The 72089-nt window shown below is 34.9% G+C and overlaps 7 protein-coding genes and 1 pseudogene across 9 annotated transcripts; 4 read left to right on the top strand and 4 right to left on the bottom strand.

Annotated features, from left to right (window-relative positions):
• The first annotated feature begins 9965 nt into the window (after positions 1 to 9965).
• LOC106382088 (4-substituted benzoates-glutamate ligase GH3.12-like) lies at positions 9966 to 15488 on the top strand. Its single transcript, XM_013822048.3, has 3 exons — positions 9966 to 10269; positions 10352 to 10453; positions 13962 to 15488. The coding sequence occupies exons 1-3, from the start codon at positions 9989 to 9991 to the stop codon at positions 15313 to 15315; spliced, it is 1737 nt and encodes a 578-aa protein (XP_013677502.2). The 5' UTR covers positions 9966 to 9988; the 3' UTR covers positions 15316 to 15488.
• Positions 15489 to 21976: 6488 nt separating this feature from the next.
• Positions 21977 to 23042, top strand: LOC111206997. Its single transcript, XM_022704522.2, has 2 exons — positions 21977 to 22582; positions 22675 to 23042. Exons 1-2 carry the CDS (start codon positions 22163 to 22165, stop codon positions 22750 to 22752), a joined length of 498 nt encoding a protein of 165 aa, XP_022560243.2. The 5' UTR covers positions 21977 to 22162; the 3' UTR covers positions 22753 to 23042.
• Positions 23043 to 23276: 234 nt separating this feature from the next.
• Positions 23277 to 25013, top strand: LOC106379811. The gene has a single exon (XM_013819681.3). It carries the CDS (start codon positions 23722 to 23724, stop codon positions 24733 to 24735), a length of 1014 nt encoding a protein of 337 aa, XP_013675135.2. The 5' UTR covers positions 23277 to 23721; the 3' UTR covers positions 24736 to 25013.
• Positions 25014 to 25341: 328 nt separating this feature from the next.
• On the bottom strand, positions 25342 to 29103 carry LOC106382086 (AMSH-like ubiquitin thioesterase 1). The gene is made up of 14 exons (XM_013822046.3): positions 28735 to 29103; positions 28515 to 28579; positions 28328 to 28403; positions 28012 to 28188; positions 27716 to 27810; positions 27498 to 27603; positions 27379 to 27425; positions 26893 to 27223; positions 26492 to 26581; positions 26329 to 26391; positions 26166 to 26240; positions 25975 to 26037; positions 25835 to 25887; positions 25342 to 25755 (listed from the first exon to the last, which is right to left on the bottom strand). The coding sequence occupies exons 1-14, from the start codon at positions 28846 to 28848 to the stop codon at positions 25581 to 25583; spliced, it is 1530 nt and encodes a 509-aa protein (XP_013677500.1). The 5' UTR covers positions 28849 to 29103; the 3' UTR covers positions 25342 to 25580.
• A 2832-nt stretch (positions 29104 to 31935) lies between these two features.
• LOC106379809 (box C/D snoRNA protein 1) lies at positions 31936 to 33549 on the top strand. Of its 3 annotated transcripts, XM_048761754.1 has the most exons (6): positions 31936 to 32266; positions 32350 to 32548; positions 32624 to 32692; positions 32780 to 32912; positions 32992 to 33118; positions 33180 to 33549. In XM_048761754.1, the coding sequence occupies exons 1-6, from the start codon at positions 32077 to 32079 to the stop codon at positions 33206 to 33208; spliced, it is 747 nt and encodes a 248-aa protein (XP_048617711.1). In that variant the 5' UTR covers positions 31936 to 32076; the 3' UTR covers positions 33209 to 33549. The 3 variants fall into 3 exon arrangements, with proteins under 3 accessions (XP_048617711.1, XP_013675133.2, XP_048617712.1); XM_013819679.3 differs by having other exon boundaries at positions 31939 to 32266; positions 32992 to 33549; XM_048761755.1 differs by having other exon boundaries at positions 32127 to 32266; positions 32357 to 32548; positions 32992 to 33549.
• A 671-nt stretch (positions 33550 to 34220) lies between these two features.
• LOC106449705 (SKP1-like protein 1A) lies at positions 34221 to 34911 on the bottom strand. Its single transcript, XM_013891428.3, has one exon. The coding sequence runs from the start codon at positions 34790 to 34792 to the stop codon at positions 34322 to 34324; it is 471 nt and encodes a 156-aa protein (XP_013746882.2). The 5' UTR covers positions 34793 to 34911; the 3' UTR covers positions 34221 to 34321.
• Positions 34912 to 49431: 14520 nt separating this feature from the next.
• Positions 49432 to 50714, bottom strand: LOC125589001 (SKP1-like protein 11). Its single transcript, XM_048761073.1, has one exon. The coding sequence runs from the start codon at positions 50020 to 50022 to the stop codon at positions 49540 to 49542; it is 483 nt and encodes a 160-aa protein (XP_048617030.1). The 5' UTR covers positions 50023 to 50714; the 3' UTR covers positions 49432 to 49539.
• Positions 50715 to 52955: 2241 nt separating this feature from the next.
• On the bottom strand, positions 52956 to 55386 carry LOC125589246 (annotated as a pseudogene).
• Positions 55387 to 72089: the final 16703 nt, after the last annotated feature.

Consider the following 72089-nt stretch of genomic DNA (forward strand, 5'->3'; position numbering starts at 1 on the left):
CAGTTACCAAGAATCAGATTCCCTTCTTCCCAAAACCGCCCCATAACCGTCCCATAACCGCCCCTTGGCGGTTTCTCCCCTTTTCTTCCTTTGAAAAATCGATCCCTGAGCCTCAGCTCACACTCTGGGAACTTGTCCACTCCCTGTCCCAAGTCTAAGACCAATTTGGTTGAACCGTCCCGTACCCGGACCATCGGTTCGCCCAGTAACCGTCCCAGACTCGTCCACACTGATCCGAACCAAAATGCACCGTTCACTTGATTGAGCTGGTCTCTAGCTGTTCCCAGCTGAGTGAGCTAGTCTACCAGCTCCCGTGAGCTGAATAGATCTTAGTGAACTGAATACCAGCTGAACCGAGCTGATTGAACTCAAACCAACACTCGTCCAGCTGCCTAAACACTCACTCAACTCCTTTAACCTTGTTTCCATCCTATCCTGGTTAAGTCTCAGCTGACTGATGCCCTTAACCTTCATTTAGGGCCATGATACGCTTGTCTCAAGGTCCAATGACCTGACTGGTGCGTCTCCCCGCACCATGGCCCGTCCAGCCGATCCTATCTAGGATCGGGGACATGACAAGTCTCCCCCACTAACTTGGGATTCGTCCTCGAATCCAAGTTAAGTGTTCCCTCAGGAAGAAATTGTCTGTACCAGTCCGGATACATAGCTTTCATTTTTGCTTCTGTTTCCCAAGTGATGAGGTCTTTACCATTGTAATCCCACACCACTTTGATCATGGGAACTGTCTTCTTCCTCATAGCTTTCTCTGACCGATCCACAATCCGAACCGGCAAGGTTTCCAAAGCCAGGTCCTTACCAAGGTCAGCAGGAATCTCGGGCAAGACAATGTCTTGTTCAGACAAACATTTCCGGAGTTGGGATACATGGAACACATTGTGGTATGCATCCATTGCTGATGGCAAGTCCAACTTGTATGCCACTGCACCCACTCTTTCTATGATTCTGAATGGACCCAAGTACCTAGGATCCAGTTTCTTTCGTCCAGAAACCCTGGTCCTACCCTTAAAGGTAATCATCTTGAGATACACCAGGTCATTGACCTCAAACTCAAGATGTTTCCTGCGCTTATCTGCATAGCTCTTTTGGCGGTCCTGCGCCTCTTTCATCTTCTCTTTGACCATCCTGATCTTTTCAGTGGTCTGTTCTACCATTTCAGGACCCAACATGCTACGCTCCCCCACTTGGGTCCAGCATAGGGGTGTTCTGCACGGCCTACCATACAAAGCCTCATACGGCGACATGCCAATGCTTGTATGGAAGCTGTTGTTGTAAGCAAACTCCACTAAGGGTAAGTGTTTTTCCCAAGACTCTCCCCAGTCTAACACACATGCCCTTAGCATATCCTCCAAGGTTTGGATTGTCCTTTCAGACTGCCCATCTGTTTGAGGATGATAAGATGTGCTCATATTCACTCTGGTTCCCAAGGCCTTTTGGAAAGACTGCCAGAAATAAGATGTAAATCTTGGATCTCTGTCCGAGACAATGCTTGCTGGTACACCATGCAACTTCACTATCTCGTCTAGGTACACTTGCACAATCCTAGCGACCCCATCCCCTTTCTTGATCGGCAGGAAATGAGCCGACTTGGTTAGACGATCAACCACAACCCATACTGCATCTATCTTATTCCTGGTCGTGGGAAACCCTGTCACAAAATCCATTGTGATGTGATCCTAGGTTCTGAAGTAGACCACTGGGAACCTGATGTTCTGCCTTCACCAGTTGACAAGTGGGACACTTAGCCACCCACTCTGCAACATCAGATTTCATCCTCACCCAATGGTAGTACCTTTTCAGATCCTTATACATCTTGTTCAGTCCAGGATGAACTGAAAACTTAGACTTATGAGCCTGTCTCATAATCTCTTCCTTGAGTTCCTTATCATTAGGAACACTGACCCTCCCATTGACCAAGATGGTACCATTGTCAGCTGTCTGGTACTCGGTCTTGTCATTAGCGGCTACCTTCTTTAGATTTTTATCCAGGCCCTGTGCTTGCCTGATCCTGGTCAGGAGATCGGCCTGGTTCACTGCCTCCAACCCCAATGGCTCATCTGAACCAACCAAGGTGTTGAGGTTCAAGGACCTGATCATCCCTTCCAGTTCATCCGCCTCCCTCTCCGATGACACTTCAGCCCTTCTGCGGCTCAAAGCATCAGCCACTAGGTTAGCTTTCCCAGGATGATAAGCTATGTCCAGATCATAATCTGCAACAAACTCCATCCATCTCCTCTGCCTTAAGTTTAACTCAGGCTGGGTGAATATATACTTCAAGCTCTTATGGTCTGTGAGTATTTGCACCTTGGCACCATAAAGATATGATCTCCATATCTTTAGTGCAAATACTACTGCAGCCATCTCCAAATCATGGGTAGGATAGTTACCCTCATGCTTCCTTAGCTGTCTGGAAGCATAGGCTATCACCTTCCCATGTTGTGTCAAAACACAACCAAGACCAGTTATGGATGCATCCGTGTACACCACATAAGGCTGATCAGTCTCAGGCAACACCAGGACAGGTGCATTAGTCAACATGTTCTTGAGTGCTGCAAAACTTTTCTCGCACTCCTCAGACCATGTGAACCTCACGTCCTTGCCTGTCAGCTTAGTCATAGGTTGAGCTATGCTCGAGAACCCCTTGACATATTTCCTGTAATAACCAGCCAACCCCAAGAAGCTTCTAACTTCCGTAGCATTCTTTGGCTGTGGCCATTCCTGAATACATTTGATCTTATCTTGATCCACTGAGACTCCTTTATCAGACACCACATGTCCAAGGAACCCAATGCTCTTCTGCCAGAAACTACACTTGCTTAGCTTAGCAAAGAGCTTCTGTTCCCTCAGACGGCCCAACACCGCCCTAAGGTGTCTTTCATGGTCCTCTTTTGTCTTGGAATACACGAGTATATCATCAATGAAAATGATCACAAACTCGTCCAAGTATTCCCTGAAGATGCTGTTCATCATCTTCATGAATGCAGTAGGTGCATTGGTCAGTCCGAACGGCATAACCACAAACTCATAGTGGCCATACCTAGTTCGGAACGCTGTCTTCCTCACATCATCTGGTGCAATGGGGATCTGATGATACCCAGAGGCCAGGTCAATCTTGGAGAACCACTTGGCTCCACGGAGTTGATCCAACAACTCATCAATCCTGGGTAAAGGGTACTTGTTCTTCACAGTCACCCTGTTCAAACCCCTATAATCAATGCACAACCTAAAGCTACCATCCTTTTTCTTAACAAATAGGACTGGTGCTCCCCAAGGTGATACACTAGGGCGTATGAACCCCTTCTCAAGCAACTCCTCAAGTTGCTTCTTCAGCTCTGCCATCTCAGCTGGTGCCATTCTATATGGACTTTTTGATAATGGGGCCGTTCCAGGTTCCAATTCAATGATGAATGGGTCAGCCCTATCAGGGGGAATGCCCTGTAGTGCCCCAAATACATCCTGAAATTCCCGAACCAACGGTATACCCTCTGGGTCACAGGCCTCTACAACCTCATCGGTGTAAACGGTAGCCAAAAAGGCCTCACAACCATTTCCAAGCATCCGTTCTACTTGGACTGCTGAAACCACCAAACTACAAGAGGTTGGCTTAATTCCTTGGTACTTAATCGGGGGTCCAAACTCGTTCTCAAGTTGCACCCTTCCCCGGTGACAATCTAGAGTTGCCCGATACTTTCCCAACCAGTCCATGCCCAAGATCACTTCATGATGCTTGAGGGGGACAACAATCAGATCTATAGGCATCGGCCTATCCAAGATCACCACAGGGATGTCCTTAACCAGACCGAGTGAGTTCATAATTTGCCCTCCGGCCGCACTCACTCGTTCAGGACCATCCCATGTTCCATACTGGAACAAACCTTTTCCAATCATACTTGGACTCACAAAACTATGTGTAGCTCCAGTATCAAATAACGTGTGTGTTTTCACACCACCAATACTTAAGGTCCCTACACAAGACCCATCAAAGTATATCTATCCATCCTAGGTTCCATACCATGCAATTCTACTGGAATTGTAAAAGTAGTAGTCTAGAATATTACCAGTGATCGCTTGGAAAGGCTGAGTCCCACCCACATCCTTGGATAGTTCATACACACGAGGTGTTGAGGTCTGACCTCGTCCCTGGACTGGCTTGTTAGCCTTCCACGTCCCTTACCCTGGTTGCCTTGCAACTTAGGGCAATCCCTGCGGTAATGGCCCTTCTGGCCGCAGTGGTGACAGGTCCTGGACTCACCCAACGGGCTTGGACAATCCTTTGCTGAGTGATCCATCTTACCACATCGAGTGCAGGCACCCATGGCCTTCCAGCACTCTCCACCGTGGTAGCGACCACACTTAGGGCACTCTGACCTACCACTTGAGGCTTTACCCTCCTCGGTCGAGTCCCTCTTCCTCTTCTTGTCACCACTCTGACCCGAAGATACTACCACACTCTTCAGCTTCTGCTTACCCTCCTCGGTGAGGTTGGTCTCCAGCAAGGCCATCCTCTCAACCAACTCAGAAACCGTGGAGAACTTACAAACAGAACAGTAGGTTCAAAGCTCCACCCTTAGGCCTCGAATGAACCTTCGGACCTGAACCTTCTCATCCTCCAGTTCTCTTCCCACATACCTCCGAGTCGGTTGAACTCTTCTTCATACTCACGAACAGTCCTCCGTCCCTGAGTCAAGTCCAGGAACTTGGACTCCAAACGATCTCACGCCTCAGCAGGAAAGTACTTATGGTTGAACTCAACCTCGAAATCAGCAAAGCGCTCAATGGTGCCATTGGTACGCTTGTCCAAGGCTAACCACCAATTATGTGCATCTCCCTCCAGGAAATGCACTGCTATGTCCTTTTGGTAATCCTCAGGACATCGTGTGGACTTGAAGTTTCGAACCAACCTGGTCCTCCACTCGTCCGCCTCCATAGGATCAACACTTCCAGCAAAGTGTTTAGTCCCCAACTTGGAGATATGCTCCAGCACCTTCAGGTAGTCCATACCATGCAATGGCCTGACCGGTGGATCTATCTCAATCACCTCAGCTCAGCCACACGGCCAGCACCAACATCAGCCACTCTAGCAGCAACCCGAACCGGGGGATTAGCCTGTCCCATGGACGAGTTCACCAATGGTGTGAACGCATGTGTCAAGGAGGCTATCTGAGCTCCCATGATCTGCATAGCCTCCACCAAGCCCCTTATGGACGGCTCAATGACCTCCTCGGCACCAGTGACCCGAACATTGTTTGCACCAACATTCTGGCCACTCCCAGCACCAACATTGGACGACCCAGTGTCGTCTCCATGGACTTGCTCTTGCTGCTCGTCCACATAAGTTTCATTAACCTCAGTAGGAAGAGTTGGACCCACTGGAAGTCCGGTTACATTGCCCACCTGCTCCACCTGAGCGGGTAGCATTGTGGTTGGAATGGTTCCAGCTGGTGACACTCCGGTCTGTTCAGCACCATCCTGCCCCACTGCTCCAGACGCTCCAGTTGCCTCCTTTCCTTTCCGAGATTTATACTTCCTTGTACCCTTAGGAGTTACCAACACAAACAAAAGGTTAGTCCACAACTGAACACACAAACCTCAATCAGTCCTAAGTTAATCAGTACAAAAGATTACTTATAACCCAACTATCTCACCATGAGTCCAAACGGCCAAGTGTGTGGTGAACCAATAACCCAACAAATCCTAGAATCAAGAATGCTCTGATACCAACTTGTAAGACCCGATCCTGGATTCCTCAATCCAACCAGACCGCAGCCTCACTAAACAATGCAACCAGTTTCATTTACATATTCAAGTTTCAGTGTTAAATAATTCTAAGTCTTTTTCAGAGTTTTGAGGTTCAAACATTCTACTAAGGCAAATAGATATTTCATAGATAATAACCAAGGTTCATACATCATTCATCATCCTAATAAATAGATCACACACTAGAATCGCATAAGTTCACAAGTTGCACAATAGGCTACAATAATTATACAATTTTCCAAATCAACCCAATCACCACACATCTTCCCATGGCCGCGGTCCTCATGGTGCTTTTCCCTTACCACGGTCCATTTCTGGTCCTGGATCCAACACAGACAAACACACAATCACAAGGTTAGATTACAAAACAAGAATCAGTTCACATTGCATGGTCGGATCCAATCTAGACAAGAACAATCATCAAAAATGTCAAATCTGACCCCTTTAAAAAGAGATCCAAATACCAAATAAAATTCATGATAATTCATGACAATTCATAAGAAAAATATTCCCATAATTAGATTCAAAAGAACCGGCTCAGATCATAGAGATCTCGACCATGATCAGCCCACACAAGGACAAGGGACTTTCATGGGAATTTGATCAGGCCAAGGCCTTAAGATCAATAGATCCTTCCCTGTAACATCATAAAACAATCCCTATACAATATACATGAAGAAAACAGAGTAGAAGAAGTCAGAGTAAGGAGTGACCAATCGATCCAAACCGGCCAGACTCACACGATTATCACCCGCGGCCTTGTCCGGTTACTCTTGGCCACACCTCTCACCTTAGGAGTTCGGTCTCCAGGGGCGACTTCCTTCTCTTTCTCCTTTGCCTTCTCCTTGTCTTTCTGTCTCAAATCCATCCTCTTGATCACACGCCAAACACACCAGGAACACTCAAGAACAATCTCTTGGATCAAATCGGCCAATCCAAGGTTTGTGTCTCTCTTTCTCTCCTGAGTTCTCTCTGTGTTTCTCTCTGTGTTCAGATGAATAAAATCGACCAAAATGGCAGAAAAGAGAGAGAGAGACCGAGTTAAACTGTCCCCAACCGCCTGGGGTGGCAGTTACCAAGAATCAGATTCCCTTCTTCCCAAAACCGCCCCATAACCGTCCCATAACCGCCCCTTGGCGGTTTCTCCCCTTTTCTTCCTTTGAAAAATTGATCCCTGAGCCTCAGGTCACACTCTGGGAACTTGTCCACTCCCTGTCCCAAGTCTAAGACCAATTTGGTCGAACCGTCCCGTACCCGGACCATCGGCTCGCCCAGTAACCGTCCCAGACTCGTCCACACTGATCCGAACCAAAATGCACCGTTCACCAGATTGAGCTGGTCTCTAGCTGTTCCCAGCTGAGTGAGCTAGTCTACCAGCTCCCGTGAGCTGAATAGATCTTAGTGAACTGAATACCAGCTGAACCGAGCTGATTGAACTCAAACCAACACTCGTCCAGCTGCCTAAACACTCACTCAACTCCTTTAACCTTGTTTCCATCCTATCCTGGTTAAGTCTCAGCTGACTGATGCCCTTAACCTTCATTTAGGGCCATGATACGCTTGTCTCAAGGTCCAACGACCTGACTGGTGCGTCTCCCCGCACCATGGCCCGTCCAACCGATCCTATCTAGGATCGGGGACATGACACCATGCTTTTCTCCCCCATGAGATATGCATTCTCTGTACCAGAACATCACCATTCTCCCCCTACTTGATTGCATACTAAGCTAAAACAGATGCTTAGATGTCAAGCCTTACAGACCCAGCCGTCTGCTTCTTCATGTATAATCATGACACCGCCTCTGCTGTAGCGAAATAACAAGTACTGCATCATGACCTGACGCACCTGTCGAACTACGCTTCGACCAGCTTCTGTTGAGGACCTGGCTTCCGTCATGTGTCGTCTTCTTGACCATGAGCCCTTCCCCATCCACGCCGAGTGCCTTCTGCACTCGTTGCTATTGTCTTGGAGTGATTTCACTATCACCCTCCTGAAGATCATCTCGCATCACTTCCTGACGCACTTTTATCTCCTTCCCCTTTGTGCCACAAACAACCTCGTGTCCTGGCTCCAGACTTAATGCTCCTTGATCAACCTCAAGATCACTCCTAACCGAGCTGCATCCTTCTTCTGATGTCTCTTCCTTGATCTCATCAAATAAGCCACTCTTGGCTAAGAACACCTCTTCAACCCTCTTGGGTTTTGTGAACGTTTTGTTCACCTTTTTGGCCATGTTTCTGCTCTTCTCACGAGCAAAACACTCCACCTTCTTGTGTCCAACCTTCCCACAGAACCAACAGCACATCCGATGTTGCTTCTTGCTTGGCCTGACACAGTTGTTGATGCACCAATCAGTCTCCTTCCTAGTACCAGCTGCACAACCATGCTTTAGAACCTCCTGTCTGACCTTCATGTTGGTGCACTGATGTACAACCTTCGGCTTGTTACTCACAGCTACACGCTGTAGAACTCCATGCAGTATTCCTTGTCGCACGTCCCGACATACTTCCTGACAAGCTTCTTTGGCTCCACGTTTCGATGTGCCTCTTTGATCAATCAACTTGGAACAATCACGTCGAATATGTCCTTGAACTCCACAAGAATAACATGTTGGACCATGAGTCCTCATATCATATACTCTCTCAATATGTTGCTTCTCCCTCAATAGCCTGAAACACTTTGGTCTAATATGCCCAACAACTCCAAAATGATGACATACAGGTATGAAAGGTCGCTGAGATACACTCTTTACCTCTGGAATTTTCCTTGTAGCAGACGATGAAGCAGTTCTCGTTGCAGTTGTAGTCTTCACTGCAATCTTTCCATATGAAGTAGTCCTTGCATACATCTTAACTACTGGCTTCATTACAGACATGAATGCACTCTTTGTTTTTCCTTTTTGAGTTTCATCAGGTTTAACACGAGCTTGTTTTGTTTCTTCTTTCTCTACTTGCAAGTCCTTCTGTAGAACTTCAATAAGTGCTTCAAGACGTCTCTGCTCTTTTACTAGCACCATATTCACTTTTCCAAGCTTTAGTAACGTTCCACACACTTGTTTGTAGTACTCTTTGAGATCATCATCTTGTCCTTCATCATATTTTCCCTCCTCCGATTCAGAATCTGATTCAGATGATGTACTTGCTTCATCTTTGTGTTCACCAAAAGCAACTAGGTTGAGCACTTCGTCTTTTTCTGATTCATTATCATCTTCCCTTATGATGGATCTCTCTTTCTTCTGCATCTCATCGTGTCCAATTTTTCTCCACCTAAAGCCTTTGAATCTTCTTCTCTTGGCCATTGGACATTCCCTTTTGAAATGTCCATATCCTCTGCATTTATAACATTGCACATCTTTATTACCGCATGGCTCACCATCTTCTTGCCCTTGTTTTCTCACAACAACTTTCTGACGTCCTTGCCACTGTATCACTTCCCGTAGAACTTAGTGAAGCACGCGAATCATCTTAACCATCTCATCTTCATTCTCTGATTTTTGGCTTGTCATTTCAGAAACTTCCAGGTTGACTTCAGTATGATTGCCCACACCATCAAGCTCCATCTCATGAGCTTTTAACATACCCACAACTTCGTGAAAGCTGAATTTATCTATGTTAAGAGACACAAACATTGCTGCCTTATAACCTGTAAATCTTTCTGGCAGACACCTTAAAAACTTCTTCACCAGTTTCTTGCCCTTGTACTCTTCCGTCAGTACTTCAGCAACTGCTTTAGCACGACCAAGACCACACTCAAGAGCTTTTCCCTCTCTATAAAATCAGCCTCTGTGTCTCTGTCTTTCCCGAAGATCCTCAGAGCTATTTTATCATTAACTCCACATTCTACAGTGCATTTTCTCCAAGGCATCAAGAACATAGACATCTTCCAAAACAATAAGTGCAACTTTCATTTTCTTGGAATTGCACTTATTCCACTTTCTTTAGGTCATAAACTTGCTACCCAAGTTTATTGCTCTTGCCTTTTCTCCAAGATGCTCTCTTGCTCTCCAAGTCTACATGACTCCAGCTCAATACCTTGACTCCACATAGTCTTCACCACTCAACATGACGTCTGCTTCAGTAACTACGTCAGCGACTATTTCAGGGCAGACATCTTACATCTTCACAATCAAGTAGACTTTTATACCCCAACAAAATACACGAAGCCTTATAAATAAAGCCCAGTCATTCCATGTGAACTTAGAAACAACCAAATATGAGTATAATCTCTTATTACAACGAGGAAGAAAAAGGAAAGGTTCTTGAGGACCTAACCTGGAATGTGAAACAAATACAAGATGATATGTTGAAAGAGATACTCACACTTAACTCAGGAACAGAGTATCTCCAAAACTTCCTTCATGGAAGCTCTGCTATCTTCAAGAAGAAGTTGCCAGTAGTCACCTATAAAGATGTGAAACCTTTTTTTGATCGTGTCGCCAATGGAGAGTCATCGGATATAATATCGGCCCTACCCCTTACAAATTTCTTCATGAGGTAATATAAGAGCTAGCTGGTCCTAGTGTTCCTTGCTTTATTTTTTTTTGTGTTACTAATTGCTTTGAAACTGCTGTTGTAGTTCGGGAACTTCGGGAGGAGCAAACAAATTACTACCATCGAACAACAAGTTTTTGGATGGCTATGCATTCGTTAATTATCTTCTCGCGCACGTTATAAGCAAGTAAGTGCATAGCATTTTACTGTGTATATATATATGTTGATACTAAAAATCAGAAATTGGTAAGTCTTCTTTTTTTTTTTTTGAACAATCAGAAATTGTAAAAGTCTTTTAACTTTGATTTTCATACCTTTTTTTATACTTAATAGCAAAACACCATTATCATTATCGTTACAATAATAACAATAATAAATAATAAAAATAATAAAAAATAATATTTTAATGTTTTTGAAACCAACGTTTGCGACATGCATTTATGTCATTGTTTGCAATTGACGTTTGCATTTGTTGACTTTTTTAATTAAATGTTATAATAGATTTGTTTGCATTGTCCAAAAAGTATGTCATGATTAAGGGTGGACACAAATAGAATATCTAGTTTTTCGAAGTATTCATAATCCGATTCATTTTGTCTGAATAATCAACTATCTGATCTGATCTGATTTGATCTGTAGCCATCTGGATATTCACTGTCTTAGATAGTCTTAAAATTTAAATTTTAACCGGATATCCGATTCGATCCATACATATCAAATAAATTATGAGAAATAAATGAAAATCAAAAATAATATAAAATAATAATATTTTATTACATTTAAGTTGATGACAAAAAATAATATTTTATTATAAAATTAAAGTTATTTACTTTTTAAATTATAATAACTAGTATAATAAATTTAGTAAATTAAATATTGTTAAAATTATATAAATATATTTATATAATTTTATATAATTAAATAAATATATTTATATAATTATATATGTATAATTATATAGATATATGTATATACATGTATATAATGGATTGTATCAGATCGGACATCCGTTCCTAAATTTCTTAGTATTTGTGATTTGTTTCGTTTTTTACGGATATTGCATATTAGTATTTGATTTGCTTCGTAAAGTTACATATATCCATATTTTCAGTTCGAGTCGAAACTAATAATGAATCAAATCAAAATTTAAGGAAACCAAGTAGCTCTTAGCTAGTGGTAAGAGAATGTCTAGTAGACATTATGCCACTTGTGTTCAATTCTTGTTGGGAGAAATTATTTTATTATTATTTTTTTCCGGTAAATAGGTGGAATCACATTTTTTATCAAACAAAAATTATTATTAATGGTAATTTATTTTTAATCCTGTAAACATTTTTTTTTACCAAGTATGTTCTTTTTTTTGGAATACGACCGAGTATGTTCTTTTTTTTGGAATACAACCAAACCAAGTATGTTCATCATTGTTGATAATCCTTATATTAATTGTGGAGCATTGGTTAAATAACAACTTTGAGGAATATGCTTTTGTGTCAAGCTGAGAATGCTCCCGTTTTTTTTTAATTGAAAAGAATTTACTAGGATTATTATAAGAGTGATATTAAATAGACCACTCAATACTTTATTATATATCATCAATTTTGAATATAGAAATAAATAAATATTAAACTCTTTCATTTGATTTTTAGTCATTTAATATATCATAAAAAACATGATTATTTTTATGGAAAGAAAAACTGGAAAATGGAGATGAAGTTAGAAGAATTCCTGAAAATTTTATATGTTTTTATATATAATGTTAAAGCCTTGTATGATCAAAATAACTACCTCATCGGGATATTCTACCAACTAATAACAATACATATATCACGACTAACTTAGTGTACCAAAAGACCAATAAATATATCAATCAATAATAAATATATTATCATTTAACCATTAAGTATATCACATTAATATATAGTAATTAATAACAACTAGATGATAATCCGCGCGCATGCACGGAGTGAGTTTTTATAATGATGTTTGTGTACGAAATGATTTTAACATTTTGAAACACTACAATCTTTATCGATTATAAAATGATGAATACAAATGTTGATATCTTAAATATATCATCGTTGTTGAAGAGTTAACATATTATATCTCATTTTAATTATTTTTAAGACTTAATATGCACAAAAGAAAATTAAGTTTTGCGGCTGACACAAATCACCAAAACCAAATAGACAACATCGATTGTATAATGACGAAATGGGATTAGGTTTTCTGCTTTCGATTTGTTTACTATTGACTCTCCATAAGTTATTTCATTTTCTACCTTTATAGAATTTTTTTTCGTTCTCGTCTTTGTTTCATTGGTATGAGTTAAGTTTCTTTTTTTACTTCTTTATGAATTCAGTAAATTACATAAGTATCAATTAAAAAAAAATAGACATCTGTAAAAATTAGTTTCACTGCATATACATATCTAAGAATCAAAGTTTTGAAAAAAAATCACTGGCAAACTATATTAACAGGTTAGTGTTCAAATCTAATATATCAAGATGTTATAGAATATAAATGCAGACTCGAAATATAAATGTTTGTCTAGTATATATTCACCAGCTCGGTCTAAAAATCATCTAATTAGAACAACAAAACAAATTACTTAATTCACCAGTTTAGGTAATATCTGAATCCGAACGGATAATATCCGAACTGAAATGGATATCCGAAGATAACCAAACATAAGTATAGTTAACTCTATATTTCTAGTTTATTTCTCTCATTTTACTCAAAATATTTATATTAATGATTCTTATTGGTCAAAATTAGATAATATACATATAATTATGGACAAAATCATTTGCTAATCACTTAAAATACATATCAAGTTCTTGTTTCTTGCATTAACAAAAGTTGCATCTAAAATTTCAAAACAACAACTAAATTAGTGTCTTTCTATTTTTAAAGTTTTATCTCCAAACCTATTAATAGTTTAATCTTTAAAAAAATTAAAAAAATAGTTAAGTTAAAATATATTTTAAATACAAAAAACTTAAACAATGAATAATTTATTTATTTTCCCATCCAAATTTAAATATCCAAACCCGGCCCAAAATATCCGAACCCGAACATAAAATACCTGAACCCGACTCAAAGTGTAGAAATACCCGAACGGGTTCTATACCTTTATACTGAAATATCCGATGCAAACCCGAATGTGTATCCGAACGCCCACCCCTATGATATATGATCATTTGTATCTTGCTTAAACAAAAAAAAGTTAAACTATTGATCAAAAAAATTTTAATGTGAGACTTTTACCATTTTTAGTAATTTATAGTCGTTTTTAAAAATTCAAAATATAACATATAAGAAAAAATCTAATTGTTTTTATTACATGCTTAATGTGATTGTTTAATTTCTTATAATAGTATAAAATTAAACAAAGAAGAGAGGTTAGAAATTTTTTTTTATCAAATATGTATTATTCATAATCATTAATTGTCATATATATGTTAATCATATTAGGTAATGTCGTAGTTTTTATTTAAGGAAAGAAAAAATATTTTTTTGTACACTATTAATTAATTTGATAATTAGTTTAATAAAAAACATATACTATGTTTATATGGACCAACTTATTTTTCTAACAATTATAAGAATCATTTTCGTGATGACACGTGGCTACGAAAACATGTTATAATGTTTCAGGATTAATATATTAAATCAGTTGCTATTATTATGTTTAGGCATGTGGAAGGTGTGGAGAAAGGAAAAGGGATGGTATTTCTCTTAACCGGGCACGAGACCAGAACCCCAGGTGGCTTACCCATTGAGCCCGGAACAAGCTGGTACCTGAAGAGCGACTATTTCAAGAATCGACCATCTAATTGGTTTTACTCTTATACAAGTCCTGATGAAATTATGTTAGGGAGTGACCTCAAGCAAAACCTTTATTGCCATTTGCTATGTGGTCTTGTCCAAAGAGACGAGGTCGTGAGAATTAGTTCCACATTCGCTTCAGGTATGGTCCGAGTAATCAAAGTTCTTGAAGATTCTTGGAAGGAGCTGTGTTTGAATATCCGATCAGGTTATCTCAGCGAGTGGATCACCGACTCTGGTTGTCGAAACGCTGTTTCTATGGTTCTTGGAGGTCAGCCCCGTCCCAATTTATCAGACGAGATTGAAAGTATATGCAGCCAAAAGTCTTGGAAAGGTATAATGAAAAAACTATGGCCACAAACTAAATACATTGAAGCTATTGTTACAGGTTCAATGGTACAATATATTCCTATGTTGGAACATTACTGCAGCGACCTGCCTGTTGTCTCAACAATTTACGCTTCGTCCGAGTCAATCTTCGGTATTAATACATATCCTTTGTGTAAGCCTGAAGATATCTCTTACACACTCATGCCCAACATATCTTACTTTGAGTTTATACCGATGGAGGGAGACAATGGTGATGTTTTGGATCTGGCAGACGTCAAACTCGGCTCTTCTTATAAGTTACTGGTCACAAACTTATGGGGTTTGTATAGAATGAGAATCGGAGATATGGTAAAGGTGACTGGATTCTACAACAAGGCACCTCAGTTTAGGTTTCTAGGAAGAGAGAACGCCTTGTTAAGCATTGACACGGACCGGACAAATGAAGAATACTTGTTTAAGGCAATAAATCGAGCAAAGCTGGTTCTTGAGTCATCAGATCTAAGGCTTGTAGATTTCACCAGCTATGCTGATATCTCTAGTAGTGATCCGGGTCACTATGTGATATATTGGGAAGTAAATGTTAAAAACGAAGACATGAAGAACCTCCAGTTCTATAAGAAGACATTCTTGGAATGTTGTTCAGTAATGGAGGATTCATTTGACGATGAATACAGGTACTGTCGGTCTAACGAATTTGTCGGGCCTCTCGAGATAAGAGTAGTGAACGATGGGACATTCGATTCTCTTATGAACTTGTCCATCTCAAAGGGTACTTCGATTACTCAATACAAGACTCCAACATGCATCACATCTGAAGAAGGCTTACAAGTATTGGAGATAAATGTGGTTACTAAATTCTTCAGTACTCTAAGTGCATCTCATTTTGCTTAAGCCCTGATATGGTCCAAGTACCTGTGGAGAAATGTGTGTGTTTTATTTGTATTATCTTGTTTTTTTTCTTACTATCTTTTGATTATTTGCTTGTTGCTTTATTAATAGCAGATTTGATTTTGTATGAAACTTATGCTTTAAAAATTCTTGAATTATTATTTTTAGTTCTTACTCTTTAGCTTTACTTACATTTTATTTGAATTTCATTTTCTAATAATACAACTCCACTCTAATTTTCTCTCTAAAATATAGTTTAAAGAAAATGCTCCAACCTCACTCTATTTTCCATTCTATAATAGAATAAAAAGTGGGTTTACTCTATATATATAGTAATCCATTTATTTTTTTGTTCATCACTTTATTTTCTACTCTAAAATTGAGTACCATCCTTCAAAATATAGTAACTCTATAATAGAATTGAGTTCTACTTCAGCAGATCCGTGATGGCGGCGGCTCGGCCGTGGAGTCTGAGGACGAGAAGAGCTCTGTGTAGTGAACCCGGAGACGAATCTCCGGCGAAGACCGAAATCGGCGTAAAGAGAGGTGTGGATGGAAAATAAATGGAAAAGGATGAGAAACTGAAATTCTCGGTTTCATTGTTGAAGAAAGATATCGAAGAAGATTTCTCGAACATGATTGGGAAAAGACTACCGAGGAGACCTAAAAAGAAACCAAATATTGTTCAGAAGAAACTCAATGTAAGCTTTGTCTGAAACTGTATGGTTTGGTCTGAGAAGATAATCAAAATCGATGCTTAGCTAAATATTACTTTTTTATTTGGGCAGACGATTTTTTCCTGGATTGTGGTTGTCAGAAGAAGTACCGATAGATTCATATGAATTCCCCTGAAGCTGTGGAAACTCAAATCTCTAGAAACAAATAATTATAAGAACAACTTTTCTTATTAGCTTTAGAAACTTTCCGAAACTAAAGCTTTCAATGTTTCTCTTAGATCTCATATGAAACAGTATTCTCATTGAGACCTCTATTTATATGAAAGACAATTCTCTTTAACAAGTGGGATATTGAAACATAAAGAAAACCTTAACAGAAAACTTCATTTTTCTATTCTAGATTTCATCATTGTGTTTATCTCTTAACATATTAAATTGTTATTAAGTTTCCACAAGCCTGAAATTATCCAACATTCACCCCCTTAATTCCAATTTGAATTAGGGAGATCAATTCCTTGAACTCTAATTAAGCTCCTCGTTTGGTTGAACTCAATCTTTGCTAATGGCTTGCTAAGGATGTCGGCCTTCTGCTCAACACCCGGAACATGCTCCACTTCGATTTTTCCATTCTCCACACACTCACTAATGAATTAATATCTTGAAAGTATGTGTTTACTCCTTCCATGGAAAACCGGATTCTTAGTTAGAGCAATGGCTGATTTGTTGTTGATCTTAAGCTTGACCTCCTCGCCTTCTTCACTTAGTATCTCACACAACAACTCCTTGATCTGACATCTCCAACTTCTTTGACATCTCTTCTTTGAATTTCTTAATCACATTAAGAGAAGTTCCCGTCACAAATAGATCATCAATAACATGCTGAATGTAGTATGAAACTTATGTTTTAAGAATACTCGAATTATTATTTTCAATTCTTAAATCTTTATCTTCGTTTTACATACTTTTTAATCTGAATCTCAAATAATACAATAATCCCCTAGACATCCCATATGAAGTGATTTGTACGTGTGTCATCACCATATTTAATTTCAACAAAAATGATGACATGGCATATACATAATTATGGCATGTACTATTTCTCTTATAAAGATTTTTTATTTCCGGCAAGTTTTTTTAATATGGTAATGAATATTAACTCATATATCTCCATTAATGTAATTATATAAATATTTATTTTGACAAAACTGAATAAATATATTAATAATTAATCTCATATATCACCATTAAGTTAATATAAATATATATCACATTAATAAAAAAGTTAAATATATTTACATCAACAAATATAAAACTAAAGCAACACTAATTAAATATCTTTTAGAAAAACACACTCAATAAAAAAAGCATAACATTTAGGTTTAAGATTTATTGATTATTGTTTATGGTTTAGTATTTAGGGTGAGGTTGAATTTATAAACTTCTATAATTAATTTTTAAACATTTATAAATATTTATAACGGTTAATTTTGTGTTTCACATAAAAGACTTAAGATATTTATATAAATAATTTTTATTACAGGTAAATTTAAAAAGTGATCAAATTTGAGGTAAACTTTATTTAAATTTATTGGTTCATTAAGTTCATTAATAAATTGATTTTAACAGTTTAAAGTATTTTATCTTTAAAAAAATTAAAATTTAGTAAAATTTATAAATTTTAATATAGACATATTTAAAATAAATAAGCATTAAATACAATATAATATAAATTAAAAAACAATATTTTATAAAAATAAAATTTTAATTCTATTGAAATTTAAATAAATAAATGTGAAATAGTTAAACCAAATTTGAAGAAATTATACTATAAAAGAATAATTTATGGTTTTACTTTTTCAAACCGATGAAATTAAAATATTAAAATAATAATTTCCAAATTTAAAATATTGTTTAAAATAAAAAATATAATATTTCAAATTATTATTTATGTGCATGATGCATGAATATTATATTATTAGTATATAAATGTCATATATAGACATATTTAAAATAAATTGTCAACTAAAATAATAGAATATAAATTATTTTTTTATTTTTATAAAATGTAATCTTAACTATATTGAAATTTTAATAAAACCAAAGTAAAATAGGTAAACTAAATCAAAAAGAAATAAGACTATAAAATATTACATTTTGGCTTTATTTTTTTCTAAACCGGTGAAATTAAAATATAAAATAATAATTTCCAAATTTAAAATAAATTTTATAAAAAATAAAATTATTATATTTAAAATTATAATTTATTTTCATGATGTATGAATATTATATTATTAGAATGTTATATATCTATATAGACATATTTAAATATTTTTAAAAATAATCATTAAATATAATAATAAATTTTAAAAACTAGTTTTAAAAAATCTAATCTTAACACTACTAAAATTTAAATAAAATCAAAGTGAAATTTTTAACCAAATAAAAAAACTAAAGCTCAAAAATACATTTATGGTTTTATTTTTTTCAAACCAATAAAGTGTAAAATAAAAATGATTATGTCTCAAAATAATTTTTTTTTATAAGTAATAAAATTAAATTTTATTTAAAAATAAAAAAAATAATATTCTATTAAAAAAGTCTATTTCTGCCCATGTTGCAGAATTCTTAATCTATAGCTAAAAACCGATCATGTCGTGTATGGAGAGAAAGACTTTGATTAGATCCTCAAAGCTTAGCATTAGGCCTGGAACTTTTATCCGAGATCTGGATTCGATCCGTGATCCGATCCGGATCCGATCTGAAAATCCGGATATCCGGAGAGGCCGAATCCGGATCCGGATAGTAAAATGTTGGATCCGTCAAAGCCGAATCCGGATCCGGATATCTTGATTTTTTAGTCCGGATATCCGGATCCGTAAATTTTATTAATAACTATTTCAAAAATAGTAATATCTATATATAAAAACTAATTTTATTTAATATATTTTCATTTTTCTAATAGTATATATAAATTTTATGTAAATTTTGTACTATTATACATATAAATAATTAAAAACATTATATATTTTATTTTTAAATTATTGTTAATATTTTATATATATTAATATTATTTTTTATTTATTTTAAGGATCCAAATCCGGATCCGGATATCCGCCGGATATTATAATTTTTAGAAGGATATCTGACACCCGGATATCCGCGAACCCCGGATCCGGATAAGGATAGTAAAATTATGGATCCGCCGGATAAGGATCCGGATCCGAATATCTTAAAATTGTCCGGATACCCGATCCGTCCCAGGCCTACTTAGCATGAACAAAGTTATGGGGTTTTTTTTTGTTGAACAGAAGATGATATAATGTTTCAAAAACTAATTACTAGATATATATATATATATATATATTTTAAATCTATATATATAAAGTTAACTTTTTCTCTTCTTATGACAAGTGGCAGGGGGATTTGATGACATGTGTCCCCATATATTTTTTGTTTTTACATTTTAGGTCCTTCTTCTTTTACACTTTTACAATTTGACTTAATACTTTCTAATTGTGCCATAAAATCTTTCTCACACTAACCGTTATCATATGAAATTTTATAATCTATTTTATTGGTCAGTAAAATTAAAGATGAATAAAAAAATATAATATAAATATATTTTAAATACTTTATTTATTCATAAATAAAAAATAACATAAACTTTTATTTTTGATATTTTCTATTATTTTATTTACAAATTATAAATTTATTTGACTATTAAAATCTATAAAATAACTAAACTAATAAAACTAGAGTACGATACATAATCTAAACCTAAATTTCCAAAATCACAAAGAAAAAGCAAAATACTATAGTAACACTAACTCAGTAAAAGTCTGGAACACAAATGAACGCGATCAAGCACCAACCCAAAAAATCAAAAAAACGGGTCTGAATGAGAATAATTAATGGAAGATAAAAGTCACCACGAAGCACAAAAACACATGCCTAAAGCACTACCACCAGCTAAGAGTTAAGAAGCACCTCACAAACAAACAACCACATACAAGGCGCTCATTGCCAACGAAGAATCACAAAGCTCTGAATAGAAGAGACCAAAGCTCCAAGAGACTAACTCCACACACCTATACCAAGGGAAGCAGGAAAAGAAGAAAAACAACATAAATGAGGGAGAATGGAAGCTAACCACAAAGAAACCAAATCTCAAGTTTGAGACAAGAAATAATCTTCCAAGCCCACATAACATACACGAAGGAAAACACTATCCAAATCTGGAGTGGCAAACATGGCGAAATAGAGAGCCACCGAAGACGCAGCCAGCGATGAAAAGTGCAACGAGATGAGAGAACAAAGAGAGAAAAGGAGACTACAAAAAAATCAATAAACTGTGGAGTCATCCTCGATCTATGAAGAGAACGTAAAAGTCAAATCAGCAAAAACTAGATCTTAAAAACCAAGACGAGCAGTGACTATCAACGACAAGCCAACTACGAGGAAGACAACATTAAAGACAACTAAACTCTGACTAACCCAAGGAGATGTAGTTCCTAACATTAGCCAAATTTAAGGAAGAAGAGGACAAATATTGACCAAAACAGCGTACAACATCATGAGAAACAACTGCACAACTGGGAATTCATAAACCTAATCTACAACAAATATTAGATAATCTCACAAGAGAAAAAGACGAAGAAAAACAAGAGAAACGAAGGTAAGACTTTTTCCGGTGATGGTAAGAAACACCGCACACTGGAAATGTAAACGAAATACATAGATGGTGATGGCTCAAGTCAAAATATGCGGAGAAGGAAAAAACATCTTAGGAGAATAATGTTCGACGTTGTTAACAAAAAGAATAGTGTTCAAAAATGTGAAAATATTAAATACAATGTTGACGCTTAAACCATTAATGTTAGAATCAATAAATGCTTAAATGAAAATTTATTGAAATTCAAAATGCTTAACATCAGAAGCTCATTTCACCACTAACATACTACTATACACACAACAACATATTATTAAAAAGACAAACACATAATATATTAACCTATAACCTAATACTACATCACACAATAAAATACTAAATCATGTTATTCACAAATAAATAATGACCATATAATTACATCATTCAAAAACATCATACTTAACAACAATAAAATAATATTCCGCGCGCAGCGCGGACACCCCCTAGTACACTATATATTAAGGAATTACACAAACTAACAAAGTTTCAGATGCTAATATTTAAGAATATATCAAATAAGAGTGTCTTTAGGGCATTGATACAACTTTTTTTTTGTTATACATCCACCACCATTTCATTCTCATGTCATATATGATACTAGTTAAATTCACACTACTTGACATGTTTGGTAAGCATCTATTTAAAAAATTAAGAATAATTTAGAAGGATATATAGACAGATGAACATAATAAGATAGTCATTTTAACAAACAAACAAAAAATCAGATATTATATTTAGGCCTGGGACGGATCCGGATATCCGGGAAATTTTGGGTACCTCCGGATCCGTGAATTTAATATCCGGATCTGGATTCGTGGTTTCCGGATATCCGAATTTTGGATATCCGTCCCGATATTCTATTACTCGCGGATATCCGGATCCGGATCCGTAAAAATAATTAAAAATAATATTGTTTTTAAAAAAAATACTAATTTTTTTAATATAATACATAAATCAAATATTTATAAATATATTTATATATGTCTATAATATTGTAAAAACTAAAATATAATATTATAAGATTAATTCATGTATAAATATTAATATATCAAATATAAATATTAATGAAATTTAAAAATCTAATGTGTTTTAAAAATACGGATCAGGATCCGGATATCCGGACCTAAAAATTAAGATATCCGGATTTAGATTCGGTTTGGACGGATCCAAGAGTTTACTATCCGGATTCGGATCCGGACACCCCGGATATCCTATTTTCGGAGTGGATCCGTGGATCCGGAGTGGATCTCGGATAATAAGTCTGAGGCCTAACTGGATTGTTTAGTATTATTACTAAACAATAAACAATACAGACGAGAGAAGAAGCTTACCCAAAAAAACCGCATAACGTTACAATAATTCAACAATATTAAAACAAAACAAGAAATTGAGAGAATAAATACGAAAAAACTTTGAACTGCTCGAAGCTTGAACAAAAGACGAGAGAAGAAGGGAAGATTCATCAATGGAGCGTCCTCCAGAAAGATCGAAACGCCTCCATAACTTCACCTTACCTTATCTCCGTTGGGGTCAACAAAGATTCCTCAGATGCGTCAATCTACCTTCACATCATCTTCCTTCTTCTTCTTCCTCTCCTTCTCCAGATCACGCAGCCAACAGATCTGTTGTGGCGGCGGTTCGTCCGTGGAATCTGAGGACGAGAAGAGCTGCGTGTAGTGAACCTGGAGACGAATCTCCGGCGAAGATCGAAATCGGCGTGAGGAGAGGTGTAGTAAATGGAGAAGAAATGGAGAAGGATGAGAAATTGAAATTCTCGGTTTCGTTGATGAAGAAAGAGATCGAAGAGGATTTTTCGAACATGATTGGGAAAAGACTTCCAAGGAGACCTAAGAAGAGACCAAGAACTGTTCAGAAGAAACTCAATGTAAGCTTTTTGTCTGAAAACTTTATGGTTTGGTCTGAGAAAATAATCAAAATCAATTGCTTATTATTTTTTTTGTTTTTTGTTTTGGGTAGACGATTTTTCCTGGATTGTGGTTGTCAGAAGAAGTAACGATAGATTCATATGACGTCCCTGAAGCTCTTGAAACGTGATAAAGGAGTTAACTTCTTTTGTTTTATCTGTTCTCGAGACATTCTCAAGTTGTCATTGTAAGCGAAGGAAAGTGTAGCGATCGTCCGTGAAGAAACCCAATTTCTGGTTTCTTCTATTACGGATATTCATCATGTTTTAGTTTAGAAGATTGTAGTATTGGTATTCATCACCAGTCTAGTTGTAATCTCCAGCTGTTTGTTTTTTTTGTAATTTCTGGTTTCTTGAGTATGTTTTATGACTCGGTTCAAGAACTTGCTGCTCGTTTCACCAATGGTTACATTTGAAAACATTTGTCAAGGGTTGGACAGGTTTCTCTGTCCAGACACTTCAATGTCTCATCTTCTTAAGGTGGTTACGTTCTCTCTGGTCATTTGTGTTACAGATATGAGTGTTTTTGTTTAATATCAAGATTAGTTTGAGTATGTACCACTCAACCTTATGCGCCTGAATATTGAACTAAAACAAATTATCCTGCTGTAATTTTTACTAAGTTAACATGATCATACACTAATAACGATCTTGAAAAAAAAAAAAAATCTTTTGAAGTTTCTTATTCTTGGATTTTTCGTCTTTGTGGTTTCATGTGTTATCTTGATTAGATGTTTACAACAATATATGAATGCATACAAGATCTTTTTGCTATCATATGTTGTTTGATAGCTTCATTTCAGACAAAAATCACAAAAGGTTCACATAGTTTTCTTCCTCTCTGAAATAGTCATATTTACACACCCTTTTTTTATCCAAGTCCAGATGATCCAGATTTATAGATGCATGAACCAACATCAGTTTTGTACAACTTTATCTACATACTTCTTTGAGGTAAGTTATTGCTTCTTTTTATTTATTTCTCAAGACTTTGTTCTATCACATCTTCAAGTGTTCATTTCATACTACTTGCATTACTCTCCCTTTCTAGATAACTATATATTAGATTGGGCTGAGTTTGTGTTAATCCCTTGTTCTCTATGATCATGATCCTTAAAGGGATGATCCATCCTAACGGTAACATACTTATTCAAACCCTGTCAAGATTACATTTAGATATTTTGATATATATAATGCAATTGCTTTCTCTGAAGACAAGTAATGAGTGCCTAACCACAATCTTTAGACAGATTACGCCCTTCTATTATTTTATTCCAAACCTTACAACTTCTTCCCACCAACTAACTTATGAGTTTTATTCCAAACCTTACAACTTCCATTGTTCTAAGAAAGCAAAGTTTGACATTGTTCTTTTGTTTCCAAATATGATCTGCACGGAGTCAAATCACCAGCGTATTTCCTTCTCCAGTGATCTTGGCCAATCAGATAACGCATCACCACCACCAGCCCTTATCCGAAGAGACGAATCTCTTCTTGATTCATCAAACTCTTCTTTCGAGTTCCACATCTCAAACAACTTTGATCCTGGAGACTCCTCACCAGCCGATGAGATCTTCGCTGACGGCATGATCCTCCCTTTCCATGTAACCCCACCTTCCACCGCACCAAAACGTCTCTACAAATACGAACTCCCTCCCATTACCTCCTCTCTTTCTCCATCTCCTCTCCCTCCACAACCATTACCGCCAAAACACATCGAGAAGGACACCAGCGGTGCAAACTCGGACTCAGAAGCAGAGAAGTCGTCAAAGTCGTTTTGGAGTTTCAAGAGAAGCTCGAGTCTCAACTGCGACTTAAAGAAGAGTCTGATCTGTTCGTTTCCTCGTCTCACGAGAAGCAACTCTACAGGTTCGGTTACTAATTCAAAGAGAGCAATGCTGAGAGATGTTAACAACCATAGGGTCTCTCCCACTTCTTCTTCTTCTTCTTCCTCTGTCTGTTGCAACTATCACTTCAGGCCTCAGAAGCACACAGGCAAGAAAGGTGAAGCAGGAGGAGGAAGCTTTTCGGCTATTCCAGTCCTCAGTGGTCCGTCTACGTTTGGGTTAGGATCGTTTCTACGTCACTCAAAGAAGAAGAAGAACAAGAAGTAGTAGATGGCTACATGAACAGAGAGTCTCGATAAATTGTTTTTATTTCCTCGTTTGATTGTTGTCTACATATTGTTGGGTGTTTTTTCGTGTTACTACTAAACGTTTTAGGTTGCTGTATTATTTTGAACAGGACACAACCTTAATGACACATTTAGCAATCAGACTGAAGTGGTCATATCTAACAGAAGCTACTTGTAACACAATGAATTTTATTGCGAATAATACCAAGTTTTTTTGTTGATACAAAAGGACTCTTTTCTTTGAATTGTCAATGAAGAGACAAGTAAGATGTGGGTAGCACCAACTGAATAAGATGTGTTAAAAGACTAGCTTTAAAGCCAAGAATAACTTGACCCGTTTACTAAATAAAGTCTTTTAAGTTATTTAACTGATTAACATAACTTTTTTCTTGTGTTTGAGAAGTTGGACATGACATGTTCCCCATTTGAATCAGAAGACGACAAAAATCACAAATAACCATCTGCTCAAAGCCAAGTCTAACTTGACCCGTTTACTTAATTAAGACTTTTAAGTTATTTAAGTGATTAACATAACATTTTGTGATTGAGAAATTGGACATGACATGTTCGCCATTTGTATCAGAAGAGACGACAAAAATCACAAAATATTTGTGATTTGTATTACATTTTTCCCATCAATATACAGATATACATGCTTTTTGGATACATATTGTGAGCTTGTTTAATAAGATACAACAATTACTTCAAATTTTTCTCGTTTTTTAAATTATTTTTCACAAAATTACACGTAGATTGTACATAAGCTTACGTAGATAATATTAAAATGGTAAAGGAAGATACCGGAGTCTCACAAGTCCAGTGATGCTATCTCAGATCGATGACATCGAACTTTAGATTTGGGTTCATGTAAACATCCGTACATGTATTGTAAATCGGTCCTCCGTCTGCCGGCGAACTGTGTGCGTGAAAGCCACGCTGGTCACAGTTTCTTATCACCGTCATCCCTCCCGGCGTTGTCAGCCGGAATATTCCATGTTTCCTACGAAGACAGAACCAGTTTATGGTTTCTCGAATCATTTCATGTTGAAATATAAAGATAAGGTTTTGGTCTTTATTACCTTGAAGAGTCTTGCGGGGCCATGACGATTGCCACAGCTTCCGGTAACATAATCTGAGAAACATTGTATAAGAGCATAAAGAGATGAACCCATTGTTGACATCGTGTTATGCAAATTATTTCGAACGATTATTTCCGTACCTGGTATGAATAGTGCGTGTGTACATCGATAGATGACATGAAACAAGACTGTGTCGGATGCGTCTGAAGAATTAGAGACAGTGATCAACAAGTCAGTAGAGAAATATAAGACACCACTTCGCCAATGAAAACGATCTTCAAGCATAAAGCAGTTAAAAATGGAGATAGAAAAACATGTATATGCTACTCACATGAATCCATCCAAGTGGGAAAAGAGATTGCTTGTCCTGTACTTCAAATATCTCCTCCTCGTTTGTGGCCTGACACTGTAAAGAGAACGAGATATGACAGTGTTTAAGATTGGCATAGCTAATGAATGAATTAACTAAGTTGACATTCCAAAACAAGACTTACCGAGTCAGATGTTGATTCCTGTTTTGGTATGATGAGAGCTGTAATATAGAACTTTCTGTTTTTCTGCAACCATGTGATTCACAAATCATTATGAGCTGATCCATTTCAATATTGCTTTTTTCAGATTTGAGAAACAGAAGGCCATTGGCATATAACAACTCACTAGTGAACCAGCAAGAATACCACACGTCTCTAGATTCTTCTTGGTGTTTGACTTGGCAAGCCTCAAAAATGTATCCATCATTGTTGTCGCCTAAAAATAAGGTTATTATCAAAAATATACGAAGGCAACTGGATATATGAGCATAAAACCAGAGGCTGCTAACAAACTTTTTCTCAGTCTATTTTATCTTTCTGTAGATAATGAAACAATGCTTACGTGAGAAACGAAAAAAAAAATGATATGTATGTATTGTCGAAGTCATATAGGACAAACGAACAAGATAAATCATTCACGACAAATCACCAATGGATGCATTCTAAATTCACTTTTCTCCCTAATATTTGAATGAGTTTTGACGTCAGAATAACAACAAAGAGGGGAGAGAGCTATAGCAAACTTACAATATGGAGTTCAAGAGGAGACTCTGACCGTAGAGACTCATCAGGTAAGGGGTTATCCATCTTACATTCCGCTTCTATTGCTTCATGACATGAACCAGCAGCCAAGTCTTGAACTTCTGCTAGTACTGGAGGTGGTGAAGGTTGCCTGATGATATGGTTGTCAATAACACTTTCGGATTCTTCGAAAGAAATCATGGATGAAAGCTCTTCGGTGTAATTTTTCTGGATATTTTCACTTGGTGTAGAAGTTGATTCCACAACTGGCCTCTCAGGTTCGTTTTTATTGCCGTTTGTTATCATTGGTTTGCTATCCACGAATTGTCGTTGGAAGCTGTTTCCCATAGACAGCATCAGTAGAGAAAGTGAACACATAAGCGTGAGATTATCAAGTAACAAGAGCGAAAAATGTAAGCATATTAAACAAAATCTCATGATCTGCAGAATGAAAATGTACAATTTGCTTTAAAACCAGCTAGATGGTCAAACCTTGGGATTTCAACTGGTGCAAAATCTATATTGCTCGGATACTGAACCTGATAATAGAACAAAAAGGACATCAGCTTAGTGTGAAGAAGTGCATTAAAAAGTAGCATGATATATAATACCTTAATGTCAATCTTGGGAGGCTGCCACTGTGCACGGAGTCCACCTGGACCCAAGATAGAATGCTTGGAAAGGGATTCCTCTGTTGGTCGCATCAAGTTAACTGACCTAGAAAATCGTGCATCAAATAAAAAAAAACTATGAGACAGTATCAGGAAACCAGTGTAAGAAATATAGCTTAGATTGAGGACAGCTTCAAGGAGAAAAATTGAAGACATACATCTTTCGGAAACGCTCTTCAAGTGGTGCAGCGTTCAAGAGTTGCTGACCCCTGGAACCCATGTAGCCAAAATTATGTCCAGAAGGATTTAGTACCTATGCAGAACAAGAGCAACAGAAAAAGGAGCAGGAAATGTTTATCTACTGAAGCTTAAAATTTCGCATCATAACGTCTTCTTTTACTAATTGAAACCAAAAGTTTCGAAACAAACAAGAGTGGAAAATAATGCATAATTAATAGAAATACGTATAGGCATGGCATATGCGACAAACACGATTAGAGCATATAAAGCACACCTTCGCATGATCATAGCTACTTATCGATGGTTTTACAGCGGAAGACCAACGTGGAGTACCATTTGCGGGATGAGCTTGCACACTATATCGAGGTAAAGGCTTAGGATTAAGTTCATCGATCCTTTGCTGTACAACTGGTTTCAACTTCTCCAGCTCGGTCAATACATCCAATAGTCTCTAGAATAGACAAAAAAAGCTCACATTTAACTACCGATAAACAGACAAAACATAAACATTGACAAGGGAGGATCATTAAGGATATATATAAACACACAAAACATAAAAAAGCTCACATTTAATTTACTAAACACATTACCATTCTCAAATACTCTTTGTTGCTTTTAAGAGAAGTTCTGTAATCTCGATGGGAGGGTATGGTCTCGAGAGCCAAACTAGTTATAAGCAAAAACAAAAAAACACAGTTAATTTCAGAAGAAGTAGTAGGATCTTGTTCTGTATTCAACGAGTGAGCCTTTTCATCCTAATGTATAGTCCTCACTCACCTCGAGAAACGCAGAAGCATGACATATAAATCAATTACATTCTTCTCAGCCCGGAATATGTTGGCCTACAAAAACGTTAAGAGAAGGAATCACTACCACAAATATGGAGGAGGAATGACCTAAGAACTAAGTCTCGAGTTCCACTACGACTACACAAGAATCAAGAGCACCTCAACAAATCAAAGAAGTAACCCTAAATCAAAAATCAAAAGTGGAGGACCTGTTTGAGGATATTATCTGCGATCCTGAAGTAAAATTTGAGAGAGATACGATTGTCTACGGTTATTCTCCGAGCACTAGTGGAGAGATCCACGATCTCACAAGACGACCCCATAGTTGCTCCCAGCTGAGAAGAAAAACAAAAGCAAACTTCCTTCTCCGGTTCGCGTATAAATATATAGGACTTGAAGAATGAGCACGACGCTGAGAAGAGGCTCACGGAGATCTGAGCCGATCAGCGACGGAAGCGTCACAGGGTGGTGAAAACCGACGCCGCGTTAATGGCGATTTGGCGAGAGGAACAGCAAAAACCAGCGACGCTGAGTTGAGTAATTTGACTTTCTTTCAGGGGGCAATATGTAAATTAGATTTTAGGTGGGTGGGGGGGGTTTGAGATTGACTAAAAAAATCGGGAACTTGGCATTTTAAACACCAAAAGTCTAACTTTCTATCACTTAAGTTTTTTTTATATCACTTTAACCCTTCAAATTGACATTTTTATCATAATAAACCTCTAAATACATTTTCCTTTTCATAGACGATCGGTACTGTTCATTTTACAGGTCAAAATAATGACATATCAGTTTTTTTTCTAAAAATAAAAAATAAAAATACACAAAAATACAAAAAAAAATCGAATGAATGGAAACAATTGTCAAAAATTCAAAACAAAATTTTAAAAAAATCTAAAGATTCAAAAAACATAAAAATTAAAATTAAAATTTCAAACTTAAAAATAAAATAAAATATTAAAAATTCTAAAAATTCAAAAATAAAATCTAAAATAAAAAGTCAAATTTTAAAAATAAATTTTTAAATTTTTTTTTTAAAAATTCTAAAATAATATCTAAAATTAAAACTTCAAACTTAAAAATTAAAATTGTAAAAAACAAATTGTAAATATTTAACCAAAAAAATTATATTTATTTTAAAATACCATCCAATTAAAGTGACAATCACTTATGATGATATCAAAACTTGCATCCATCAAAAACAATATATCAAAACTTGCTACCATCAAAAACTTTTTTTTTGATAATCCGAATATCCAGACACCTTACATAGCCCGACTAGCGCCTAAGTACACTTCGCAGAAAACATCTCGGGGGCCGCCAATTTCACCCCATGTTAATTGGTGGTGACCACACGCATGGCTAATAATTCTCTCAAATACATTCTATTGAGTTTTGTCCCAAAAAGATTTTCTAAGAAAGAAAATTACCAAAAATGTTTCATTAAAGATAGAAAGAAAATGACCAAAAATGTTTCTTTAAAGATGCAAAAGACTCTTATGCTCTAAATATATAAATGCAAATAAATAAAGAAAAATTTCAAATTATTATTTTTTAAATATTTTAGATCTTATTTTAGAATTTTAAAATTTTTATTTTCGTTAACCTCTAAAATGAACAGTATCGGTCGTATATAAACTGGAAAACGTCGTTGGAGACTTATTATGATAAAAAATGTCACTTTGAAGGTTTAAAGTTCTAGTCAAAAAACTTCAATGTTTAAAGTGCTAGAAAGTGACACTCTCAGTGTTTAAAATGTGATTTTCCCAAAAAATCCACCTTACAATTTGTTTCAGTTTTATATTCAATTTCGTTCATATAGTTTATGTTTCAAAACATGATTTTTCTTGAAAAAACTAAACAAAAAATAACCCGATTAGATCAAACCAAAAAACAAACCAAACCGAATACAAACCGAATCGAATATAAACCGAATCAACCAAACCAAAATAATCATGGTTTAGTTCAGTTGGAAAAATGCTAGAACCGACTGACCAAACCGTATTAACCCGAAACGGATGTCGTTTTGACTCTTGGTTTAAATTACGTTTTTGTTTTTTACCCAATTTTCTTTTAACAGAAAACAAAAAGAACCTTAGAAACTCAGAGACATGAACAAGCGATACGAATGATTGGTTAGAATGGTTGTAAGAGAAGCGAGTGTTATAACTTTCTAATCGAGATCAACTGTTAATCGTGGGTAAGTAGTAGAAGCAAAAATGAGATATTTTCACCAATCCATCTTGAAATAGATGCCACTTCGGCACTCAAGACAAGCGCCGTAAGGCCCGTAACCATATAGATGCCATCTTAATCACTGTTGGAGATGACTGAGAGACCGCAAGATCGTGAACTTGAGTGTAAGAAGTAAAAGTCGCAGAAGCAGAAACCACAACATTAACTGAGAAAAGTAATTATCATTTTTACCAAAACAAAAAGAATCATTGAGGTAGATCCAACCCAGTGACGCCGCCCAAGGTCTCTCTTCCGAAGAAAGAACCATCATCTCAAGGTCAGCGGGGAAGGAAGCTTTTCAATCTTCTTCGGAAGTCATCGGAAATGGACGGGGGCCGACAACACCGTCCTCCTCGCTAGATTTTATTCTCATCCCCTGGAGAAGGATGAATCGAAGGATCAAGCCCTTGGCAGCCGGACCCATCGATGGATTTTATAGAAAGGTCTCCGACATCAGAACACACCTGGGAAAAACTGATACGCCGCAGCAAGCAAAAATTCTTCACAAAAAAACAATTAAGAGTGCAAGATAGGACCACGAGTGTTCAGTCTGGATATCGATTCGGTTTCGGTTCGACTTTTTGGTATTTCAGTTTATAAAAAATAACTATCATATTAAAACTATATTTATTTTGTTTTGGTTCGGTTTATATAACGTCAATTTTCTGTTTTTTCGGTTCTATACCAAAAACCCATAAATATATTTATATTTTATAATATTTTATGAATTTCAGTTTATATGATTAGATATCAACTTTAATATAACATGAAGTATTTTGGTTTTTAAATAAATTATTTTTTTTTACTATTTAAATAAATAGTAAACATATTAAGTTAATAATAATAGTTTTTATAGAATACAAATAAGAAAAATTAGTAATCCATAATATTATTAAATAACTAAATATTAGCACACATATTTGTTAGCAAAAAGGTAAAAAATCTGTTTTGTTTAATTTGATAAAAGGAAAAATAAATTTTAACTTAAAATAAAATATTAAATTACTAAATAACCCTAAATAACCTATAACCTATAAATAACCCATCTAAATAACCCTAAATAACCTATAAATAACCCATCTAAATTTTAACTTAAAAAATCTGTTTTGTTTAATTTGATTACTGGAAGGATTCAAGGACATCTAAATAACCCTAAATAACCTATAAATAACCCATAAACTTAAAATAAGATGTAAATAGCCCCTAAATCTTGATTAACTTTTAGAAGTGTGGGGTCAAAAACACAATTACATATTTCCAAAAACCCTAACGCCTCTCCAAAACCTTGGCGAGCCGAGGACCACGACGATCGAACAATGGATAATAGTTCGGTCTGTGGGGAATGCAAGTTGAAACCATGGAAGTACAAGTGTCCGGGATGTTCGATCCGTTCCTGTGGGCTTCCTTGTGTGAAAGCTCACAAGCAGCGAACAGGTTGTACAGGCAAGAGGAAGGTCACAGACTTCGTTACCCTCTCACACTTCGACGATAGTCTCCTTCTCTCTGGTATAATTTCACTTTTGATCTCCTGTAAATGCAGAGAGAGAGAGTGCTAGCTTTCTCATTCTAATCTTGTTTTGTATGATAAGACTACAGAATGCTGGAGGAGACAAAGAGAGTAGCAGAGTCTGCTAAGAGAATGAGAAATCAGATATGCAAAAATCCTTACTTTAAGGAATCTCAGCGTACTAAACTTCGAGCTGCTGCTGCTAGGGGAAGTACTAATCTACTGTTTCTTTCTAGTGGAATGTTGAACCGGGAAAGGAATCAGACTCGTTATGATAACCGGTAAATCATTATGACTCTGAATGTAATGGTTTTGAGCAATTTTGACCAATCTTTTTTTTTTTTTTTTTTTTTCAGGAGTAAGTGCATCTCTTGGACAATTGAGTGGCGGTTCCACTCTACAGATGTGGTTCTTGTTGACCATGGGTTAGTTATCTTCTATTTGACTTACAGTTTTCATGTTTGTTTGTTTTTTTTTTGCTCTATTTAACGTTTGAAACAATCCATCGCCAGAGTTGGTGAAGATACAAGTCTTTGCTCTGTCATAGAGAATCATCTTAAGCCAGGCCCTTGGATTCACAAGCTCAAGCCTTTTTGTGATGTGGATCTTGTTTCTCTCAAACTTTTTATCCGCCAACACCAAAAGGTATCATTCTCGTCTTTTGTTGGTTCTTCTGCTCGTCTAATCTTAAAACAATATTTACTTTTCTCCTCTTTTGTTGCAGGGTGCAAAGGCTACTTTCAAGGAGCTGGACATCAAGGCTTCTTTGAGGCAACAACTTGCCAAAGTAGCTATTGTAGAGTACCCGGTGATCCATGTATATCTGCCTTCACAGAGCTATGTCTTTGAAGGTATCAGAGACTTCTACCACTTAAACACCACACCTGATCCTAATGGTTCCTTATACTATAGCCACGGAGATACTACAGAAGGTAAAATAACCTCACGAGAAGAGGAAATAGGAGAAGACGGCCGTTGAAACTTTTTTGATCAGCAACAGGATTATGTTCATGCCTAAGCTCCCATGTTCAAGCACATTGGCTATTGTTAGTATCATCAGAAGCTTTTTACTGAATGAGATGGGCCAATCCATTTGGTTGCTGCTACGTTTTGGGTTTAGGCTTTGATCAACTACAATGTTTTTGTGTAGCGAGCTTGATTGTTACGTTCTCCGAAGTTTTTGTTCAGCCTTACTTTATCAACATAAACAAATCTTTGATACATATAATCTTTAGGAACCAAATCAAGACCACATATTTGATCAACCAAAGATGTTATTTCAGTTTCTTTTTTTTTTTTTGGAACGCATCAAGTAGGAACAAAAGAGGAGCACAACAACTGAGTATAAAAACGTACCATACCAGTAATCATTTATATCTTTGATCAAAAGGTAAGCTTTATCAAGTAGGGAATGCTAACTGAAACACCTCAATGATAGCAGTCCAAATGAGAAGAGAAAATAACCAATATGATTCTTATGATCGGTTAAACTTTTAAAGAATCCAATCAAGAAGATTTGCATCTTCTACAAATGAAACAAAAGGAACAAACGTGACAAGCAAAACTTTCTTCTTTCTCAACAAATCGATACCAAAATTTGAAATTAATCAGAACCCCCTAACCCGCTGTTGGAGAAAGTGAGGAATCCCCTCTAATGGACAGGAGAACCCGACCCGGGGTGGCTGAGTACATTTACTCGATTCAACACTTACAACGTTTGCACATGGCTGGGTTCAATATTGCTCTCGTCTGAGTAAAAATACATTACTCCATTCACCATTGTTGTTTACATCTGAGTAAAAATACATTAACATGAATAAGATTATGTTGTTCTTTGTAATCTTCATCAAGGTATTAATCTACTTGTGTTGTTGTCTAGTTTATATATTTGGTATATTTCATTGAATATGCTAACTCCTTATAAAATTAACAAAAAGAAACGTTATAGAAAAGAGAAAAAATCATTGCTCTTATTAATTTATTATCCAACGCAAAGAAAGCACACGAATAAGGTGAGAAAGAGACTAAGTCATCCAAAGAGATCATCGACACATTCATTCAAAAGCCCATTGGTTTTCTTTGCGAATCTCTTCCTCTTCTTCGGGTGTGAAATCGTTCTCGATGTTTAACACAGTACGAGTCTCCTCTGGAGTTTTACCTGTGATCATATCAGCCACTGTTTGGCAACCAAGATCAAGAAGATTTTTTATATTCAGAAAATTAGCAGCAAGAATAAGGTTAAAGATCGTCGACTGGTCTGTTTTCATGAACTCGGCATCCCAAGCCTTGAGCTCCTCTCTAGAGGAAGAGGACGAGTCACCATCGGGGAGAACGACGTGTTTCTTGCAATACTCGATCACTTTAGAGAGGATCTCGCCATTAATGTTGGAAATAGGGATTCCATTGTCGACGCAATCATCTTCAATCATGTGAGCTATGGTCTGCGACTGGAGAGCCACTGCTTCTTCAACCTCAAAGATGTGGCCATCCGAGCTCTTCAACACGATCTTCTTGGAGGTCGACATCGTCCGTTCTTTGTAATGAGAAAACTAGGACTTATGATATTTATTTAATGCGGTGACTGATACAATCTATCCATATAAATATGATTTTGAGTCGGTGCTTAGTCAAAACATTATTGGAGAATATGGAAATATATCAATTTTATGGTAAGCAGTGAGCACTATCCTAAAAGAAGAAAAAACAAATATGGAAATATGTCAGTTACAAAAAACAAAATATGGAAATATATTAACGATGTAAATTCAACATGCTTAATAAAAGCAAATATGGAAATATATTTAAATCTTAGTTTCTGTTTTGACTCTTGAGATTTAATAAAGAAAACCGTTCGATAGCACGTGTCTCAACGGCGTGGTCAGTTCTTTGTTTACGGGAAAGGTAAATTATTTAGGGGAGGAGGGCTTACTGAATTCAAGGATTTTGATGGAGGGTTTCTTGAATTCAAGGATTTTGATGGAGATTTAAAAGGAGATTTTGGTAGGATTTGGTAAAAAAAATTTTAAAATATTTTAATAATAATATCGGCCTATGGTATATAGGTTGGATAGGCAAAAAATTATATTTACGACTTGCGCTATATTGCTCTGATTTTTGGCTTAAGTATTGAGACTACGTTAATCAACCATAGTCAGACACTAAACTATGTTAACAAACAATGATGTTGACATATATATAGGTTGCCGATGAAGAGATCTGTTAATATATTGCTAGTTTCTGCAACACACATCTATTTGCATCACTTTGTGTTGTTGTCGTAGTCTTAACCCCATATTTTTTCGTCTGAATAACTCGCAGGTACATGCCCGACACCATTGATGTTGCTGAAGGTCAGCAACAAAGATCAACAGGGTGTGAATGCTAATCACCGGAGAGGGTACTACTAGTATTCTGTTTTTTCTTTTTCCAAACTTTAATTTTGTACCACACAATATCGAATGTAATGTCAGTTCAATGAAATGAATTGTTTTCCATTTCCAGATAATATTAAAAACATTAATGTCATCACATTGGGATCTTTCTTCTCTGTCTCTTCTACATTTCTTCAAAAACTTGACTACAACTCATTCTTGGCGTTCAATTTAATTGACAGCTTTAACTGCAAAATCAAACATGCTAAGATCAAAACAAAAAGTAATGAAGTCGAAGAGGACCTGAGCTAGCGAAGCTCTGTAAGAAAGGTTATTCTTTTTCATCATCAACAAATCAATAAGATTATCTGGCCTTTTAGACTCAGCATCATAGGCTGAGCCATGTTCTGAAAGTCAACAGCCTTGGTGATGCAACGCATCTATGGACCGTTGAAGACTCTCGCACTGAGTGTCTTACTTGCGCGACAAGAAAGGGATTTGACATGTTTTATTTTTGGCTTTGTTTTCTTAGAGATAATTACAACTCCTTTTATTGTTACTTCCTTTTCATAGGTGTATATATTCACCTTAAGATACCTTGTTATTTTCACGTTGGATTTTATAAACTGCTTTTAGCAATTGAGCTTTATCGCTTGAAGAGGAGAACTCTTAACCCGTTGAATTCAGCGACTGCTTTGTTGAACTCAAGATCCGAGTTTGAATTCGACTTCTACTGGAGAGTTTGAATTCGATTTCGTTATTTAGCTTCCGCATCTCTATCAGTTGGTATCAGACACAACACGTTCTGGGAATCAACTTCTTCTTGCAACAATGCCTCCAAAGAAGCAAAACGACGCCCCCGCCAACAACCGTGACATCGCGGACTGGACGGAACTTCGTCAAACTCTTGTGGCGATGCAAGAAAACATCCAAACCGCGATGTTGGAGCTGGGAGATATGCTCGCGCAGAGACATGCGGGTCAGTTTCCTATTCACAACGAGGATGAGGACGATGATTTCGAGGATGTTAGGGTCAATCCGTTCGCCGGACTTGGACCTATTGGTGAACAACGCTGACCTCCGCGTGGGCCTGTGGGGTTCCCTGATAATGGGCGTCAACAAGATCAACGTTGGGAATCGGGTTTCAAAGTCGAAATCCCAGAGTTTCATGGAGGAGTACGTGGTGATTCGCTTCTGGATTGGATGGTTTCCGTTGAGGAAATTTTAGACTTTAAACAAGTTCCTGGCGATCGCAGAGTTCCTTTGGTGGCTATGCGTTTCCGTGGCAATGCGACATCTTGGTGGAAGCAACTTAAGACAACACGATCCAGAACATGGCGCCTTCCAATTCAGACATGGGAGAAACTTAAAAAACATCTCCATGCTACATTTTTGCCTCACAACTATGATCGTTTGACCTACAACAAACTTCAAAATTTGAAGCAAGGTTCGCGTTCTGTTGAGGAATATGCCGAGGAGTTTTCTCTGTTACTGACAAGAACTGAGATCTTTGACAGTGAGGAGCAGTTAGTGTCACGATTCATTAGAGGTCTGCGACCTCAGCTACAGAATGCGATGGCACAGTTTGACCCTGCAACCATCGCAGAGGCACACCGTCGTGCTGTCTCTTTCGAACAGCAGATGCGCTCCTCATCTACTTGGTCGTCTCCTTCGACGCGGGTGCGTTCTAGCGACGTCGGCTCTACGCTCGCACCTGCACAGACACGAGACAGTGACACCAGCACGACAACAACACGGCCTCAAACAACTCAAGATGATCAACAACTGCGTCGCTCAAATCGTATTCCAACAGTCAAGTTCTTTTCTTGTGGCGAACAAGGTCACCGTCAAGCAAACTGCCCACATCAGAACAAGCGTGGCTTAGTTGTCGATGACAAAACGGGTGATGATGGTGCTGTTTACGACTCGTATGGAGAAGATGAGAAGGAAGAGGATGCAGTGTTACCTGTACAGGGCGACGCTGGCAGATTGTTAGTAGTATGACGTTCTTGCATGACTCCTCGTCGACAAAACAATATGTGGCTTCGTACCAATATTTTCCGATCTACATGTGCGATAAAGGATCGTCTTTGCACCTTTGTCATTGATTCATGAAGCTGTCGCAACGTCATATCTGATGATGCTGTCGAAAAACTCGGACTGGTTTGAGAACTGCACCCGGCGCCGTATACACTAGGGTGGCTTGACGAGAGAGTCAATATCCGTATTACTCATCGTGCGTTGGTGCCTTTCTCCATTGGGGAATTTTTTACAGAGATCGGACCTATTGTGACATTGCTTCGATGGATATTAGCCATTTGTTGTTGGGACGCCCTTGGGAGTTCGATCGAAAGATCATTCATGATGGTGCACTGAACACATATAGCTTTTATTGGGAGACACACAAGATTTTCCTCCTACCATCACGGGATGACGCGCTTCCAGCTCCTCCATCACCACCGCAGCAGTCACACCTGCCAATGGAGCGCAACCCGACTTTACTCTGTTTTTACTCCGCCTCTATGACCGAGTTTCAACAAGAGGGCATTGTGTATGCCTTATTCCCGGATTCCTCTCATCGCCTACTTACCTCCAGTTCATGTGCGACCTTGGCACCGGTTCTTGCTGAGTTTGTTGATGTATTTCCGACAGACTTATCTACTGGCCTGCCGCCTTTGTGTGATATTCAGCATCACATCGACTTGGTTCCGGGCGCTTCCCTTCCAAACCGTCCACACTATCGAATGATTCCTACTGAGCATGAGGAACTGCGTCGCCAAGTCGAAGACCTCTTGAGTAAGGGCTATGTACGAGAGAGTCACAGTCCATGTGATGTTCCGGCTCTTCTCATACCTAAGAAGGATGGTACTTGGCGTATGTTTGTTGATAGACACGCTATCAATAAGATTACAATGCGTTATCGCTTCCCCATCCCACGCCTGGACGACCTGCTTGTTCAGATTGGCTCTGCTACTATATTTTTGAAAATTGATTTGAAAAGCGGCTACCATCAGATCAGAATCAGACCGGCGATGAGTGGAAGACAACATTTAAGACCAGAGAAGGGTTGTTTGAATGGCTCGTTATGCCAATTGGTTTATCTAACGCCCCTAGCACCTTCATGCGAATCATGAATCATGCCTTACGCCCCTTCATTGGAAAGTTTGTGGTTGTCTATTTCGACGACATTCTGATCTTCAGTGCGTCTCCTTCTGACCATATCGATCATCTGCGTCAGGTGTTCATGATCCTTCGCAAGGAAATTTTTTATGCAGCACGCCATAAGTGTGAGTGTGGTGTGAGTGAAGTTCTTTTTCTCGGCTATGTGGTTTCCTCCAAAGGATTGTATGTCGACGCATCCAAGGTTGAGGCTGTGCACTCTTGGCCAGTCCCTAAAACGATATCGGAGGTTCGCAGTTCTCATGGTTTGGCCTTTTTTTACAGACGTTTTATGAGCCACTTCAGTACAATCATGTCACCTATAACGAGTTGTATGAAGGAGGGTACATTTCGTTGGACCCATGAGGCGTCGGCGGCCTTCGAGTTAATTAAGGAGAAGTTCACGACGGCACCTATCCTGGTTCTGTCCGACTTCGAGACAACCTTCGAGCTCCACTGTGATGCGCCCAAGCTTGGAATCGGTGTGGTTCTCAGTCAGAAAGGCCGTCCCATCGCTTATTATAGCGAAAAATTGGCTGGATCTCGTGGACGTTACTCGACGTATGATGTTGAGTTCTATGCGATAGTACATGCTATCAAACATTGGCGCCATTATCTGGTTCACCGTGAGTTCATCTTATTCACAGACCATGACGCCCTGCAACATCTTGACAGCCAAGAGAAGGTCTCTTCTAGACATGCTAGGTGGATCGCGTATTTACAGCAATTCACCTTCTATATTTGTCATCAACCGGGGAAACTTAATCGTGTTGCTGATGCTTTGAGTAGGAGACATACTCTACTCTCCACAATGCATACGTTTGTGGTCGGGTTCGCTACTTTCGCAGAGTTGTATGCGACTGACCCTTTCTTTGCTCACATTCTTCATGACGTCCAGTTAGGTATTGCTTTTGATTACACTTTGGATGATGGGTTTTTGTTTAAAGACCTGCGTATATGTGTCCCCGAGTGTAGCTTGAGACTCCAGATTATCGCTGATTTTCAAAATGAGGGCCATGTTGGAAGAGATCGCACATTGCAGCTGGTAACTCATTCCTATTTCTGGTCGACATTGCGTAGGGATGTTGAGTGATTTGTGGCGAGGTGTCGAGTCTGTCAATAGGGTAAGGGCAAGGCGACTAACGCGGGGCTCTATCTACCCCTCCCTATTCCTACTCAACCGTGGACAGACGTGAGCATGGATTTTGTTTTGGGCTTACCTCGTACACAACGAGGATTTGATTCTATCTTTGAGGTAGTGGATCGTTTCTCGAATATGGTCCATTTCATTCCTTGCAAGAAGACCACAGATGCTGTTAGCGTCACAATATTATTCTTTCGCGAGGTTTATAGGTTGCATGGTCTTCCATCTTCTATAGTCTCTGACCGAGATACTCACTTTTGAGCCATTTTTAGCGTTATGGAAGTTGCTGGGTACAAACCTAGATATTAATACGGCTTATCATCCTCAGACGGATGGCCAGACTGAGGTAACCAATAGAGCCTTGAGTGACCTATTGCGTTGTCTTGTGGGAGATAACATTAAGAGCTGGGATGTGAAGCTATGTAATGCGGAGTTCGCCCATAATCATGCTCTCAATCGTACTTTGGGGTACAACCCTTTTCAGGTGGTCTATGGTACCATTCCCCGTTGCCCATTGGATTTGGTGTTGCTACCTGACAAGTCACGGCACCATGATGAGGCTGTCGACTTTGTTACAGAACTGGAATCCGTTCATCGCAAGGCTAGAGATCAATTAGCAAAGACCACTGCAAAGAACAAGGAAGCAGCTGACATCAAACGGCGAGAGGTTCTTTTTAAGGTCGGCGAGTTGGTGTGGGTCTACCTCACTAAAGATCGGCTCCCTTTGCACGAGTATAACAAGTTACGTTCTCGTAAGATTGGGCCAGCGGAAGTTGTGGAGTGCATTAACCCCAATGCTATCGGATTCGTCTTCCTCCTCACATCCGTACTCTTGACGTCTTTAACGTAAAGCATTTGCGCGCTTTCATGGTGATAACGAGCCTTTAGCTTCTGGGACGAAGCTTTCACCGGGGGAGACCTGATGCAGTGCATCTATGGACCGTTGAAGACTCTCGCACCGAGTGTCTTACTTGCGTGACAAGAAAGGGATTTGACGTGTTTTATTTTTGGCTTTGTTTTCTTAGAGATAATTATAACTCTTTTTATTGTTACGTTTTGGAGTTATCTATTTCCTTTTCATAGGTGTATATATTCACCTTAAGATACCTTGTAATTTTCAGTTTGGATTTTATAAACTGATCTTAGCAATTGAGCTTTATCGCTTGAAGAGGAGAACTCTTAACCCTTTGAATTCAGCGACTGCTTCGTTGAACTCAAGATCCGAGTTTGAATTCGACTTCTCCTAGAGAGTTTGAATTCGATTTTGTTATTTAGCTTCCGCATCTTTATCACTTGGCAAAGACCATAACCTAACCAAGAAAGAAAGAACTACGATAAAAACATATCCGCAAGCACACAAAGATAGAACCGAAACTGGTAACAGGTACAGACAAACTGAAATGACACAAACTTCTAACCTGAAGCTTAACAGGACTGGAGTTAACCCAAGCAGTATTGCTTTCATTCAATTTTGTAATCAATGGAAACTTGTTGCCTAGAAACTCTAATATCTTCTCCATCTTGTAAGATCCATCTGCATTACCACAAAAGACTTATTTTTTGTTGGTGAGCATTCGAAGAAGCAAAAATGAAGAAGTGTCGCGGTTCCATGCGTGTCCTGTAATATCGGCTCGGTCCCTTCCGCATTTGGCCCAGTCCCGTTTCAAGCTGTCCACAAATCCCGCTTTTTGGGCTTAAAAATGCTGACCCAAACCCATCTGGCTACAGTCTTTATTGGGTTAGGCATGCGGTCCAGGTTCTCAATTGCCATTTCTATCTACCGGTAGATAATTAAATGAATGAATAATATAAAAATATCTAAAATTTGATGACAATTTGAAAATATTGGTGTAGTGTCAACTAAAGTAATATTATTTTTTACCCTTTCTTTCGTTATTTTGTTAAAATTTATGTCAGCGTTAACACTATTTCTATGAATATGTATTTTCTAAATATTTATTTTACACAAGATATGAGTCCATTGCAATGCAACGGGTTTTGTTTGATGTTTTAATTTAATAAAAATCATAAAATAATAAATTATTTTATTGTTGTTTTATGATTGTTTTTTGCATATGTTGTTTGAGATTTATTTTAAATTAAAAATCGTTTTCACATATAAGTTCAAGTTAATATTTGTATTTTATAATCATGGTGCATAGATGAATGGTTATAAATTTTGTACATAGGATTAGAGAAAATATCATACATAAACGTTTAAACCGAACATAACCTGAAATAAGAAATTGAATAAAAAGTAAAAAGAAATGAAAGTCAAATACATCAATCGAGTCAATAACAGCATTATACATGTTTTTATGTACTAATTTAATATTTTATTAAAGAAGCATTTAAAGTTTTATTTTGCTAGGATTTTTTAAAAAAGGTAAACATTCTATTTTATAAATTCCTTTTTTATTTACAATAAAAAAATATATAAAAATAATATTAAGTACTCTTTTACAATTTTGTTTAAGATTTTAGAAAAGAAAAATTACTGTCATATAACCTATTACGATTATCTTCTCTTCAGAATTTGAAAAAAAATTGCTATCAAATAATTATTTTTAGTTATTAATATATAATTTTAAAATTACTATTTTTACATTTTTTATTATACTAATTTTACACTTTTTTGTTAATTAAATATATTTTTAGTATCATTTTCATCATCAAATACTCTATTAAAAATATTATCAAATAAATTTTTACAATTCTCTTTTGGTTATGACTTAAGAATATGATACAAATTTCTTTTCTTTATGATTTTTTATAAAAACAAAAACACCTATCAAATTTGTTTTTACAGTTTTTAGGATATTAGAAAAGGAAATTAATATTATATAATCTTTTAAATTATATTTTGTGTAGGATTTAGAAAAATAAAATTTCTATCAAATAATTATTTCCATTTAATATTAATTTTTTTTAAAAAGTTACCATTTTTAATATTCGTTTTTTCAATATCATTAATATTTTTACAATTTTTTTGTTAATTAAATAATTGTTACTATCGTGTTTATCATTAATTTTTTAAGTGAAATTACTATTAAATAAACTTTTACAATTTTCTCTAGTCAGGATGTAAAGAAAAAAAAGATGTCATTTTCACATAATGACAGTTTTTATTGACATATTCACAATCTATTTTTTTTAGTTGACACATGTCACAATCATATTAGGTGAAATATTTGAAGTTAATTTTGGTTTATATTTTTTTAACACAAAATTACTAAAAAAGTATGTTAGTTAATTTTAAGAAAAATATGATTACTTTTACATTTTTATTTTATTTAGACTCCTAAAGGGGAAACTAATTATTTGATAATTAGTTTTTCTTTTATATTTTTATACAGATATTTTATTTTTAATAGAAACAATTCTGTTAAATTATTTGTATATTTTGTCTTATACATGCAAACACATATCACAATATTATCAAATAATCTTTTGCAATTAGTTTTTGATTAGGATTTTTAGAAAGGAAAATTACTATTAAATAATATTTATAAATACTTTTTAATAAAATTTGTTTTTGTGTTAATATCTTAGTATATATATTTTTAATTATGAGATTGATTAACACATGTCACAATCTTAAATATATAATTGACATGTGTCGCGATCATGTTAATTAGCAACTTTGAAGAACTAAGCTTTATATAATAAATTGATTATATATGATTAGGTTAACACACAAAACTTAAACAAATTCCTGTTATGTCTGTTTTTCAATTTATTATTACTTTTTATATATTTTCTCTACAGATTTCTGATTTACTGTACTATAACAAAAATAAGTGAAGTAGAAAAATTGAAAAAATCTTATATTAATCGTTATTATTTATAAATATACATGATTAAATACTTTTGATGTTATTGAACTAGAAAACCAATAAACCATGTTATCCAAAATATTAGTTAGAATATTCAAAATAAATAAATAAATAAATATATATATATATTTATATATATATATATAAAATATATTTTACTGGTTCATTTTATTTCTATATGATTAATTTATTATATACTTAAGAAAGTTAACCATAATGTTTTTATTACTTTTACTACTTTATTTCTTAATTTATTATTTTAAACAATGATTATATATATAAAAATAAATTTTATATAATTTTAGATTAGATAAATTTATTCATGTAAATGATTTGTTAACCAAATCGCCTTGGTCTAGTGGTAAAAGGACTTCAACTGGAGCTTCCGCCTTGGGTTGAGTAGCGTTGGCCACCTAGCCGCGCCCATAATGATGAGATTTTGTGTACCCGGATGTAAGGCCTCGTGGGATTAGTCTTTGGAACTAGAAAGTCTTTGGGATCCCACAGTTATAAAAAAAAAGTAAATGATTTTGTAAATAAAAAAATTAACTTTAAAATAAAATAATACATAGTAGTATAACCAAATTTATGAATGCCACTAGTTTTACTAAATTATTATAATTAAATATAAAATTATAAAATTGTGGTTTTCGTACCTATATTATTAAAATGAGGTATGATTTCTCATATTTATTGTATTTTAAATGTACTTATAATAACTAAAATTTTGAATTAAATATTAAATGATTTAACATACATATAGATGGTTTGACTTTCACTCACCAAATTTATATTTATTTTTGTACCTAAAAATTGTAATTGAAAATATTACGGGTGGGTTTTAAGGTGCTCATTGGGATTCTGTTTGAGTCTATTTTATTTTCATATTTTCAGGGTTAGAGATTTAAATCTCATTCGGATATTTATCAGTTTCGCTTCAGGCTCGGTTCAGATCCTTACCTGTTCCGTTCAGATACCCGTAGAAATTATATAAACAAGTTCAAAAATATACCTTAAATCTTCAAAATCCAAAAAAATAATTTGTAAAGTACGATTAAATACCTAAAATTAATATGAAATTAGTTTGGTTTGGATATTTAAGTAGATAGACAGCATGTATTTAACTTATTTTTGGTGTTTTGAGTAATTGTTGACTTTTCAGATTTATTTTTGGTTATATTGGATATTTTCAAATAATTAGGAAAATTTAAATATTTGAGTATTTTAAATACTTTTGGATATTAAGTATTAAAATAATTAATATATTTAAATATATAATTGTCATTAAGTTATTTTTAGAAATTGGAAATATTTTGGTTCGGGTCGGATTTGGTTTCGGTTCCTCAAATATCAAGATTTTGGATTCGTTTGGATATTCTGCTAGATTCAATTCGGATTTGACATAAATTTTTGGGTCTAGTTCAGTTTGATTTTTGAGTAAATTTTGTTTGAAAACTTATCTATACTATTAAAAATGACTAATAGCTTCTTTTATATAGTTTGTTACATATATTTAAGTTATTAAAAATTATATAAGCTATGTGCATTTTTATTTTCTAAAATAAAACTATAAGCTATAAGATGTTATAATAGTCCCTGCCCTAACAAATACCACTAAAATTCTAGACATCCGCTTTATATCCATCCACCGTCAGAATTGTTTGAAATTCTGATAGATGTCATGCTTATATTGTTTTAATAATCTTCGTCAAGTTATTTACGTTTTACCCATACATTAAGTTATTTACTTCGCTTTGCGCATGGTGAATTTATATGAAAATTATTTAAAAAACATCGTATGGAAAAAATAAAATTTATATTCTTGATCGAATTAATATTTATGGCCCTTAAAAAAAATTTAAAAATTTTTTTTGTTAATTACATAATTGTTTACTGATGAGCTGATCCCATTTTAAAAAATATTTAGGTCAAAAAATCACTTATCGCATAAGAACCTAACGTTTAGGTCGAAGAATCTCAGGCCTACGATTTGGTTACAATGAAACTATGTCAGCTCGGTTGCATATCATGATTAAACAATTTAAAAGTTAATTACGGTAACGAGAAGTTTACGTTCACATGTCAATCCTATCTATCTTCAATATTTTTTCATTTTTGTGTCGTTTTTTTCATTTTGGTTATTGTTTGATATAAATATTGATTTTTGAGTTTATTCTCATTTTGTTGTTTTGTTTTTGCCTGAGATTTAGTTAATGTTTAAGATTTAAATTATTAAACAGATACATACTTAAGTTAAGATCTGCGCCTTGTGCAAAATAAATATTATTTATTTATTACTTATTTTATGTTTTTCTGCATGAAATAATAAAATAATAAATATATATTAAATAACTAAGAAATAAGTTAATATTATGTAATAAATTGACGTGCACATATAAATCAAAAGACCGCTCTTGTTTCTTCGCAATCATTTTAGGGTAAATAAATCAAAACAATCAATCTTATCTATCGTATATGATATATAATTAAATTTAATATATCTAGTATATTTTTAATATGGATATTTATTAAATGAGGTTTCTACTCTTATGATTTTATGATTATTTGTGTAACAAAATTTTACACCAATGATTTTTTAAAGTGGAATGTTTAGTGGTTTCAATAATTTATAATCATTTTTTTAAAAAAATGAAGATTTCAAAATTAAAATATTAACATTTCAATATATATTCGACGCAGATATCAAAATATAAGTATGTATTTTCATAAGATGTATAGTTTAATTTAAACGATATGAAATATATATATATATATATATATATATATATATTAACATAAACACTTATTAAAATAAAATTATGTATTCATATGATGTTATTATAGCAAAAAAATTTAACCTTGATCACAAAATTTTATGTGAGACTTTTAACAGTTTTAGTAATTTATACTCGTTTTGAAAAATTCAAAATACAACATATACAAAAAAATCTAAATTTTTATTATATGATTAATATAATTGTGCAATTTATTTTAATAATAAATAATTAAACAAAGTTGATAGAAAGTATACATATTGTTAGCAAATCTTTATTATTTAAAATCATTAATTGTCATATATATTTTAATCACATTAGGTAATTCCGTAGGTTTTATTTAAGGAAATAATATATAATAATTTCAATTTGATAAATGAATGGTCCATAATGGACATCTCTATAATATTATTTGAGAAGTTAGTTTCCTATGTGTCGCGTCCACGTTAATTATTACGATGGTTAATTACCAAGGTATCCTTAATGAATTAAAGATTTTACATTTAAATACTATTGGTGATTTTTTACGTAGTTTCATTTTTTAATTTTTCCAAATAACATATATAATAAAAAGGAAAAATTTATAAAGTTTATAAAACGAATTTAAAACGAAAATATATTTATATATAATACGATTTCATTAAAAAGGAAAATTCACAAAATAGTAATATTCCATTTAAAAATATTTTTAAATAACATACAAATATACTTCTAAGTCATAAAATACTTTCTTATATCTATATTTTCTTAGATGAAAAATATATATTTTTATATAATGTGATATCATAAGAAAAAAGTTCACACATATAATCTTGATATTAGAAAAAAAAAATATTATTTCTTTTAAAACATAATTTAAACAACACAAAAAAATATTTTCAAAGTCATAGAAATACTTTCTATATATCTATCTATTTTCTTGGATGATTACATAAAATAATAACACGAACTGATATATGTTTAATTGACTGAAAATAGTTTATAATCAGTATTATTAAAAATTTATTTATTTTTTCATATATTTAGTTGATTATAATATCTTTCAATTATAGAACAAATCTATAAATTAAATTTTACCTATATAATATGATTTCTCAATAACAATAATAAGATTTTTACTGTTTATTTTTAAGAGATATAAAAACTAAAATTGAATTTTAACAGTAAACATCTTTTGAACAAATAATTAAAAAATATTTTAAAATAGAAAAACATTGTATACATTAACGATGTATATATATTATATTTTATCATTATTAAAATTATCTGTTTTTGTAATTATTTAATCTGAGTCACTACTATATTTTATCATTATTAAAATGTTTTATATCTCTTAAATATTAGAAGTAAAAAATTATAATTGTTTTTGAGAAATCATATTAAATAAGTAAATTTCTTTTTTGCTATATTTGAATGATTTTATAGTTAAAAATAAATAAAATATTTTTAAAATAAACATCTTTTGATCTTATAATTAAAAAATATTTTGAAATTGCATAACACTATATACTTTAACGAGGTAGATATATTATATTTTATCATTATTAAAATTATTCATTTTCATAATATTTATTTTGTTTTTTAATTTTATGGTTTTATGTTTGTGGAAATTAATATATTCACAACTAAAATACCCAAGAAAATCTAATTTTCATTTTTAATATATTTAAAATAATTTTCAGATTACCATTTAATAAATCTAAAGCATAAAATTATTAGAATTTATAAAATATATTAATTATTATAAATATTGATATATGTTCATAAGCTTACAAAATTTTATCAGTTATGTATGTATGTAAATTCCTATTGATTGTCGCTTTATTTTCTACTATTTTTTAAAAAAATCAACATATAATTTGGTAAATATTATGAAAATATATGACTATTGAAGCGATAAATATACTATAATAATTGATATTTATATCCCGAAATATTTATAATATATGCTCATTAAAACTATTATTATGTCTTTCAAAAATAATTATACTTAAATTTGAATTTGAAAGAATATATGTAACTCAATATACTCACAACATGAGTGACTCGAATAATCCAACTTATATCTAAAATCATACATTTAACTATAGTGAGAATAACAAAAATTATAATAACAATTTATTTATTTTGTAAATAGAAATTATATATATGAATACTCAAAATATATTAAAAATGGAAATAAAATATTAACCAACTGTTACAATTTAGATATTTTAAAATTTATATATATGCATGAGACTTCAGAATATTATTGTTATATTAATTTATGTAATTTGGAATCAGACACTTTAGTTTATCTTTTATTTCTCTCTAAGCATAAAATATTTACGTATCTGAGACAACAACCAACCTAAATGCAAATAATAAAATTAATCAAAATTTAATATATGTAGAATAAAAATATTATAGTTGAATTCTGAGAAATAGATACAATCCAATATACATATACAATCCAATATACCTAAACGATAACTAAATCGACTGTAAAAATAACAAAATCGACTAGATATAACATATCTAATATTATTGATAGAAATTATAAATTAATTTAAAATTAAAAATAAATATCAACCAATTATTATAGTATATTTACTTTATAAATATTAATTTATATCCGTGCATGAGCACGAGAAAATCACCTAGTACTATATAATATAACATTCCTTAGAAATTTAAATTTGGACTAACAAAATTCTCAATTGATTCTCAAGCCGACCCGTAAGCAAAATTAGCATTTTAATTACGTGACATATCAGCATGACGCTTTTTTAATTAAAACAAACTACGGGTTATAACTTTTTAAATGTTTCTCTATTAATATATAGGAGATGTTTTTTAATATATTTTGTTAAATTTGATGAATATGTAAACTTTTTAAGTTAATAGACATGAAGATAAAAACATTGTTTTCTCGCAATTTATTTAAAAGCAAAGAAACATGACTGCGCGAGGACAACATAAAATCATGAACAAAGTCATACAAAGTGATCACTCAAAAGCCCATTGGTTTTCAGCGCGAATCTGCGCTTCTTCTTCGGGTGTAAAGTCATTCTCGATGTTGAGTTGAGCTCGAATCTCTTCTGGAGATTTACCTTTAATCATATCGGCGACTGCTTGGCAAGTGAGATCAAGAAGATCTTTGACGTTTAGAAAATTAGCAGCCATAATCAGGTGAAAGAGCGTAGACTGGTCGATATTACTCAAAAACTCAGCGTCCCAATTTCTCAGCTCCTCTTCCAAGGATGAAGACGAATTACCATCACCATCAGGGACTACGGCGACGTGTTTCCTGCAGTACTCAATTACTTTGGCGAGGATCCCGCCGGTGACATTGGCAAGAGGGATTCCGCCATCGATGCAGTTATCTTCAACCATGTGAGCTATGGTTTGGGACTGGAGAGCCACTGCTTCTTCAACCTCAAAGGTCTCACCATCGGAGCTTTTCAACACAATAATTTTGGACGGCGACATCTTTGGTTCTTTGTGGAGATTATTGATGAACGTTAGCAATTAGGATTTAGGATATTTAATGTGGTGAAATGATAGTATGATCTCTATTTATAAGATTTTTATCCTTAAAGGTCATTAAATGTTTAGGAAATGTATTTTATGTTAACCAAACAAATAGAAAGAAATCTGTATTTTTTTAATATTGCAATTAAAGTCTTAAAATCTTATTTTCAACAACATTTGTAATTTACCCACAATGCAGTATTGACGCGTCAGCTTTTCTAATTTCTAGACATTTTTATATACAAATAATATCTCCTATAAAGAATCATTTAAAAGGTTGCAACTTTAACTTTAAGTTTGTGTTAATTAAAAAATAATTTTTTTTAGGTGTCAATTAATTAGGATGTTAATTTGACTTACGTGGCAGCATAAGAATCAATGAAAAATTAGTAAGTCCAAAATCCAATCGTTAGGAAAACTTATATTAAGCCAAACATAAATGTATATGATAAACTTAATACTCGGCGATTTCATTAACTTAATACTCTGCGATCTCATTAACTTAATACTTTTCGACCTCAAGGCTATTAACTTAATACTCTTCAACCTCAAGGGTCAAGGCTATTAACTTAATACTCTTCGTAAATATGGAAAAATTATATTTGATGCAAAAACTTTTTCATCATAGCAAGAATTGATAATATTTTTTGGAGAGTTAAGGAAAATAATAATAAATGCAAATCATATTAGTTAATGATAATTAAAGATGACTTTAATCTATATAGCTAATCTTTGGTAACAATTTTTTGCATCAAATATAATTTTATATAGACGACGTTAATCTATATAACTAATTCACATGGACAGTTGTACTATAAGCCTTACCCAATTTACAATTGTTGTATATGGCTCATAAAGAACCACAATTACAATTATTTTCTAAATTATAAGCCTAATCCAATTTATAATTGTGTTTTTAAATATTTTCATTTTTCACCTTATGTAATATTGTTTAATTCTAAAAAAAAAATTTAAGTTCAAACCGATAAGTCCATCATAAATTCAAAATAGGTTTTGGTCTACAATTACAATTACAAATGGTCTCGGCCCAATGTATAGATGGTTATATAAAGAAAACATAATTGTATACATAAACACAAATCTGATCACATATAAATATTTAATTTGTTAATACTATGAATTTTTAATTTTAAATATATAAACTCATCATGTGGAAGTCTTAGATGATTATATAAAAAACATAATTGTATACATAAAACAATTTCGATTAGATATAAATATTTAATTTGCCAATACTATATGTTTTTAATTTTAATAATATAAAATCATCATGCGCAAGGCGCAGTCTTATCCTAGTTTAGCACTAATGAAATTCATAAATAAACTGCTTTCAACAATATGTGTCTTACACAACCAATATTTTATAAAAAAAACATACATCATTCATTGTTTTAGTTTGTTTTAGAAACTTAACATAACATAATATAATTTTAATTGATTGTTTCTAGCAAATATATAACATAAAATAGCAAAAAGAATTCACTAAATTTAACGTTTTTATTAGCAGTTTTAATATTAATTATCTATTTTTAAATAGAAGATATTTATGTATATTTTAAAACATTTTTTATTATTTTTACGTTATTTCAGCTAAAGCTAGCATATATTTCAAGTTAATTTCTTTTGAATGAGCTTCTTTTGCTAGCTTTCATTGAATGAGCTTCTTTCTTCTTTTAGTGAAAGCTTGCATATATTTCAAGTTAATTGTTATTATTATTTTTACGTTATTCTAGTGTAAGCTAGCATATATTTCAAGTTAAATTCAAGTTATAAACATTATTAAAAATAATAATTAACGTTTTTATTAATTTCTTTTTATTTTAGTAAAAGCTAGCATATATTTCAAGTTTAAAATTATTAACAAAAATTAACAGTTTACTAATTTGATATTGATTTTATATTTTTAAATAAATATTTTATCTCAATTTCCAAATACTTATGAATCGATATAAATTTAATTGTTATTAATAATTTTATATATATTTTATTATATTTTATATTGATATTTTTTAAAAAAAAATTCTTAATTTTTAGAATTATAGTAAAACCTCAATAAATTATTAATCAATAAATTAATAAACACGATAAATTAATACATTTTAGCAGTTCTAAGTTAGACCGATCTAAAATATGACACAATTTTATAAAATAATAAGATACAAGCTTTTTGAATTTTTTTTATATAGATATATAGTCGTAGTGTAAACATAAATTAATAATTAGTGTATATAAAGTTCATATAAATATTGACAATATATTGTATAGTTTATTTTTTCACATTGAAGTCTTATCTTTACATTTTCTAAATATACATAAGTAACATCAATATATTGATGTTATCTTTAATTTTACATATACAAAATATGGTACATATTTTCTATACACCAAATACTCAAATAAGAATAATATCAAATTTGTATATGTACAATTTTAATTAATACACAAACCGTAAAATCAAATATTTTCTTATTTTTATATAAAATTATACATCAAAATATAAAAATATAAAAAAAATTATGTAAATTAATAAATTATCAAAGTCCCAAATTATTAACTTATAGAGATTTTATGACACTTTTAAAAATAGTAAATAAAAGTAATAAATTGTTTAATTTTTTCTAATTGTTTTAGTTTTATGAGAAAATTGACTATTTTATATAGACATTTATATATAATTTATATTTAATCAGAATTAGAAACGAAATAAATACCTACTTTTAAATATTTTTACATTAAAATCTTATTTTAAACAGTTGTTTTACTTTGCCCACAATGGTATGTACATTAAAATCTTATTTTTAACAGTTGTTTTACTTTGCCCACAATGGTATGCACATGTCAGCTCAGTTGTTTTACTTTGCCCACAATGGTATGCACATGTCAGCTTTACTAATTTCTAAATTTTTATGTTTGCGAAATTACAATCTAAACCTCTATATTTCTACAAATTACGTGGCAGTCCATAATTATGGAATGTCCTAATCACCCCATCTAAACTCGCCGTAACAATCACAAGCCTCCACGCGCCGCCGACGGAGGACGTAAGCTTCTCCTCAGGCCACGTGGCGGTCACACGAGAGGAACGAGACAATCTCCCGGAGCTCTGTAGCTGTCTCAACGCTCGCCGAGTTTCGTCCTCTTCTAAGGACACTCTGGACACTTCATTTCCCGTCGGAGACCAAGCCGCCGCGACGGAAACACCCGGCGAGTTAAAATACTCGAAAGAGCGCGACGTCGTCGCTTGTTTCTTCGCCGGAAAGCCATCGTTATCCCAGAGGAAGACACCGTGGCCTCGTCGCACTGATAAAATATGTTTCCCGGCGGAAGAAACAAACGACGCCGACGACTGTTTCCCAAACTTCGCCGAAGCTGAAGAGAAATTTCCAGACATCAAAACACAAACTCGAAAAACTGTAAGAAACTCAAAAGGATTCAGTTTCAAACTTACCTTTGAACTTTTGAAGGATCTTGGATCTATCAAAGATCCGGAGCTTCGAGTCATCGGAAGATACCACTACTTTCTCGGAGCTTCCCGGACAGAACTCCACGGCGGTGATTCTGTTTCGCCCCCTGATATGAATCTGCTCCTCCGTTAACACTTCGTCACCTGAGATTCGATAGAACCTGCAATCTCCGGTGATGCAACCAACGACGAACCCCTGAATACATAAACAGAGCAAAGCGGCAAACTTTAGAATCTCAAAAACAGAGCAAAGCTGCGATGTTTCGTGTGAAGAGAAACTTGAAATGAAAATTACATTGCCGTTGTGTTGGTAGCAGATTGCAGAAATGGAGTCACGAGCGTCGGTCCAAGCGACGACTCTCTGTTCTGATAAGCCCCAGATTCGAGCTTTTCCATCTATGGATCCGCTTATGAAGATGTTCTTGTTCACAGGGTTGAACTGAACACAAGTCACTGTATTACACAAAAAGGAAAGAACAGTGAGTCGCTTTTTTTTTACCAAATCTGTTTCTTTTTTAACTGAGTTAAGAGTTCAAAAGTTACCGTAGTTGTTATGATGAAAGACATGAAGACACTCGTCACAACCAACTCTCCATAACCGAACTGTCTTGTCTTTAGAAGCTGAAAGAAGCAGCTGCAAAAACCAAAGACAGATTCTCATAAGAAAATTAATCAATAAATCTCAAAAAAAAAAAAAAAAGAGTAAACTCACATTTGAGTCTGACCATGCCAAGTCCAAGACATCTCCGGTGTGACCATAGAATTAGTTGATCCGTAGTTCTCTTCCCTAACACAACACTCACCACAAGATGACTCTGAAGAGCTAGTAACCTCATCGCTGTCATCATTTATCCTCTTGAAACATATAGAGGAGTGCGGTTTCTCCTCGAGAAGACCCATTTTCTTGAGGAACTGTTCACGACGTTCCTCAACACTAACTGGCTCACCCGACCAAACTTGAAACTCTTCTTCCTCTACTTGTCCAACGGACAAAACATCAGATGAATCAAAGAACTCATCATCAACTTCTACACTCTTCATCTCAATCACAACAAATAACTGAAAAGCTGGCTTCTTTTTTCTTTATAGAACCTCTTCTTGTAGCCTCCACGCGGTTCACGGACCGTGAATCCCTCGATGTTCCAACCTAAACCAAAGTGTGAAAACCATTAGTAACAAGAACAAGGACTCCATTCTCTGAACTTACATAAGTGCGAGGTCTTGACCATTTTTTAAACTAATCGATTAAACAAAAAGACGGTTCCTGAAACTCAGGAAGTGAATAGAATAATCAAAACCCAAAGGTGAAAGTTGTGTGTACCTTTGACTCCGTAAGAAGCAATGACGCAACAAACAACAAACAAGAAGTCAAACTATGTTTTGGCCGACGAGGAACTGGGTCGGGTTTTGATTTTTGGTAGCTTCAAGATCCAGCAAAAGAATAAAGTTTGTTATTTTTTCGAAGTGTCTCCGTGTGGGATAATATAAAGGGAAGATTGAAATGGACAGAACATTCACGTTATGTCTGTGACTGGGTCTGGGTTCATCAATGGCGGCCCAATCAGAGTCTTGGCGGCGAAGTGGCCGCGAGAAAGGAGACAGGAGACAATTAAAACCTCTTTCCCTCCCTACCCGACCAATTTCTCAGACTCTTTACAGTTGTGTTCTGGTTTCGAGTTATGTCTCTGCACACAAACGGCGATTATAAATATAAAATAATAAAGTGTTACCCTTTTGGATCAGATTCGTGTTTGGTGTGCAGAACAGACGAGAAGAGCCGATTGTCGACAGAACCCAGAGTTAAAGAGCATCAAAGTTTCTCACTTTTAATAATATTATTTTTTTTAATAATTTTTTAATTTTTTAATTTTTTGTGAACTAATAATAAATTTTAGTTATTTATTTAGATTTTATTTAAAATAACTTAAGTCATTTTATAAGAAAAACATGTCATAATAGTTTTCACCAAATTTTTTTTTTTTTATGTCATAATTATGTTAAGTTCTAAATCATTTTTTTAAATCATTTAAAATTATAAAAACGCGTGTAATTTAGAAATTTTAAATCTAATCTATTAATTTATGGTCCTATTTTTATCTACTTACAAATAGTCTAGATTGGTCCATTACATTTAACTACCTTTTCTATTATTTCTATTTATACCTAACTTAATTATTATTAAATATATACCCTAACCTAAAATTAAGGAACTAAATAACTAATCTATTTTTTAATAATGAATTCAATTTATGTTAACACAGCTTTTAAGTAAATAATCAATTATATTTTATTTATTAATATAAAAAAATTATATATGCCTACTAATTCATATATACATTTGTACTTTAATTCAAATGCAAAAAAACAAATTCTTTAAAAACCCTCACCAAATACATAATAATATAATTTTTATACATAAAGTATTAAAATTAGATATATATATATATATATATATATATATATATATATATATGTATTTGATAAAATAAATAATAATAGTCGTTAATATTTGATGATATGTTGGAACATGTTATCATTGATATTTTTTATGAGTAAATCCATAGGTTTTACTTCTAAATTGTATCACATCTAAAATCCATAAAGTAACAATATATTGTTCCGATTTAGGTTATATGGGTTCGGATATATCTGAAGTTAAATCTAAAACTGAAAAGCAAAAGATAAGAAATAGGATTGGATATTTAAGGTACTCATTGAAGATTTAAATACTTATTTTTATATATAATTCAAAATAAATATAGAATTGAATATTTGAAGTACATATTTTGTGTTTCATATATTTATATCCGCGATTGATTTAGAATTTTGGTCGATTTTTGGATTTTTTTGTTTTTAGGGTTTTCCGTTCGAGTTTGGCTAATAATACTTCGGATTCAGATATTTGATGTATCACATACTATAAGACATATTATGGGATTTCTTATATTTCGGATTGGGTATTGATCACGTTTTTTTTGTTTTAGTTTGGTTGGACTTTAGGTTACAGATTTTATGTCCAGACCTATTTTAAATAAAAAAAAATGTGATTATATAAAAAATTTACCAAAAAATTATCTCTTCCTGTAGCGCGGCTAAAAATCTAGTTTACTTTAATTTTTTGGAATATATTTGTGAGTGGGATATTTGCCTTGTTTTATTTTTAATATTTCAATTGAAAAATTATGCAATGGTGAGTACCTTATATATAAATAAACTTTATAAAAAATCTTGTAAACGTATAATTTTAACTATATTACTAATTTTTGTTATATTTTGTCTACCCTAGATTTTTAACATTTATGATCCTATAAGAAAACTAAAAGACAGTGGCTCTGTTTTGAGTATTATTATTACACTACACGGAAGACATTTCATTTTCTTGGAAGATTCGTACCATTATTTCTCCTGACATCGGTTTGTCCTCTTGCAAACAAAGAAATAAATATGTTATGTTTTTCTCTTTTTCTTTGGAAAATTGTTTTTCTCTTATGTAACTAATACACTTTTATTTATTTTCTTTGTGAGTTAAATATATATATATATATATATATATATATATATATATATATATATATATAAAAGTTGATGACACATCATCATCTACATATATATCATATTATCTTCATAGTTTTCTAATTTGAATATCAAATATGATTGATATTAAGGTTGTTTATCATTTTTCATATTATATATAATATAAATTGGATGGAATATGAATTACAAACAAAAGTTATATACTATTTGATATATATATATATATAATAAACTTATGATTTCATAATTTATATAATTAAATTCTATTATTTTATATACTTATCTTTTTCCGGCAAGTTACTTTAAGTACAAATAGTGAAATGAACTATTAGAAAATTAATCAGGGAGATCTTTAGGCGGAATCATTATATATTCTGAGACCATCAAGATTGCTACATTTTGGGCATTATTTGATACGATGATGTAACAAGGACTGGAAAGTTTTGAATTTAAAATTCTGAAAGAATATCGATTTGTTGGTTTACTGGTTCCAAAATATGACAACAATGATTATGATGAAAATAGTAAGAAATGATATTGAACCTAGAAGCTTGGTCGCGGTGGGATTACGGAGTCAATAGATAAGAAGCAGAGGTACATTGTAGTTCTTCTTCTTCTTCTGTTTTTGCTTAAATACATTGTAGTTCTTTCAAGTTTCAACAGGCAGTGAATTAACATTACATTTATCAATTGCTTATGTACTTATATATATATATATATACAAAATGTGGTTTCATTCTTAATTTGTACACTTTTCTATGTAAAGGCAAAATACATGCGTTTGGTTTCATACCTATATATCTTTTTTTTCCATGTACATAGAAAAAACACAAGAATATACAAGACTATATATTATGTAGATCTAAAGGAAAATATTGAAACAATAATATGGTATATATAGGTTAAGAACACGAACCAGCAATCTTGACTGTAGTCTGAACTGAAAGACTGAAACTGAACTTGTTCACCAACAATGGCGGAATGTATTTAGCAAAAAAAAATGGCGGAATCTTCAAATTTTGAGAGAGAGGGAGAGAGAGAGATGATTAATGTTATAAAACATTAGTCGTTGAAGATACGTGCTTATATAGTTATTACGTATAAATGTCTGAACAGTACATGATATTCGTTGATGTATAATTAAAAATTTGATTAGATTTTAAAAGCATTGAGAAAAGTTTTAGAGGAAAGAAAGATAAAAACAATTGAAAACTTTATTATGACAACTATTTCGTCCCCAGCTAGTAGGAACGCACATTCTTCTATATCTTGTGTAGGCATACACAAAAATTTTATAGGTACAAATACAATACATTTACATTTGACTAAATGGTTCATTGGAATTTGGATGCAAACTACAAGAACACCATTATTTTCAAGTGAATCTCTTAATACTAAATTGTTTCGATATTTAATTTTCAAAGTAGAAACAGAAAATCGATTAAATGTTATTAATAAATATTTTAAATTGTAAGAAATCTATATTAAAGTTTTTTCCATATTAGAGTTTTCAGATGTGAAATTTTTATAGTGTGAAATTTTAAATTTTGAAATAACTTTTAACAAAAAGTATTAATATATAACATACCTTGATTAAGAAACTACTAATTCGAACAATTATTCTAAATAAATGAAAAATGAAAAAAAATTACAAGTAACATAATGCGGCCACTAGCTACCTTTATTTTGTGATTCGGGAACCATTGGATGATACTGTTCAAATCTGAAGAGATTCGATTGGTAGCACGTAATTTGGTGGCCAATTAATTGTTTAATTTCGCAGAAATCTGCATTTTGTTTTGTTATACGGTACCAAACCCTAACTCGTATCTTCGTCATGAGAATGATTCATGCAAATAATTGAACCATGGAGTAAATAATTATAACCAGTGATTAAGAATAAAAGGTGATTATTAGTTTTGTTAGATTCGGGTTAATTATAGATTTCCAATTTAAAATTAATTGGTGATTAGTTGATTGCCCCTAACCTTATATATATTATTTAATGTCATTTAGAATTTTCGATGTGAGATACATATCCCTAATACTCATTCTCGAGATGATAGTTCTTATCGGATAGAAATCTCGAAATCTCGGAACTTTAGGATATTTATACCCGGCCGAGCGAGTTTAATACGACTTTTATACCCGGTCAGAAAGGTTAATCACGACTTTTATACCCGGTCGGAAGGGTTAATATTAGTTAAAAGTTTAAGGTATTTAGTATCTGGAGTCTGATACCATGGATACATTTTGAAGTTTCGAGCTGGTGTACCTTTTTCTAATGGAACCCTATATTTTTAGTTTTATTATTTAAATTTTCTAAAAAGGAGAGTGTTGTGAAAGTTTTCAGAATGAATAAGTTATAAAGATCTTGTTCTTTTAATTATTTGTCAAATTTTAAACGTTTGATGCGATAGCGTAGTATTACCAAGAAAGACTCCGTTGTTTTTCACAAAATATTTTGTTAAGAGTTTTTTTTTTCTTTAGGAGCTTTATTTTCCTTCTAAACGGAACTTACAAAAATATAAATGTTGTTTTTTTTTTTTTTTTTTGAACTGATTTTTATAAATGTTGTTTTGCGGTTGAGTTTGAATTTGTTATGGAGTTCAATACTTTTCTGTATAGGTGGATGAGTTCGAAATGTTACTGAAATTAGTATTTTATATTCAGTGATGACAAGTACTCGTGATGACCAATATGTATAGCTGTCGATATAGCAAACAAGAGTTGTTCCTAAAAAAACTTCGAGTTCTTCGTTCCACGAAGCCTAATAGGCTAATTAATACTATCTTGACGCTCAAAAAGGTGCTACGACTAATTGTACCATGCAAGCTAACTAAAATATTATGCTAATTAACTAAGAAAAAACTACTAATGGCTACTGTCTCGAGTCCCATGCAATTGCTGGGTTCTGCTGACTTATTCCTTGGACCGGTCAATTTTAATAGACGTATTAAATAGTTATATACCATGACAATATATCATAAAACAACATAATAACGAAATTACGCAGATAAATCTTACAGAGTATAACTTATGTGACTTTTGTAGTAGTATTCTTTTATACCATGACTATCATCGAGTTTGCGATTGGGGTCCAAGCTTACAAAATGTCATTTGATAAAAACAAGGAACATACCAAATTTCGGATATATACGACACATATCTCTTACTGGCCAAATATTTTTTATTTCCATGAACATCCTTACTGGCCAAATTGTTTACTCGTGGATTTAGTTGTAGTTAATGATTAATACGTGATTAAAGATTGAGATACGGTATCAATATCTTGTTAGTTGAAAAGTTAATTGATAAGATATTAAGATTTGGGTAATTAAGTAGAGTTTATGATAAGATTCTGCATGTGATCAATCCTTAGGTTGGGCTAATAATTCATTACTTTTTTGGGGTCAGGGTTGTATCTTTGTCATAGTATTTCTTACACAATTATTATTTTTTGTTTGACAAGATTTCGTATATAATAATACTATTCTGCAGCTAAAAATAATATTCATCAAAAAAATATAAATATACGTTGTATTAATTTAGATTACACGAGGTATGTTAGTTTTGGAATTGTTTTTGCATGGACTGTACTACGGACCCGCACATGGTTAGAAAGGATAAGATCGACCAAACCGGATGCGACATGATTAGTCATGCAGCACGGCAGATGAAAATTCCTAGTTCAGGTCCGAGAAAGAATTCCACCTATTACTCGAGTCAATTTAGGGGGGGGGGGGAGACGCACAAGTTTCATCTATAAATAAAAGGAATAAGCCTCAATGCCTCATAAGGAACATATCACATTAATTTACTGGTTTGGATAACGTAATCTTTTTGGTTCAGCTATTAGATTATATGACCATATTCTATCTCAACTCGGTCTTGAGCCCAACAGTGTAACTAGATACATGAACTAAACCAAATATATAAAATTTGAAAGAAGAAACTGAATGCAGCTACAAGTATGCAGCAAAATATGTAGTATTATGGTGTCAATCCACTGAAAATTGCGGAATCTACACTTAATTTTTTAAAAACTTGAGTTAAATAGATCAAAGCAAAGATTTGTGAGCCTTTTTGATGCAAGAAAAGTAAAAAACTATAAGAACGCGACTTTTAGAGCATCTCCAAAAGAAACTCTATAACTCCAAATATAGAGTTTTTTGCTCTCCAAAAAGAAACTTCAAAACTTCAAATTTGAAGTTTCATCTTTTTATTTGCATTTTGGTCCTTACAATTATATATCATATTTATAATTTTTAAATATTTTTTTGTTTATTGTTTTAATCCTTTAAACTTTTATATCTCATAAATATTCAAATTTGTTTTATAAATTTAAGTTTTACACATGAAATTAAATAAAAATTTTAAAACAAGATTTATAATATTTTAAAACTAGAATTAAACAACAAGAATATTACAAAAAACCATAATAAAAACTTATTGTTGAGATGAGTTGAGGCATTTGAGGTAAAGACACAAAGGAATTGAGAACATAAAGAGAGAGAGAGCAAGGAGCTAAGAGGAGGAATGAGCTGATAAGGATGGTACGGACGGATAGGCCGTACCATTGGCCGTACAAAGGTAAAAGCGGCCAAGTAACTCTCCGGGTAACTTACATGGACCGACTTGAAGTTACACTTGACCAAAGCCTTATCCGAACGTTGGAGAGGATAAGGGAGGCGCGGCTTGACAGCTATGACAGGCTGGCAAGAGCTGGAAAGGAAGAGCATCTAGTCTTGGATCAAGAAGATGCTTCAAACGTGTGGAGACTGTCATTGGCCGATTCAAACTAAAGCACCAGCTCATCTTTGACTCTACATGCTTTCTTATCCTTATGATTTCGAAACTCTAATGTGTATGGACCTATATAAGTTGTGAGCTCATCATTAATAACATTAGACAGTTCTAATCACTAAATCTCTCTACACATTTCACAATGATTCTCCATTAGTCTCATAATCTCCCATTCTACCTTAATCTATCTCATATTCTCTTCTAAACTCAGATTATACTTTACATTTCTCAAACTTTCATGGTATCAGAGCCAGGTTGATTTCAATCTGAGTTCCGTGGTGTTTCTCTTAAAGATTCAACCTTGAAGCTTTAAGAGATCAAGTGAGTGTGTTTGGAGTGTTCTTGAGAGATTCGACATCACAAGGGTTTCAGCTACCTTTTGGGAGATCTTTTCTAGTTCTTTGGAGGTTCTTTGAAGATACAAGACAAGATACACCGTGGTGAAGCTGGTGTTGCGAGTCTGAGGTCCAAGATCAAGTCTTTTACAAGCTATTGAAGTGAAGCTGGTAAAGATGGAAAGCGGGATGAAGATGAAGGTTGCGGTGACTTTCAAGGGAAGTAACTACCTAGTATGGTCTAGGATGGTGAAGACTGCTGTGGGGAGCAAGGGTTTATGGAAGCACATCACATCCGGTGAGGCTCCTAAACTGATTACCCAAGGAGGAGACAAGGAGAGTGTCTCGGAGAGTGAAGCTGAGAAGTGGCAGCAAGAAGACATGATGGTGATGTCAGTTCTTCATGCCTCATTGGAGCCAGCTATACTGGATGCTTATAGCTACTGTGAGACAGCCAAGGAGCTGTGGGACACACTGAAGAAGGTGTATGGAAACACCTCCAATCTGAGCCGTGTGTTTGAAGTAAAAAAGGCAATCAATGGGTTGTCTCAAGAAGACATGGAGTTCACCAAGCATTTGGGAAGGTTCCGGTCACTGTGGTCTGAGTTGGAGATGTTAAGGCCTAGTACACTTGATCCGGAGCTCCTAAACGAGAGGCGTGAGCAGGACAAGGTCTTTGGACTCTTACTCACGCTGAATCCAAGCTACACTGGTCTAATCCAGCACATGTTGAGGTCCGAGAAGCTCCCTGATCTAGAGGAGGCGTGCGCTCAGATACAAAAGGAGCAAGGCTCCATTGGCTTGTTTGGAGGCAAGGGAGAGCTGTCTCTTGCAAATGCTGTGCGATCTGATCATGAAGAGACTCCACAAGCCAACAAAGCAGCTCACGGCAAGTATGAGGATAGAAAGTTCAATGGCAATTGTGATCATTGCAAGAAGTATGGACACAAGAAGAGCCAATGCTGGATACTCCATCCTCATTTGAAGCCGGCGAAGTTCATGAAGGAAAGGGAGGCAAGGGCGCATGTATCTGATGGAGCAGGACCATCTAACCGTGGAGCTGAAGGAGAGGGGCGTGAGGGTGATGGCAAGGCAATGGTGACATACTCAGCAACTCCTAACATCCGCAGCAATGATCATGACTTCATAAGGAGATCCGAGATGGATGCACTCATCAAAATGCTCAAGGAGAATGGTAACATTCATGGGTACTCTTTTGGTGCATCAATGATAGCTAGGACTATAGATACATCTCCATGTGGCATTGACATTGCTAGGATGAATAGCATTAAGAGTAGTAAAAATGCTAGAGCTGAGTACACCTTTGTTAGAAATGCTAGAATGAATCATGAGCTTAAAGCATTCAAATCACCGTTGAACCTATGTCATACTGCTAGCAACATAACTAAGCCATTAATTGTTGATTCTGGTGCATCTCATCACATGATTAGTGATACAAACCTCATTAAGGATATAGAACCAACTAATGGACATGTTATGATTGCAAATGGAGATAAAATACCTATTAAAGGAATAGGAAACTTGAAACTGTTTGATAAAAACTCTAGAGCTTTCTATATGCCTGATTTCACATCTAACTTGTTATCTGTCAAGAAATGCACAACTGATTTGAATTGCAATGTTATATTCAGTCCTAATGATGTGAAGTTTCAGGATATTGAGAGCAGCCAAATGATTGGAAAAGGAATCACTAAAGGAGAGTTGTATTTGCTTGAAGAACTTGATCCTGTTTCCAATTACAACTGCTCATTTACTTCTGCTTCTAGTTTAAATAAAAATGCTTTGTGGCATGCTAGATTAGGACATCCTCATGGTAGGGTTTTGAACTTGATGTTACCAGGTGTTTCATTTGAAAATAAGGATTGTGAAGCTTGCATTTTGGGCAAGCATTGTAAAACTGTTTTTGCAAACTCTACTAGTGTTTATGATAAGTGCTTTGATCTTATACATTCTGATGTTTGGACTGCACCCTGCATATCTAGAGATAATCATAGATACTTTGTCACATTCATTGATGAAAAATCCAAATACACCTGGTTAACTTTAATCCCATCAAAAAATAGAGTGATAGATGCATTTAAGAACTTTCAAGCTTATGTGACTAACCATTATCATGCCAAGATTAAAATTTTTAGATCAGATAATGGAGGAGAGTACACAAGCTATGCATTCAAGAGCCATCTGAACCATCATGGGATCCTACATCAAACAAGCTGCCCTTATACTCCACAACAGAATGGGGTAGCTGAGAGGAAGAACAGGCACTTGATGGAGGTTGCTAGATCATTGATGTTTCAAGCCAATGTCCCAAAGAGATTTTGGAGTGATGCAGTTGCAACTGCATGCTATTTGATCAACCGGATCCCCACCAAGGTGTTAAAGGATCAAGCACCATTTGAGGTTCTCAACAAGCACAAGCCATCAGTCGAGTACTTGAGAGTATTTGGGTGTTTATGCTATGTGCTGGTACCAGGGGAGTTGAGAAACAAGTTAGAAGCAAGAAGCAGGAAGGCAATGTTCATTGGCTACTCAACAACTCAGAAAGGATACAAGTGTTATGATCCAGAAACTAGAAGAGTACTTGTATCTAGAGATGTGAAGTTCATTGAAGAAAGAGGGTACTATGAGGAGAAGAACCAAGAAGAATTGAAGGATCTCACATCAGATAAAGCTGGAGTCTTAAGGACTATCTTAGAAGGCCTCGGTATCAAAATGAACCAGGATCAGTCCACAAGAAGTGGAAGACAAGAAGAGAGCTCAACTGAACCAAGTAGAGCTGCTCAAACACCTCACCTTGATCATGAGGGGGGAAGTGAACCTGAAACTCAAGAAAATGGCCAAGAAGGAGTCGGCTTGAGTGAAGAAGGAGAAGAGTTCAACTCAGGTTCTCATCATCAAGGTGAGCAAGACCAAGGAGATGAAGAACATGAAAGTGAAGCACAAGAACCGCATATACAAGCTGAGCCGGTTCAAGAGCAAGAACAACCAGTGTTGAGGAGAAGCACAAGGCTGAGAAAGGATCCTTCCTCTTGGGTAAACACGCGAGTGTACTACAATGCCCAAGCTGTGGAACATCCTTCTCAGGCTGTGTGTTCCTTTGCTCAATACCCTGAAGAACATTGTGCCTTCATGGTTAACTTGGATGAGAACTACATCCCAAGAAGCTATGAAGAAGCAATCATGGATAAAGAATGGAAGGAGTCAGTTGGAGCTGAGGCAGGAGCTATGATCAAGAATGATACATGGTATGAAAGTGAGTTACCAAAAGGGAAGAAGGCTGTGACTAGTAGATGGATATTCACAATCAAGTATAAGGCTGATGGAAAGATTGAGAGGAAGAAGTCACGGCTAGTTGCAAGAGGTTTCACTCAAACTTATGGAGAAGATTACATAGAAACCTTTGCACCAGTAGCTAAACTACACACAATCCGGATCGTGTTAAGCTTGGCTGTGAATCTTGGATGGGGGTTATGGCAAATGGATGTGAAGAATGCATTCCTACAAGGTGAACTTGAGGATGAAGTGTATATGCATCCACCTCCAGGCCTTGAACACTTAGTGAAGAGAGGGAATGTGTTGAGATTGAAGAAAGCTATCTATGGGCTGAAGCAATCACCAAGAGCTTGGTACAACAAGCTGAGCACTACTCTCAATGGCCGTGGCTTCAAGAAGTCTGAACTAGATCACACTCTCTTCACACTCACAACTCCCTCAGGTATGATTGCACTCCTTGTGTATGTTGATGATATCATTATCACAGGAAGTGATAAGGAAGGTATCATAGCAACCAAGGAGTTCCTTAAATCCATGTTTGAGATTAAAGACTTGGGAGAAATGAAATACTTTCTTGGAATTGAGATATGTAGATCCAAGGAAGGTTTATTCATGTCCCAAAGGAAGTATACACTTGATCTTTTGAAAGGTGCAGGTGCTTATGGAGGCAAGACAGCAAGGATGCCTATGGAGGATGGCTACAAAGTCCCACGAGAGGGGGAGATTGAAGACAGCAAACCTTATCAGGATCCTAAACTCTATAGAAAACTAGTTGGTAAATTGATTTACCTTACCATAACTAGACCTGATATTTGTTTTGCTGTGAATCAGGTGAGTCAACACATGCAAGTGCCTAAGGAGCATCACTGGCGCATGGTGGAGAGAATCCTGATGTATCTCAATGGCTCACCTGATCAAGGAGTATGGATGGGTTGCAATGGGAGCACTGAAGTGGTTGGATACTGTGATGCGGATTGGGCCGGTGATAGAGCAGACAGGAGATCAACCACAGGCTATTGCACATTCATTGGAGGCAACTTGGTTACATGGAAGAGTAAGAAGCAGAAGGTGGTCTCTTGCTCAAGCGCAGAAGCTGAGTATAGAGCTATGCTGAAGCTTACCAACGAGCTGGTGTGGATCAAAGGCATCTTGAAGCATTTGGAGATTGATCAAGCCACGCCAATGACAATGCATTGTGATAACCAAGCAGCTATCCACATTGCCTCCAACTCGGTGTTCCATGAGAGAACCAAGCACATTGAAGTTGATTGCCACAAGGTGAGGCAGATGATCATCCTAGGAGTCATCTTGCCATGCTACACAAGGAGTGAAGATCAGTTGGCTGATGTGTTCACCAAGGCTGCAAGACAGAAGACAATGGAGTCCATTCACATCAGGTTGGGCCTCATTGATCTTGGGAAGAGAAGGAGCTGATCCCCTTTGGCTGTGAGGTCTTTACTCTTTTTCCCTCATCAAGGTTTTGTCCCAATGGGTTTTCCTTGGTGAGGTTTTTAATGAGGAAGATCTCATGGCTGTCCAAGCTTAGACTTTCACAAAGCTAAGCTTGAGGGGGAGTGTTGAGATGAGTTGAGGCATTTGAGGTAAAGACACAAAGGAATTGAGAACATAAAGAGAGAGAGCAAGGAGCTAAGAGGAGGAATGAGCTGATAAGGATGGTACGGACGGATAGGCCGTACCATTGGCCGTACAAAGGTAAAAGCGGCCAAGTAACTCTCCGGGTAACTTACATGGACCGACTTGAAGTTACACTTGACCAAAGCCTTATCCGAACGTTGGAGAGGATAAGGGAGGCGCGGCTTGACAGCTATGACAGGCTGGCAAGAGCTGGAAAGGAAGAGCATCTAGTCTTGGATCAAGAAGATGCTTCAAACGTGTGGAGACTGTCATTGGCCGATTCAAACTAAAGCACCAGCTCATCTTTGACTCTACATGCTTTCTTATCCTTATGATTTCGAAACCCTAATGTGTATGGACCTATATAAGTTGTGAGCTCATCATTAATAACATTAGACAGTTCTAATCACTAAATCTCTCTACACATTTCACAATGATTCTCCATTAGTCTCATAATCTCCCATTCTACCTTAATCTATCTCATATTCTCTTCTAAACTCAGATTATACTTTACATTTCTCAAACTTTCACTTATTAAAAAGACACATGAAGACATAATTATTACTCAAGTTTAAATATTATAACAACACTAATAGTCTGATAAATTTGCTCAGAACCTCTCAAATCTCCAAAATATTGTCCAAACAAATTTTGTATAACCGAAGATGATTGTTGTTGTTGCTCTTGACGCTTTTATCGTATGATTCTTTCTTGTTCAGATCAAATGTATTCACGAATATTAACATCATCGATAGAAGCTAAGTTTTTTAGCAATATTTTATTTTCCTCTTTTACTTCTTTAAAAGCTAACTTTTTTGCTTCATTTTGCAGTTGAATTCAATCATCCCATGACCTTTTTCCATGCTTGTTGTACTTTCATTTAAAAGATCAAGGATTTTTTCGTTTGATGATATCAAACTATCAACGGGTATATTATGAGGATATCCGATTTCAACAATTCTTGGCTCGTAATCTACAAATAAAAAATAAAGAGAATCATTTCTTACTTCGAAATGCACTAGTTGATCATATTATGGAATAATGTACTATTTGCTTGCAGTTTAATATTTAATTATGTACTTTTATTTATAATTTTATATTTTAGTGTAAGATTTTTTTAATTAATATTTCTGTAATATTTATATATATGTACTAGTTATTTATAGAAGTTGTATGAATTTACATCAACTATGACAAATATAAGGACCATAGTGTAAAATATAAATAATTTTGAAGTTAGGTTTGAAGTTTTACTTTTGGAGAAGAACACATTGAAACTTCAAATATAGAGTTTTGGAAACTTCAAATTAGAGTTTTTTTTTGGAGATCCTCTTAGTGCGGTAAATATGGTGAAGCGATGAAAGACTTGTAAAGTCCATAACTTGGATATTTAGCTAAGTTGATTTGTTCACATCCTTCTAGCTTCCCATGTTTTTATTCCTTTTTACCATGGAAGTTTGTAACCTTAGGTGTTCAATTTGCAACCACCTAACATTTCATTTATATGATATGATATTAACATTTTAGCAAAAAAAGTCCATAAACCTGCATAAACGATACTTAAGGTTCATTGAATAAGTTCTTAAATTCAAAATACGTTTATATGACATTTTAATTCTCGTGGTTCCAATCACTATACTTAACAAAATAAATTCAAACTTTCAATTGTTATTACGAAATGTATATGTATCTGTTGATATGCCTTGAATCTGGATGTTACATCTAGGCGATGGATGTTACATCACGTACATCATACCGACTCGGTTGCATCAAGAGCGTTGCATCAAGTTATTATGGATGTTACATCTGATCGTGGGCTTAAGCCCATGAGTCCGTTTAGTCTAGGGTTTTAGATGCGAGATGTTACTATATATATCTTGTATTCGAAGTAACCCTAAACTTGCACTTTGTAAGCTCAATATCGTCTCCAATAATAAGATCTCTCTTTGCCCGTGGATGTAGCCCTAGGGGTGAACCACGTTAAATATTCGTGTCGTAGTTACATCGCTTTTATTCATCTGTTTCCGCATCTGTTCCTTCTCACAATTGTTACAACAAACTGGTATCAGAGCTTCGGGTTGTGATCTAGTGAGAAGATGTCTGGAATAAGAGCGAAGATCGACAAGTTTGATGGGAGAAATAACTTCAGTCTTTGGCAGATTAAGATGCAGGCGTTGTTGAAGCAACAAGGAATTTGGGGACCATTGTCAGAGAAGAAATCTGAAGCAGCTGATTTGGAGACTCTAGAAGAGAAGGCGTTCTCAACAATTTTGTTGTGTCTAGCAGACGAGATCATCATCGAAGTGTCGGATGAGAAAACTGCTGCTAGTTTGTGACAGAAGTTGGAGAGCTTGTACATGACAAAATCTCTAACGAACAAGCTACTTCTGAAGCAACGCCTCTTTGCCTTGCGAATGCAAGAAGGTATTGAGCTTCGCGACCATCTTGACAAGTTAAATTCGATATTACTGGAGCTGCGTAACATCGATGTTAAGGTGGAGGATGAAGACGCTGCTCTAATCCTGTTGGTATCTTTGCCGAACTCTTTCGAGAACTTCGTGCAATCGTTCATTGTTGGCAAAGATACAGTGAAACTGGAAGAAGTTAGGTCGGCGCTTCATAGTCGGGAATTTTGCCATAAGGCATCCAGCTCAGGGACAGACAATCAAGCATCGGGGTTGTTTGTCAGTGGTGTGAAGGGACATCAGAACAGAACGACTTCGAAAGATAGGAAGTCGTTTCCAAGAGGTCCTAAAGCATCTGATAATTGCAATTATTGCAAAGAGAAGGGACATTGGAAGTTAGACTGTCCCAAGATGAAGAAGCAGCAGTTTGGGTCTGTTGCAGTAGACGAGGATGAAACCAAGTCTGACGACGACATCGCTCTTGTTGTGCACGGACACACACACTCTTCTGATGTGTGGGTTCTTGATACGGGAGCATCCTACCATATGACACCGAGGAAAGAGTGGTTTTCGAAGTACACAGAGGTACTTGACGGCAAGATTAAGATGGTAAATGATTTTGTCTGCAAGATTGCTGGGATCGGCTCAATCAAGCTCAGGACACATGATGGTAGATTCTGCACATTGAACGAGGTTAGGCATGTTCCATCAATGACGAAGAATTTGATATCTATGAGTCTTTTGGACAGTAGAGGGTTCAAATATTCGGGTGGTGATGGAGTTCTGAATGTCTGCAAGGGTTCTGATGTGATTCTGAAGAGTTTCATGAACGGTACTCTGTATTTGCTGAAGGGTACAACGGTTACCGGTTCAGCGAATGTTGCATCGCCAGAGATCCCAGAGGAAGATATGACTAAGCTATGACATATGAGGCTTGGACATATGGGTGATCGTGGGATGCAACATCTGTCGAAGCAAGATCTGCTTCATTCTGATATTGGTTTGGAACTCTGCTCTGAAGAGTTTAAACAGTTTTGTAAGGATGCAACATCTGCCAAGCATTTTACAGACAGAGGAACACCACAGCGGGATGGTGTTGCAAAATGGATAAACCAGATAATGCTAGAGAGAGCGATGTGCATGCTCTCGAGTGCTGGTTCGGAGAAGCGGTTTTGGGCTGAAGCAGTTAACACGGCTTGCTACTTGATAAATCTTGTTCCCCACATAGGCATCGAGTGCAGGATACCTTCTGAGGTGTGGTCAGGTAGATCTGCTGAATATTCACTTTTAAGAGTGTTTCTGGGCTATGATGATGGAATTAAAGGATACATGGTCTGGTCTCCATCAGAAAACCGAATGGTTCTAAGCAGGAATGGTGTCTTCGATGAAGCATTTATGGTTAGAAGCTCAGGGTCCAGTTCAGAAGCAGAAAAGTGTAGCACTGATAAACAGGTGGAGCTGCAAGATGATCATGAAGTGATCGATGTGCAGGCACACAAAAAAAAAATCAAGAGGAGCGTGTAGAAGATGTTCAGTTGGAGTCTACGAAGATTCAACCGCTTGATGCTACAGAGCATAGCATCGTGAAAGATCAACCAAGAAGGATTGATGTCAGGCCACCAGAGAGATATCGCTTCGAGGATATGGTGGGTTATGCACTTCAGGTTGCAGAGGAAGTGGATGCGTCATCTACTTACATGGAAGCTGTTTCTAGTCCCGAGTCTGAGAAATGGCATGTTGCAACGAGAGACGTGGAGTCTCATCAGAAGAATCATACATGGGACCTGGCCACATTACCATCGGAGAGAAGGGATGTTACATGCAAGTGGGTCTTCATAATTAAGGATGGAGCATCACTGGCAGAAGGAGCTAAGTATAAAGCTCGGATTGATGCAAGAAGTTTCAGTCAGAGAGATGGAGTAGACTACAATGAGATATTCTCATCGATGGTCAGACATACGTCCATCAGAGTGTTGCTAACGCTGGTAGCACGTCAGGACTTGGAGCTTGAGCAATTTGATGTGAAGACAATGTATCTTCATGGAGAGCTAGAGGAGATATACAAGACTCAGCCAGATGGTTGTCGAGTTCCTGAAAAGGATGACTATGTATGTACGCTTCAGAAGTCACTTTGTGGATTTAAGCAGTCTCTTAGAGGATGGTACAAGAGATTCGACAGCTATATAATCAAGTTGGGCTACATCAGAAGTCCTTATGATTGGTGTGTCTGCATGAGTAAGTTGAAGGATGCGACGTTCATCTGTTTGGTACTCTACGTGGATGAAATGTTGTTAGCTGAAGAGAAGTGTGACATCGAGAAGCTGGAGCTTTTGGGTTTTGAAGTTAAGATGAATGATTTGGGTGCAGCAATGAAGATTTTAGGGATGGAGATCTTCAGAGTTATTGAGAAGGAGTTGTTCTTGTCACAGAAGGCCTACATTAATGAGGTGTTGACAAGGTTTGTGATGTCTTCAGATGAACCTATCAGAATTCTGTGCACTGCAAATGTTCATCTCACCATGTATATGGTTT

Source organism: Brassica napus, chromosome C6, assembly GCF_020379485.1.
Source record: "Brassica napus cultivar Da-Ae chromosome C6, Da-Ae, whole genome shotgun sequence".
NCBI lineage: Eukaryota > Viridiplantae > Streptophyta > Magnoliopsida > Brassicales > Brassicaceae > Brassica > Brassica napus.

Bases quoted from the DNA above. Each gene is read 5' to 3' on its own strand.
- LOC106382086 (XM_013822046.3), bottom strand. From the start codon at position 28,848: ATGGGGTCGTCTTGTGAGATCGTGGATCTCTCCACTAGTGCTCGGAGA. The intron at 28,404-28,514 runs GTGAGTGAGGAC...GCTTATAACTAG, and splicing joins ATGCTTCTGCGTTTCTCGAG to TTTGGCTCTCGAGACCATAC. The intron at 25,756-25,834 runs GTAATAAAGACC...CTGTCTTCGTAG, and splicing joins GCCCCGCAAGACTCTTCAAG to GAAACATGGAATATTCCGGC.
- LOC106379809 (XM_013819679.3), top strand. From the start codon at position 32,077: ATGGATAATAGTTCGGTCTGTGGGGAATGCAAGTTGAAACCATGGAAG. The intron at 32,693-32,779 runs GTTAGTTATCTT...ATCCATCGCCAG, and splicing joins GTGGTTCTTGTTGACCATGG to AGTTGGTGAAGATACAAGTC. The intron at 32,913-32,991 runs GTATCATTCTCG...CTTTTGTTGCAG, and splicing joins TTATCCGCCAACACCAAAAG to GGTGCAAAGGCTACTTTCAA.
- LOC125589001 (XM_048761073.1), bottom strand. From the start codon at position 50,022: ATGTCGCCGTCCAAAATTATTGTGTTGAAAAGCTCCGATGGTGAGACC.
- LOC111206997 (XM_022704522.2), top strand. From the start codon at position 22,163: ATGGAGCGTCCTCCAGAAAGATCGAAACGCCTCCATAACTTCACCTTA. The intron at 22,583-22,674 runs GTAAGCTTTTTG...TGTTTTGGGTAG, and splicing joins CTGTTCAGAAGAAACTCAAT to ACGATTTTTCCTGGATTGTG.
- LOC106379811 (XM_013819681.3), top strand. From the start codon at position 23,722: ATGATCATGATCCTTAAAGGGATGATCCATCCTAACGGTAACATACTT.
- LOC106449705 (XM_013891428.3), bottom strand. From the start codon at position 34,792: ATGTCGACCTCCAAGAAGATCGTGTTGAAGAGCTCGGATGGCCACATC.
- LOC106382088 (XM_013822048.3), top strand. From the start codon at position 9,989: ATGAGTATAATCTCTTATTACAACGAGGAAGAAAAAGGAAAGGTTCTT. The intron at 10,270-10,351 runs GTAATATAAGAG...CTGCTGTTGTAG, and splicing joins CTTACAAATTTCTTCATGAG to TTCGGGAACTTCGGGAGGAG. The intron at 10,454-13,961 runs GTAAGTGCATAG...TATTATGTTTAG, and splicing joins CTCGCGCACGTTATAAGCAA to GCATGTGGAAGGTGTGGAGA.